We start from the raw sequence: 66,009 nt of genomic DNA, 5'->3' as shown, positions 1-66,009 counted from the left end.
AACTATGTAAATTTTTTTAATCTATTTAAATTAGTCAACTAATTTTTATAGTAAAAATATAATTTAATCATATAGGAAATTGCAGTTAGGTCATTGATACAATAAAATTACCATTAATTTGACCCATTAAATTTTTTAAAAAAAAAAGAGTTTTGGGGTAGTATAATTGAAATATACATTAAAGTTAAGGACATTATTTTGAGTTTTCTTTTTTAAAAAAATAACAATATGTAGAAATTGTGTTTTAATTAGTCTATTTTTTTCAATTATATGTAATTCATATAAAATTTTACTTACTTGTGATTTAACGTTTTGTTTAAATAATTTTTTTTTGGTAATTATATATGAAATAGTTTGTATATTTTAAATAAATTATATTATTTTAATTATAATTAGACGAACTTCAGTTTAATCATAGCCAGATTACTAACTTTAAGTTATTGTCTCAAACTATTAATATCAAGTTTTGTAAGTCAGGCTGTCAGCCTAGATTACGAGGGGGAAAGAAAGAAAAGAAATATCAGTGCGCACAACTCACAACCCGAGCGGGGATTAACCGAGGACTGATCTGAGGTCAAGTACTTGATGGGAAGATGGCAAGAAAAAAAACGTACTTGATGGGAAGTTTAAGGCGTGTTGTTTGTGCGTGTTTTCAGTTTCCCCCTTGGGGTGTGAACTGGTTCTCACGTGGCCTTGAATTTTCAATTTAAGGTTTGTTTTACTTAGCTATCAACGAACCCTGGACCCCATGCAATGTAGGCCTGCAATATGTGTTGCAGACCTATTATCGTATTCGCCCAACAATTAAAACCCGATGTCATGAAAAAAGGGTCTTGGTTTTCTGACCTTGGAAGGTCTTGGTTGAAGATTTATATGAAGTGCAGATAATTGATCTCATTATCTCTAACCCTTTTCATATTCCAATATTCCTGAAAATTTGTGTTGGAGTTTTCCCTCTTGGGTTCTTACTTCGTTAAGGAAGGATTCGGGCTTAGCAGACAAATGATGTCTTCTAATCCAAATGATCAAGTTTGGAAATTTTTGTGATCAATATCTCTTCCCTTGGAGAATTTATTATTAGTCTGAAAGATCCTTAATGATGCAATTCTCTTAAGTGATATTTTGACCAAACATCATCTCAATATCTCTAATTTTTTTTTTTTTTGCATGCAATGCTCCTGGGATTCTAGAACATCTATTTATTTCTTGTCATTTGACTCGTTCAATTTGGTTCTTAATATCAAGTTACCATTCTTCTCTTTTGTAAAGTTCTAAAATTGGCTCAAAACCATGCTTAGAGAGTTTGCATAAAGATGTGTCATTTAAAGGAATAAAAATGCCATTTTACATAATGGAGGGAAACCATCACAGCATGTTATCATTGAGGAGATCAACAATGTTTCATCCTTTTTTGAATTGGCAGTTCGAGTTGAGCATGGTGAAACTATAACATCGGTCAAAAAGAGCTCTAAGCTACAAAAAGTTAATATCTCCACAAACAAATAAAGATTGACAATAATTATGTACAAATTCAAGCCTCAAAAATAACTGAAATGCAAATCACGAATTTGTTGCCAAGGCTAACCCATCCAACATTTTTGTGGAAAAAAGCTTCTTGGCAAAATCATCTCTTTAGCATTTTTTATTTTGTGCTAACCTTGTTTGGATTTGCAGGTCACCATTTTGCTCAGTGAATAGTAAAGAAAAGTTACAAATATTTGCATTAATAAGAGATACTTACTTGGAGTAAGAACTATTGCAAACTCTTCCCATATCATCTACATGAATATTGTTAACTTTCTTTCCTTTTTTACTTTTACCAGCATGCAAGTAATTTTTTCTCTAGATCTTAGGTTAATTTTATTTCTTAGCTCTTGTCCCTCTTTTACTTTTTGTATATAGTTATACTATTTTATTGTTTTTTTAATTAATGCATTCTAATTGTTTTTTATAACCAAAGGAACCCTTCACCAAAAATTGAGTACGGTTTAGCTCTTTTTTTTTATAAAAAAATTATTTACGATTCGATCCCCAAGCTGACCGTAGTAGAAGAGAATATAATCACCAGGTAGCTCCTAAAACTTGATACTTCTCCTGTGCTTAATTTAGAGCCTATTGAAAAGTTGATGTTAATCATAAAGATAAGATTTATTTTACATATTTATCAATTTTTTTAAATCAACTTTGTTGATATTAAAAAAGACACGTTTTAGAAAAAAAAAAACATACTCCCTCCTATTCAAAATATAAGCAAAATTTTGGTGGAGGGGGGTTTTTTTTTTATAAGACAACATTCACTTTTGTCTAAACATTTAATGGGTTTTTTTTTTTTAAAATTTTCCTACATATATTCTTTTTCCTCTTTGATGCATTTATTGTATCTTTTATTTATTCTCTTCATTAATAAGAGCATATTTGGAAAGAAAAAAAATATGCTTTGCATATTTATTATTTTAAACTAATTTTAACTAAGTTCTTGATAATATAAATAAATAAAGTTTAGTTTTATTTTGAATTGGAAGGAGATCATATTAAATAATTTAACTAACATTTTTAGTTTACTCAAATTAATTAATTAGGTCTTATATTAAGAATTGGATGCGTACTACCTCTAGTCTTAACATAAGAGCTAATTAGAAGATTAGATTTGATTTTAAATATAATACCTTAATTTACTCTGTCTCTTATTTTTTTAAAATATTCCTACTAATTGCAAATGATTTCCACCAAAGGATAATTTCAATTATTCATATGCATGATTGATGGAATAATTTGGAGAGATTAACATATATTTATGATAAATAACTAACTTAACTAATTTTTTTATTATTCTCAAATTAGTTATCTATGACATTAAGCAGTGCAGTATTAATTACTACTCATTTATTCACTTTCGTTTCATTTTCGTCGTGAAAAAAGCATACATATCACATCATTGATTTCAATTTTAGGTGGGGAAGAGGAGCTTTCTTAATTAATTATAGTAAAACATAATTCAAATAAACATTTTACACTTTTTTTTTGACAAGTTATCAGATAGTGATTTATATGATAAACACATAAATGCTTGAAACAAAAGTCAAGCCGCTAGATTATGGTTGATTCATATCAGTTCACACCACAAACAGAATAGTTTATTTGTCAAATCACACAAGTTTAAACGCCAAGAATTTAATTAAGCCTAGCATGATTTATGACCAACTTGTTGATCAAACCAATTGGCTGAATTGAACCCATTTGAGTATGATTGACCAAGACGACGCCTGTGTGGGTCAAGAGGTTTGAATCCACTGGAGTTGTCCATCTCATTATTCGTTTTTTGATTCTTTATGGTCTGTTCTGTCCACTTGACGCCGGGTCAAAACAGATACATGCGCATAAAATTAAATACTCGGTGATGGCAAAAAGAAAAAAAAAAAGAAATTTAAAGCTGCGTGATTATAGAATTTCTTGTACGCTTTTCGAGTCGTGTGCATTTTTTTTTTTATTTTTTTAATATTACGTGAAAAATAAGGAGTATAATATAAATTTATCTCAAAAGTTTATACTCAAGAGTTATAGGTATTTGAAAGTTTTTTTTAAAACAAATTTGTCTCAAGAGTCAAAATCGTAACTATATTACCCCTTATCATCAAAAACTAACATTGATTATTAAAATAGTGACGCTTATCATTAACACTTTTAAAAGAATAAGGTAATACTGCTGTGATTTTAAATTTTTAGAAAAATTTACTTTAAAAAAAAAAACCTTCAAATACTCAACACACACTGAAGTGAAAACTTTGTAAGAAAATAACACGTGCAATGAATTTTCTAGTTGATTTACTGTTTAGTTTATTAATCTTTTCCGGTGCAACCAAAAAAAAAAAACCTGTTCTGTTGATTAATTGATTAACCGTATGTATCAATTTAAAGTTCAATTTTCCCCAAAAAAAAAAAAATAAATTTAGTTATTAAATTTATCCTTGTTGTTAAGGAGCGATGGGGCTTGGCCCAGACTCATAAAGAAGTTAGGCCCATTATTTCATGGGCCGGCTCTCACGAGAGAATCTCTAGCAATGCACATAATGTGGATGAACGGGAACCATCGCTTAACATACATATATGGGTAAAAAAAACGTTAAAAGAGTTTTCTCGCTGGGACGAACAATATCTTGGATATAATTAATATGATTACGTGACACCGCTTGGCAAAAAAAATAGATTTTCATTTATGGGTAGTTTTCATTTCAAATGATTAGATGAAGATAGTAAGAAAAATGATACTCCTCCAATTCTTAATATATGACCTAATTCTTGAGTTGATTTTGGTCTTAATATATATTTAATTATATTATCATTATTCAATTTTTCCATAATAAATAGAAGAGGGAAAAGAGGTATTGAGAAAGATGATCATGGTGTTTTAGAAAAAATGTGTCACTTTTCTTATAATTAACTAACTTACCTAATTTTCTTAATCTGGTCAAATAGTTAAATGGGTCTTATATTAAGGATTGGAGGAGTATTTTTTTATAATAAATAATTGACTCAATTAATTTATTTAATTTTCATAAATTAATTATATATCCTAATTGAGAGGCAGCTTCAATCAAATATAAGAAAAATGGATATCTTTAAACAAAATATGTAACAAGCACGTTGAATAAAAGAACAAATGTGCCCCGCCACCGGTGGTCCTTAACTTCTAGCTGAGACAGCATAGGGTGTGTGTGTGTGTGTTTTTCTTCCTTTTCTTGTGTACAAAGGACAATTGAGAAGTGTAGGGAGGGGTTTGTCTAGTGGTTGTCACTGGTGAGGCTTATCCAATGACCGCTATCTGTAACTTACGTTGTATGGCTCTGTTTTAAGGTTGCATATACGATGTAAGAAACCAATTTCATTCACACAAAAAAAAATTAATTAATTAAATGCATGTGCATAAATTGAACAAAATAATAAAAGAAGTTAATTTCATTCGTATCTCTTCTTGCTTCCAACTTTAATGCCACCTACGTGATAAATCATCCTATCGGTGGCTTCAGTCTTCACCTATCCTCAAGTCCACAATCTTAATTTATCATTAGCACAAAATTTTTAGATTAAAAAAAACAGAGAGAAATCCTGTAACAAAACAGATTTGAAAAAAAATGGAAAAGTGATTTTTTTTATGTATATTTGTGTTGGTTAGTCCAACATTGGAATTGAGGACTTGTTAAATAAATATATTACAGAGAAAGAGTTAGGCAAATATTTGCACTTTATCTTCCATATTGTACATTTCCCCCTATTATTTTACATCTTTTCTTTCATATTCTGCAATCTCTAAGGCATTTTTTTTCGTCAAATATATTTGTCAATAAGTCGTTAATTCCAATTTCTCCTCAAGAAAATTGAACTGCACGCAATCTAATTAAAAAAAAAATTAAGTTGTGGTCTTTAATATAAAAACTCATTTGTTTTTTTTTTTAGTTCTAAATATAATGTCTCAATCTATTTTGTTTATCATATTTATCTATTTTTTCATGACGGTCATTGTAATAATAATAATTCTAACCAATAAACTTAATGAGCAAGAATATTTTAGTAAAGACAACACATATTTATTACAAATAATTAACTTAACAAGTTTTTTTAATCTATTCAAATTAGTCAACTAACTCTTATATTGAGGATCGAAAGTAATATTTCACTTGTTTCATGATCAATACGAATGGATCTTATGGCAATTAGTGACTTGATTTTTTAAATTATTACAAGAATCTAGATTTTTTTCCCCCAAAATAAAAGTGCGGAAATTAGTTCGGCGATTCGGCAATTGAATAAAATTATAAAAAAGGACAAGAATGATCAAGATGGTGAGTAATTATAAAGAGTAGGGTATCCACGTAACGTGATATGATTCTCTTTGAGAGAGAATGGGGCATCGATCATCATGTGTCAGCAAAGGGTATAATTAAAGTGATCACATCCGATCTGGCCAAAAACAAAACAAAAGTGATCCTGTCTGCAAAGGCCAAAAGGTGCATTGATATGTGAGTCCCCAGAGTTGACATGAATAACGATCTTATAGCTTGACACGTGGCCATGAAATGTAGGTCGCAGGCAGCAATGTTTTCTGTAGCTAAACTACCAGATTTAAATTTCTATAGTATGAAATTTTAATTTGATGGGTTAATTTTAAAAAGTATATTTTTAGTTCTTTAATATTAAAATTATTAATAAAAATGATGATTCCAAGATTTTAAATATTAATAAAATATTATTAATTTTAATTTTAATTTTTAAAACAATCATAATTATTTAAAAAAATTATCATTTAAAACTAGTAATTTTAGGATTAAAAGATTAAAAATATATCTTTTAAAGTTAAAAGACTAAACTAAAATCTTATAGAAAATTAAAAGACCAAATGTGCTTATCTGGTCATATTTGTAAGTCACTTCTAACAGGTTCCATACAAATCAAATAAAATTTTAAATTATATTAACTCTCATTTAAAATTCAACAACTTTCCAACTTTATTCCTATTTAATATAGATTATACCTAATGTAAACAAAGTTAACACAATAATAAATAAAATGTCAAAATACATCTATATAAAAAATTTCTCTCACTGTCATATAAATAAGATAAAAAAATATCTTTTCTCTTTATCCTATAAATAAAAATATAGGAACAGAGGAGTATACTTTAACTAACAGCCTGATCCAACATGCGACCTCTCATGTCACTTGGCTAGACCATTGGTGACAGTAAGCAGTATGATGGAGAGTTTAAAGCCTTCAATCACCTTACCACCTAATAACATAAAAGCTCAATTATAAAGAAAAAAAGTTGTGAGTTGGATCATGTTGCTAATTTAAGTTGCTAATGTCTATTCCTTTAAATAAAGAATAAAAAAAAAGTCTTAATTACCCAGAGATTAGCATAACAGCTGATCCCATATACCTCTGTGTTAAAGTTCAAAGGTTTCTTTGCACACTATCATCTCCTCGGGCTTCAAAAAATATTCATTATTATCTGTTAATTGTGATAGTAGCAACATGTTCACCTTTACGCAACTCAATTTTAATTAATAGTGTGTTTTTTTTTTAATCATAAAGGCAGCCAAAAAGACCCTAAAAAAAACAAAAGCCAAAAGTAAACAAGACTATCGGCACTGACCAGCCCTTAGTGAAGAATTTCCGACCGGCAAGAGCTCCAAAAGGTCAGGAGGAGCGAAAGCCAGGAGCCCGGGAGGTTCAAATAATTAGCCAACAAAAAAAAAATCAATTAATTAACTGTAAAAATAGCAATATGTTAAACTTTACTCTACATAATTCAAATTTTAGCACGTGATAACTTGTTTGGATTTCCGGTTTGCTGTCTAAAGGAATTTTTAGAAAATTCAATTTCATTATAATTGTTGTTTCATTAATTTTCAGATTCAGTTTGCAAAATAAAAAGTACACATAAAATGCCAATTTTCTAAGTATTAAGTTCCTTTTGAAAAACTTCGTTTCAGCTTGGAAGTAACGTGGTCTTGCAAACTTTAAAGTAAACACACATATATAATAAATACGTGTTGTTTTTTTTAAATTATCCTTGTTAGTTAAGTGTATTGGCTAAAACTACTATTATTATAAGAACTATCTTGAGAAAAAAAAAAGAATATAAAAAATCAAGTAGATTGACGTCTTATATTTAAGACTAAAATAAAAATTAAATAAGATATTATATTAAACACCGAAGTAGTAAGAAAAAGCAGAAGGAAGTGTTGTTTATGATGTTTGTGTGTCAGTCCAATTTATAATTATATAGAGAGAGGTAATCAAGGAGATGCGTAGTGCACTTGTTGAGATATTGGTTCGAATTCAAATATTAATTAGGGCCATTGTCGGCAAAAAAGATTTATGATATTTTAATACTGGATAATTGATACTCAGGTCTTTATAGTTTCATATGATCTTTAATCAGGTCTATAAATTTTTTTTATATCAAATCCTTTTACTTTTATGTTTTTAGTCAAGCCCCTTCATTTTTATCTTTTTTATCATGTCCTTATAATTTTAATTATTTTTTAATTACGTCCTTTGCAGTTTTAAACAATTATTTATTAACTTTATTTTTTAAAATTAATTTATTTTTAAATTAATAATTATATAATAGGAAAAAATAATTAATATAATCATTTAGTAACTAATAATTAATCAGAATAATCAATTATACTGAACTATAAATTATTTATAATTATATTCTAATTTTAGAAAATTTTATTATTATAATCTGAATTTTATAATTATAAAATTGAAATTGAAAAATAAATAATATATATGTTTAACTAAAAATTTAAAAGAATATTAACATAAGATTATTATAATAATTTATTATTTATAGAGTAAAGAATAAAAACTACAAAGACCTAATTAAAAATAAGATAAAATAATAAGGACCTGATAAAAAAATTATAAGAACCTAATTAAAAACATGTGAAATTATAAAAACCTAATAAAAAGAAGAAAAAAAATCATATGGACTTGATTAGAAACCTGTTGAAACTATAACAACGTACATATTAATTATTTCTTTTGATAAAGATCAATAACTTTTTTGATTCGTGCGGTTTAGATATTTTTTTAAATATTTGAGATCACAAAGACTAAACGTGGAATATACGGGGATGCTAGATCATAAATTATTTATAAATAAAAAAATATATCTATTTTGTGAAAAGAATGGAAGTATTGTGGATAAGCACTCCTCCTCCTCATCCTATACATTCGTCAATATTTTTGTTTTAACTTTCATTCAAAAAAAAATTGCATATTCATTATATTTATTAAAAAAAAACTCATAAACCTCATTAAAAAAAAAGAAGATGTATTTGGCAACTATATTTAATGTTTAGAAGCTTTTTTTTCCCCCTCTTTTTGGCCAGCTTTACAAGCTTTGTTTTTATCTATTAAATTCTTTGCATGAAATATGTGGCAACAAAAAAAAAAAAATCTATGGATCAAATAACATGATTACTATGCATGATTATGATTTTAGCGCTCAGTAATACTGCGAACGTCGCTATGAACACCCTTGTACACCTCAATGAACAGAAATGCGAAGGGATCGTTAATTAATTGATTAATTGACTAATATAATTGTTTTATTGTTTTTTAATCAAACCTAATAATAATGAAGCATCTAGTTTGATACGAAAGAGATATGATTTGAGGTTAATTAATTAACAGAATATGGCATCTATAATAGTGTGGGGTGGGGATCATTCTGGCTACTGAGGGCCCCCGCGCACCCTCTTCCTTAATATCTCTCAAGAAGTCTTCTAATCCACAGAAGACAAGTTTCCCAATTTTTTTTAAAAAAAATTTACTTAAAAGATCCTAAACAGTGGATAAAAAGACTCGGCCAGCAGGATAAATATACAAACAAGTCATTCTGTACAAAAAGTTCAAAAAATATGGAAACAATGAGTATTAATCCAATTTTCAACTTTTTTTTAGTATACCCCCTTGCCTACTAGAGACTGTTTGGCATGAGGAAAATAGAAGGACGTGTAAGGGAAAAAAAAACTTCAATGAGCTTTATTTAAAAAATTAAAAATTAAAGTTTTGAAATTTCAATAAAAAAATTATAAAAAAGAGTAATAAAAATTAGTAAAAAACTTTTAACCTTACTTTTTTAAATTTTTAAATTAAACTTATTAAAATTTTTCTTTTCCCCCTCCATTCATTTTTCTCGGACCAGACCCTTATACATAAGACGCAGTTTTTTTTTTTTGGCCAATAAACACAAGATACGGTTTTATACTAATAAGAAGTCCAGGGCCGTTAATACCTGCCCTGCTCGTTTAGGGAAAAAACCTCATTAAAAAATTTGCTTCTCAGGCCTCTCTTTCATACTCATTCTCTCTCTTTCATTCACTCTGTATTCATAAATAAATAAAATATATTTTTACATATTAATTGTTTTTAATTAATTTTTTAATTTATGTAGTACTACCTCCGGTCCTAATTATAAGAGTCAGTTGACTAATTTGAGGAGATTAAGGAAGTAAGTTTAGTTAGTTATTTGTCCTAAATAGATGTTGTCTTTCCTAAAATATCCTTGCTAATCAAGTGTATTGATTAGAACTATCATTGTTAGAAGGGTTACTTTGAAAAAAAATGTATAAATATGAGAGACAAAGTGAATTGAGATCTTATATTTAGGATCAAACTAAAAGTCAAACAAAACTTTATATTAAAGATCGAAGGTAGTATAATTTAACTATTTATGCTTTACATACATAGGCGCGGACGGAGTATCGGAATTTTAGTGTTTTCTCTTATGAATAGACCTCCAGAGCGTGACAATGAAACAATACATTAAATTTTTTCTTTGGGGTCTTGTAGAGCATTACTTCGACATTGACTACTACTTGTTCTCATGACGCAAAGGTTATCCTTTTTTTTTTTTTAACGGAAAAAATCAATAAGAGAATATTAGGCGCATGCCAAGGATTTTCCAATTTTTTCCTACTGTCATACCATAAAAACTAAACACATCTGGAGAGTGGAAAAACAAATTATATTACTCTTCTGGTTCTTAATATATGACCAAATTTTTGAGTTGGTTTTGATCCTAAATATAAGACTTATTTTTCATATTTATTAATTTTCTCTAAATTATTCCTATGGATACTCCCTAACCATAATCAAGTAGAAGAGGAAAAAATGGTATTAAGAAAGATGATTATGGTGTTTTAGAAAAAATGTGTCACTTTTCTTATAATTAACTAACTTACTTAACTTCTTTGATCTAATCAAATTAGTTAAATGAGTCTTATATTAAAAATCAGAGGAGTATAATGTTTATACTTGTAAATAGTATTTGAGGGCTATATTACCTATAAAACCATGGACATATTAGTTTCTGCGTATTAATAATCTTTGACTTCTTTCCGTGCTCTGGCCTTGATCATAACGGGAATCCCGTGACAGTTATGATTTCTTGACCAATAGTATTAACAACCTAACGCCAATATAAATCAACTTTAATTTCGTGCCCACGGCAGTATTCTCTCAATTTTCAATTTTTTAATAAGTAATATAAAAAAAAAATTGTTATCATCTGGTCCCTCTTAATTGCATGAGAAACATAAATTGTTATCAAACTATCAATGATTGGTGATGTGACTTGAAACGTGTTATTTAATATCTTAATTAATCGCTGCCTCTGATTGGAAAAAAAATAACTAATTTTCCACATAAATAATACTCCTCCGGTCCTTATTATAAGACCCAATTTGACTTTTTATTTGGTCCTAATTATAAGACCCAATCCATTTTCTCTTTTATATTTATGCATTTTTTTCCAAGATAATCCTTCTAATAATGATAGTTTTAGCTAATATACTTAATTAGCAAGGATATTTTAGGAATAACAACACTTATTTATTATAAATAACCAACTTAACTTACTTCCTTAATCTCCTCAAATAAGTCAATTGGGTCTTATAATTAGGACCGGAGGAGTATTTAAAGTTATCGGTCAAAAAATAGAGAAAACTCTTTGTATATGTCACATGGGGTAGGAAAAATAATTTGCCCTCTTAACATCTCGTACATGCAGAATAAATATATAGATTTTGTGTTCACTTTTTTTCTATTCACAGTACACTGATAAGTTTTAAATACTCCTCCGGTCCTAAATATAGGACTCTTATACTAATGTGTATAAGAGTTTTATATTTAGGACCGGAGGAGTATCTTCTTATTTTGATTTTGATATCTTATTCTAAAACTGAACATACATTTTCCAATTATTAATTACTTGCATTTTAAAGTTAAAATTAAATCTTTTCCACTGTACATTTTAAACAATAAAAATAACAGGCTAGTAATTATTAATTATTAATATAATATATTTTTTGGTCCTAAATATAAAAGTAGTGATTAAAAAATAATTAATAATAGTAATAATAATAAATAATAAGTAATTAACTAATTATTGAGCTGCCCAACAAAGCAACGCAACGTGACCTGATTGTCAACTGCCAGCTTTGCTCCTAAGCATACTTGTATTCATTGTGTCAGGACTTCATAATTCTCATTCAAGCTTCTTTTTTTTTTTTTGTGTGAAGATTCTCATTCAAGCTTTCATGACCAAAGAAAAAAGGGAGGAAAAAGAAAAAATTACTTATTTTATGAAAAATAATCAAAATTTGAGATTTAGGGGGTGTTTGGGTAGAAACAAAATCATAATTTTAAAAGTGTTTTTACGATATACAAAATAAATATGTAGAGGAGTTTGTTTCGATTTGTTGAAAAGTGCTTTTGAGAAATGTTTTTGGTTATCCAAACACTCCCTTAAGCAAATGTAGTGTAATACTCCTCCGGTCCTTATTATAAGACCCAATTTGACTTTTTACTTGGTCCTAATTATAAGACCCAATCCATTTTCTCTCTTATATTTATGTATTTTTTTCCAAGATAATCCTTCTAATAATGATAGTTTTAGCCAATATACTCCTCCGGTCCTAATTATAAGACCCAATTGACTTATTTGAGGAGATTAAGGAAGTAAGTTAAGTTGGTTATTTATAATAAATAAGTGTTGTTATTCCTAAAATATCCTTGCTAATTAAGTATATTAGCTAAAACTATCATTATTAGAAGGATTATCTTGGAAAAAAATGCATAAATATAAAAGAGAAAATGGATTGGGTCTTATAATTAGGACCAAATAAAAAGTCAAATTGGGTCTTATAATAAGGACCGGAGGAGTACTTAATTAGCAAAGATATTTTAGGAATGACAACACTTATTTATTATAAATAACCAACTTAACTTACTTCCTTAATCTCCTCAAAAAAGTCAATTGGGTCTTATAATTAGGACCGAAGGAGTACTACTATAATATTAAAAATTAGCAAAAATAAAATTAACGGTTGGCAATTGAAAAGCAAAAATAAAAATTAACAAGATCGTCAAGAAGCACACACCCCTCAAATCCAGTCCTCCGTCTCGGTCCATTCCTTTCCAGACGTTTCTCGCCGAATATTCCTTTTTTTTTTTTTGGTGAGCTCTTCTTCAATATCTTTTTTTTTTTCTTTTTTTGTTGGCCGAAGGTTCTTCTCCTTGAATTGCAATCTCTCTAGACAGTTTCTGCAAGAGTCCACAATATTAGTGTGCGAATCTTCACCATAAATCTCTCTTCCTCAAGTAGTTGCAGAGGAGGAGGAGGAGGAAGAAGAAGAGGATATGGCGGGAAACGACTGGATAAACAGCTACTTGGAGGCGATACTGGATGTCGGACCAGGTCTCGATGATGCCAAATCCTCTCTGCTTCTCAGAGAGAGAGGTAGGTTCAGTCCCACTCGCTACTTCGTTGCGGAGGTCATCTCTGGTTTCGATGAGACCGATCTTTACCGCTCTTGGGTTCGGGTACTACTCTACTACTTCCTCTATCTCATTCTGATTTCATCATTCTTTTTCTCCTTGACAGTTTGCTTTGTTTCTATGGAATTTATTGTTTGGCGTTTTACTATGGTAGGCTTCTGCAACGAGGAGTCCCCAGGAGAGGAATACTAGATTGGAGAATATGTGCTGGAGGATCTGGAACTTGGCTCGGCAAAAGAAGCAGGTTCTATTAATGTTGTTTCACTTTGTTGCTCATTTGTAAATCCATGTTATTAACTGATTCAGTGACTCGGACGTGAATTCAACCTGGTTGCTGCATCTGATTTGTGTATGGTGATTGGGGATTATTGGCGTTAGGATTAAAAATTTGTTTAGTCTGCCTAGTTTCTGGTTGAGTGAAGTAGCAAATTCACTTCTTCTGAGCCTGCTTCTTCCTTAGTAGTTCAGTTTCAAGTAATGGGCTCTTCAGTTTCTGATTTTCAGGCTGATGTTCTGGATTGCAGGTAAAGTGCTCTGGTGGTTTTTGGGAATATGGTTTTCCCTTTTTTCCTTCTTTGGGCTAAACTATATCGTTGTCTGGATTCTTCTTATCCTCGAGTCTTGCATCAACTAATACAGAATAGCAGTTTCGCAAATTTTTGTTGTATATGCGAAATTAAGCATGCGTGCGAGGGGAGACAAAAATCACCTCGGGGTCTTGTATCTCTGTCTCATCGTTTAATAAGATATTCTCTTTTATTTCATAGCTTGAGAATGAGGAAGCACAAAGATTGAATAAACGTCATCTTGAACGTGAAAGAGGCCGCAGAGAAGCAACTGCTGATATGTCAGAGGACTTATCAGAGGGAGAAAAAGGAGATCCAGTCAGTGATGTTTCAGCTCATGGCGATAGTACAAGAGGAAGAATTCCTAGAATCAGTTCTGTTGATGCTATGGAGATATGGGCTAACAGTCAGAAGGGGAAGAAACTCTATATTGTACTCATAAGGCACGAATTGCACTTTAGAGCTTCTTGGTCTCTGAAGTGGCCTTGAATAGAAATGTTTGTTCGCAGTAGTTCTCATAAACATTACATATTAAATGATTTGGTTGCTCACTTTATTGTGCTCTTTCTACTGCATGGACCTATTATGCGGTATTTTCAACACCAGTCAGACTACGACTGGATGAAAGACATTGAAAACATTTTCACGATAAATATTAGTTAATTTTATTAGTATGCATGGTCCGGTTTCTTTTGCGTGCGTAATTTGATTATTTCTTAGTCTAACAACTAGTATATTTGCAGCATTCATGGTCTAATAAGAGGCGAGAATATGGAGCTGGGACGGGATTCTGATACTGGTGGTCAGGTAATACTTATGTTTTCTTATATTTTATTTATTTATTTCTATTTCGTATTAAGAATCCAGTCTCTTTTATAACAATACAATTCTCTACTCTTTATAATATTTTGATATCTACATGGTCAAGTGTGAAACTAAAATCTTTTTGCTTTTATCTCTACTGAATAGGTTAAGTATGTTGTGGAACTTGCAAGGGCCTTGGGCTCAATGCCAGGAGTTTATAGAGTTGATTTGCTAACTAGACAAGTATCAGCACCAGATGTAGATTGGAGTTATGGGGAGCCAATAGAAATGTTGACTCCACGAAACCAAGATGATTTAACAGATGATGGGGGGGAGAGTAGCGGTGCTTATATAATTCGTATACCCTTTGGTCCGAGGGATAAATATATTCCCAAAGAACATCTCTGGCCTTACATTTCTGAATTTGTTGATGGTGCTCTTAGCCACATCATACAGATGTCAAAAGCTCTTGGGGAGCAAATTGGTGGTGGGCGTGCTGTCTGGCCCGTTGCCATTCATGGACATTATGCAGATGCGGGGGACTCTGCTGCTCTTCTATCTGGTGCTTTAAATGTCCCAATGCTTTTCACTGGCCACTCACTTGGCAGGGACAAGTTAGAACAGCTTCTGAAGCAAGGTCGGCTATCAAGGGATGAAATAAATACAACATACAAGATTATGCGTCGAATAGAAGCTGAGGAATTAGCCCTTGATTCTTCTGAAATAGTCATAACAAGCACTAGGCAGGAAATAGAACAACAATGGCGTTTGTATAATGGCTTTGATCCAGTATTGGAGCGCAAAATTCGAGCCAGGATCAGGCGTAATGTGAGTTGTTATGGTAGATTCATGCCTCGTATGGCGGTAAGTTTTGGATCATAATTAAATGGTTTTCTGTTTATTGGATGATACACAAATTTGGTTCCCACCATATTCTTTCCTAATGAGTTGAGTCTTCGACCTCCAAGGGGAAGGCCTAGTGTTCGGCCACTGGGTTTCTCTTGGAGGCATAATTCAAATTTATTAAAACCACTATTTTACCTTTGTTTTAGACAGAATTGAGTTGCCATCATTTTGGCATCCAGTTTTCAGCTCTCTAGAGTTAGATTCCATGTTTGCAGTTTGCTTGCCTCTGCATTGAGATGTAGTAAGTTTATTTGCCTTAGTTTCTTGTTTCTCTTTTTTCAATCAGACATTATTATATGTTATCAATTTGGTTTACTTGTATTAACCTTGCACCTTTCTTTCTAATTTATCGCTTAAAGCAAAATGTCTTGCTGCTTAATTTGCAAGCCTATGCTATTTTATGGGTAAATTCTCTGTTTGTCTTGGGAGTTGTGGCTCTTCTATCTTTATCTGTATTGAACTGGCTTTTTGTCTCATCCGGAAGAGTTGTGTTTGATCACATATAAACTTTGACGGTGAATCTCATTGTTTTTGCAGCCTGAATTATGTGAAAGAACTTGTTTTTAGAGTTTTGTTGCAGATGCTCTAGGGATTTGTTGTTAATTCGTTGCTGGTCTTGCGTCATGTAAGATTAGATGATCATAATTTTGGGCCTTCATGCAGATAATTCCACCTGGCATGGAGTTCCATCACATAATTCCACAAGATGGTGATATAGAAAGTGAACCAGACGGAAATTTGGATCATCCTGCCCCCCAAGATCCACCTATTTGGTCTGAGGTTGGTTCAAAATATGCTTTAGATCCCTCTTTTGGTGCTTCCAGGACAATTAGCCTTCCTAAAATTCTGCTCATGTGATATGTCTGAGGGAAGAATGTTCTATTTCTAGATGCAATGCAATTGTTAAATTTATTTCAATTTAAACTTTGCTATCCAGATAATGCGGTTCTTTACCAACCCTCGCAAGCCGATGATCCTTGCCCTTGCTAGGCCAGACCCCAAAAAGAACATCACAACTTTGGTAAAAGCATTTGGAGAATGCCGTCCCCTGCGAGAGCTTGCAAATCTAGTATGAATAATTACTCTACATATGTTCAAGTATAATTTCTTCATTTTCTCTCCAGCTGACTGGGGTTGCCTGTCTGATCAATTGTTATTCCCTTTTTAATTTTTTCAGACATTAATTATGGGTAACAGAGATGGCATTGATGAAATGTCAAGCACAAATGCCTCTGTTCTTCTCTCAGTACTTAAGCTGATTGACAAGTATGATTTGTATGGGCAAGTGGCATATCCAAAACACCACAAACAATCTGACGTCCCTGACATATATCGTCTAGCTGCAAAGACAAAGGTAACTCCACCTCTTTGGTCATTATTAGACACTGTGTGAATACTGTCTGTTTGTCTTGTACATATTTGCGTCTTCCTGTTCACTTCATTTTGTAAGGACTCTTTTTGACATGCTAGCATTGTTGCATCACTTTGCTGTGGTTTGAAATTATTGGCATTTCTGAAAGTGAAGATGACAAAAATCTATTTTTCATAAAGAAATTCTTGTTTTCTTTTAATGCAAATATTTCTGTTTTGTTCTCTATTTGGAACATATGATTTAAATAAAGCAGATGTGTGCCAATCTAATCTGAATATTATTGTATGTGTTCTCATCTCTTTCTTGTGCAAGCGTATCTTTTTCATTTTACATTTTCTTCATGTGTTTCTATGCAGGGTGTTTTTATCAATCCAGCTTTTATTGAGCCATTTGGTCTTACCTTAATTGAGGTGACTTTCAGAATCTTGGAATGATTTCTTTTTACCTTATCACGTGATTATTTCATAAGTCATTAACGTATGCCTAGTCGTTGAACAGGCAGCTGCTCATGGTCTGCCAATTGTTGCAACGAAAAATGGAGGTCCCGTTGATATTCATAGGGTATGCTGATTCATAATCATTGGTATTTTATGTATTAATCTGAAAAGCTTTCCTTGGAAACTTCCGTGACTGCTTGGTTATTAACACAGGTACTTGACAATGGCCTACTTGTGGATCCCCATGATCAGCAATCTATTTCAGATGCTCTTTTGAAGCTTGTTAGCAACAAGCAATTATGGGCAAAATGCAGACAGAATGGGTTGAAGAATATTCATCTATTTTCATGGCCTGAGCATTGCAAGACTTACCTGTCTAAAATAGCCACTTGCAAACCAAGATATCCTCAATGGCTGCGAAATGATGATGGAGGTGAAAGTTCTGAATCGGAATCACCAAGTGATTCCTTGAGAGACATACATGATTTATCCCTAAACCTGAAGTTTTCACTGGATGGAGAGAAGAGTGGGGCTAGCGGAAATGATAATTCCATGGAATCTGAAGAAAATACAACTGATAGAAAAACTAAATTGGAGAATGCCGTGTTGTCATGGTCCAAGGGCATCTCCAAGGATACGCGCAGGGGTGGAGCTACAGAAAAATCAGATCAAAATACAAATGCAGGTAAGTTTCCGCCACTGAGGAGGAGAAAGCATCTGTTTGTCATTGCAGTGGACTGTGATACTACTGAAGGTCTTCTTGAAGCCATTAAAGTGATATTTGAGTCCGCAGAAAAGGAGAGGGCCGAAGGCTCTGTTGGGTTCATTTTGTCAACATCCTTCACAATATCTGAGATACAGTCATTCCTCGTCTCGAGCGGCTTGAGCCCTAATGATTTTGATGCTTATATTTGCAATAGTGGCAGTGATCTTTACTATCCATCCCTCACTTCTGAAGATCGTGCCTTTGTGGTTGACTTGTATTATCACTCACACATCGAATACCGTTGGGGTGGGGAAGGGCTGAGGAAAACTTTGGTACGTTGGGCAGCATCAATCACCGATAAGAAGGATGAGGTGGAGGAGCAGATTGTAACTCCTTCTGAACAGCTTTCTACTGACTACTGTTATGCTTTCAAACTGCAAAAGCCGGGAAAGGTAAATTTTTCTTTCTGGTTGTTTATGATTTTGTGCGAAAAATATCATCCCCAGCTTTAAGCTTGTGACTGGATTTACATGTAAGTGTCTCATAAGGATTCTTTTTTTTTTTTTTTTTTTGGGGTTCCTTTAAAAATATTTTTTGACGGACTATTCCTTAAAATTTTATGTTCTTTTTATCTTACAGGCTCCTCCTGTGAAGGAACTTCGGAAGCTTCTGAGAATCCAGGCTCTACGTTGTCATGTTATTTATTGTCAAGATGGGACAAGAATGAACGTAATTCCAGTACTGGCATCTCGTTCGCAAGCCCTCAGGTATCGTTTAATCTTCACTGCCAATGTTTTACTTCAACCAGTGCTGGTAAATTAACTTTCTGAGCTTTTTACTGTGTTTCTTTTTTCTAATTTTGCTGATAAAAAGGTGCGCAATGGACAGTTGCAGCATTACCTTCTCAAATCCTCGGATAGAACTATGCATCTATTAAAGCAAAGTTATTATGGAATAGTCTTCCACTTTCTGTGCCAGTATATGTATTCTTGACATTAAAGCAATCGTGGTTTATGAATAATTCGTTTTTGATAGGCTGATAGTATAAAAGGTGCAAGAACCTGGTTTCTTTTAATGGCATTTAAATGAAGCATCTGAATCTAGGAACTCTCTTTTCCCTTATAGCATAATATCCTCTATTGACAATCACACGACAAAATAACAGCATAAATTTTATTTTGCAATCTGCTTGACTTGATCAACTTCTCCTCTAGGTACCTCTATGTTCGGTGGGGTTTTGAGCTGTCGAAGATGTTGGTGTTTGTGGGAGAATGTGGTGAGACTGATTATGAAGGATTGCTTGGTGGTCAACACAGAAGTGTTATACTGAAGGGAGTTGGTAGTAGTGCAATCAGCCAACTCCATAACAATAGAAGCTATCCTCTCTCGGATGTCATTGCACTGGACAGCCCCAACATTGCTGAGGCTAGTGACGGCAGCAGCGGTGCTGATATCCGTTCCCTGATAGAAAAATTAGGATTTCTCAAGGACTGAGAATAATCTCTCTGCTCAGCCATGTCTCTTCTGCGAAACATATCTTCATTCTTGCTTCTGTTCTTGAAAATGCTGACAAAGTCCTCCTCTTGCCTCCTTTGCAACTTGCATAGGCATTCTCTTTCATCTACCGCTTCATTCTATGAAGCTTGCAACTTGCATAGTTATTCTCTCATCTACCCCCTCACCCTATGAAGCTCGTTTTGGCTCTTGTATGTTGCCTGCACCTGTATATATACTTTTCAATAAAAGAGCAACTTCCATTTCAATAAGTTCGCCGCTTATGTTTTCGTGGACGTTGTTGTGACATTTCTCGTGACCTCAGTACCACTGGAAGTACCTGTCTTGTTCTCCGTTTTCATCTTTTTCCTTTTCTCTATTTACGATGGCAGCTTACGATGTTGCACAATAAGAAACAAGCATATATGAAAGGTATCCATCTCAGTTTGCCGTTACTTTATGAGTATGAGATCCATTGTCAATCTGTAATTGAAGACTATATGTTGGGATGGATGATGGGTTATTTGCAGTTGTATATGTTATATGAAGAAACCAGATTGGTTTCCTTACGGACAAGTGATGCCTTGGAAATTCATTTCGTTTATTTGTATCGTCTTGTGAATTTACCACAGAAATATATTATTCATCATTCTCTCAACAGTCAATACCACCTACAGTTAGCACCCAATTTCGCCCAAATCCGCCACGATGTCACTAAAAAGGACCGAAGGGTAGAATCTTAGTTTGAGGGAGCACCGTTTAAGAGGCACGAGCGTGCATAAAATGACATCAATTTAGCATCATCAGTATCACCTAAACAAGTTAAAAAATTAGGGTTAAAAAACACTAAAAAGTATTGTTCAAGTGTATTGTTATTACCTTTTCTTTCCCCCCAAAAATTGCATCCGGTCTGCCATAAATTCTCAGCAGATTCGTCTGCCTTCATTAAAACTGGCAAGCTCTGTTTGAAATGGTATTTAAGAATAGTGATGATGGCACATCACTTCCAGACTGAGGAGGCTGGATAGCTTAGTATCCCATCAGTGGATACCTACTTGCGCCATTATCCCATCCAAGCTCATCAAAGTCTCAAAGATCTCTGAAGTAAATGGGTGAGTCTCATCGTTGACGCCAAATTTTATATAACCCGATTCCAGCTCAACGGAGCTATAGCCAATTGGCTTCCTAATTTCTTTCTCTCTGATCGATGTCCTCAGTTTTGCTGCCTCCTTCCACCGACCTGCATCCTCATACATTTGTGCCAGAATTACATAACGCCCTGCATTATTAGGATCCAACACAAATAGCTTCTCAGCAGCAAATTCAGCCAGCTCTATATTCTTGTGTATTCTACAAGCACCCAACAAGGCACCATACACATTTTTATCTGGTTGAATGGGCATGGAGTTGATAAGCTCCCCAGCTGTATCTAAATGGCCAGCTCTCCCCAAGAGATCCACTGCACAAGCATAATGTGCTTCAGTTTTCTGAACTCCATAAGCTTCCATGGATTGAAACACATCCCAACCTTCTGCCAGCATGCCTGCATGACTACAAGCAGATAACAAAGACAAAAATATAACCCCATCGGGGCGTATGCCATCTTCAACTAGTTGTTTAAACATACTGAGTGCCTCGTGTGCAAAACCGTGCATCCCATAGCATCTAATTATGGCATTCCACACATAAATATTTCTCTCGGGGTCAGAGATTCGGTCAAAGATGACTCTTGCTATGTCTATATAGCCACAGTTTGAATACAAGGATATAAGACCACTGCACAAAGCAGCATTGAGTTTCATTCCCGACTTTACAATGTAAGAATGAATCCAGAATCCTGCTTGGATATCTGCAGCCTGAGCAAGTGCTGGAAGAACAGTTACAAAAGTGGTATTATCAAGGGCACCAGTGACATCATTCCTCAAAAGGGAATAGAAGATCCGGATCGCTTCATCCATGTACCCGTTTGTGGTATATCCTGAGATCATGGAATTCCAACTGACTATGTCTTTTTGAAGAATCCCATCAAATATTGTTCTAGAGATGTCAAGATCCTTACACTTGGCATAAAATGTCACAAGAGCGTTTCCAACATATAGATCAAAGTCCAAACCAAATTTCACAACATGTCCATGAATCAGTTGACCCTTTTTATGAGCTTCCTCTGCGCCACAAGCCTTTAGCACAAAAGGGTATGTGTAACGGTTTGGGGTTATGCCATTTGAGCGCATTTCATCATACACATTCAAGGCTTCAACAAAAGGACCCACATTCGCATAGCTCTTGATGATCACATTCCAACAAAATACATCTCTCTCAGACAATATGTCAAACACCTTCCTTGCGCTTTCCAGATTGGGAGGACCGAGCTCGGCGTAACTTCCAATAAGCTTAGTTGCCAGAAATTGATTTTGTTCATAACCGCGAACAATAATCCGAGCATGCACATTTTTTAAGCCGGCGATGTTTTTACAGAGCTGCAAGAGATCCGCGTAATGGTTCGAGTCTTTATGAGATTTCGAATATGTAATTCCCGCCACTAAAAATCTGATTGAAGTGTTCAAAACCCGATTCAATCCCAGCAGCCGCTGCTGTAATTTCCGAAATTGACGAGGGCCAGGCATAGGAACTCATCAAGATTCTATCAATGTTTTCCGGGACTTACCAGTGATGATTCTGAATATGTTTTGACATGTTCCCCGTGAAGTTATGCTGTAAGTGATCCTTTTGGTAAATGACAGGAAAATGTCTTTGCTGGAGTTTTTGATTATGCGGAAAACGGAAAAACCAGAAAAAAATCACCTTGTGATTTTATTTCCATTCCAGTATCTGTGATGTTTGGAACTTGAAAATCATAAGTCAGAACCAAACCACCCCCTGGAATCTCAGCCCACAAAGAGGCAGTTGTAACAGGCCCCAGTCCAAGTGCTGGTGCAAATGGGTCAGGCCGTGTTCGACGCAGCCAGCGCGGGAGAGGAAAAAGACCTGGAAGCTGCGAATCCTAGGGGACGCATGTGGAATACAGGTTTCTTTTTAGGGAAAATCCCAAAAAAAGTCTTTGGAATATGGAAAATGTCAGATTGGGTCTTTAAATTTCGAAAATGACAGAATGGGTCATTGACCCAATCTGTCATTTGTGAAATTCAAGCGAATTGACAATTTTGCCCTCATTTATTCATTCACTACAATGATTCAAGGAATCACTATAAGAGTTTAGGTGTTACCTAGATTCGTATAGCGAATAACCATTCACTTTTTCATAGTCAAGTGTCTTGTTATTAACTACAACTAATGCTGTAATCACTAGAACAATGTAAGCATTACCTAGATTTGTGTAGAGAATAACTACTCATTTTTTCATAGTTAGGTATCTTATTATTGTCAGGTACCTTATTATTAACTACAACGAATCTTGTAATCACTAGAACAGTATAAGCGTTACCTAGATTTGTTTAGAGAATAACTACTCACTTTTGCTCAGGGGCAAAAATGTCAATTCGCCTGAATTTCACAAATTACAAATTGGGTCAATGACCCATTCTGTCATTTTCGAAATTTAAGGACCCAATCTGGGATTTGGTATATTCCAAGGGCTTTTTCTGGGATTTTCTCTTCTTTTTATTTAAAATATTAATCTATATAATTTAGCAAAAAATCTAATCATTTTACCTTGGATCAAAATCTATAATTTAAATTTTGAAGAACAGTTTAGCCAAAAAAAGAAATTTGAAGGGTCACAACTAAAATAAAAATAAACTTAAAAAACTAAAAATTATATTAATCCTGTTATTTTCATATATTGTAAAAGCCAAGTGTTACCCCAGTTTAAAATAGTTGCCTTCAAGTTCAGAGGGATGGGCAATGAGGTGATAAGCATACAGAAGAATTCAATATAAGCCAGTGAATTTATAAAATATTAAACACGACTTATTCCTATTTTCACCCAACTTCAAGAGACTCATCCGGTGAATATAAAATAAAAATATTTACAAAATTGATTCATGCCTCATTTATTAGATTTTATGCAGCGTACGGGTGAAGGCAAGTCGTCTGTTTCTGGTGGGTGAAAGCATGGGATGGGTCAGAAGGTGATTTCCATACAGAGGAACGGGAATCAAACGCTGAAAGGCGCCATAAAGATTATGGGTTTCCTCAAATGAACACAAATGATCCCTCAGGTGTGGGATTTTGGTTTCTGTCCTCAATTTTAATTTATTCTATGCAACTTGCAAATCTTTCATTCCATCTTGCTCTTCCCTCTTTACTTATCAAAGAATGACTTTGATTCAAAATATAAATTATTTAAAGGGTAATTAATATTTATTTATTAATTTTAACTATACAATTGATTTGAGAAAAATTTAAATAATTAACTATCATTTTTTTATTTTTATGAATTAGTTAAACTGATTTATATTATGAATCGAATCGGAAATAGTATAATATTCTTATCTTTTGCCCTTGTCAGTTCTGTAAATGCTTGTAAATTGGAGCGTGAAACAATACATTTCCTGTTCATAAAAATAATTGTCATTTTGAAATTATGTACATAAATTAAGAAACCAATAAATATCCCTAAAATTTAACAAAATATAATGATATTTTTCTTTCGGTAAAACTTAAGGATAACAGAGCTTGATGTTAATCTCCTTGAAAGTACTAGAATTGGAGAGAAGGGAGAGACCCTTTACAACTTGATTGCTGTATATATAAAAGCTAGGAATCGAACCTCAACCGCTTAATTAAATGACAAATATAACGATATTTTATTTAAATATCCTCATCCGCTATAACATCTGAAAATAAAGACTCCTTGTTAAAGATAAATAAAATTATCAAAAAATTAATGTATTTTTAAAACCTAAATTAATACTCTTAAAATCATAATTAAGGAGTAATTCACATCTTTCTTTTTTTTGGCCAAGTAATTAAGGAGTAATTCACACTCAATAGTAAATTTCACAAAGTCTGTATTAGTAAGGATTAAGACAAGACATCCTTGGACGCAGCATAGAAATGGGGGTTCGTTGATTTTCAAGTTTCTTGAGGGAAGCATATAATTAATGAGAATATAATAGCAATAAAGGCAAGTATTAATGGGGGTCTGTTTGGCAGCCACCGATCACCTAACTCTTAACTAATTACCAGATAACCCACCCTTATCCATATTTGCCACAAGCTGGTGGGAATCTGGATGCCCTTCGGCAAACCAAAAATTCTTCGTCTCCTTCTCTACTCTTTTTATTTGTTTCCCACAAGATACTGACCATTCCCACTAAATTGTTTTAAAACATGGTTTAACTTGCATAACACATTTTTTTTATTTTTTTAAATTAAAAGAGCAGGTACTAACGATATATGTTTATAATGAGGATCGAATCCCAACCTCCCACTTATAGCAAACTTCATACCACTAAATTACAAGGCTATTAACTTATATAACACATTTTTAACAGTGCCACTCTAATCTTTAGTGTGAATCACTTGTAATATATTTTTGCACACAAAAAATGTATTAAATTGACAAAAATTTCCAATTTTTTCTTATTAAAATTTTTTCTTTCTACATTTACAAATCATTTTCATATTCTTTCTTTCTTTCCAATAAAAATTAAATAATAATAAAATTAAAAAATAAGCATTAAATATATTATAAATAAATTTTATTTAGAATTAAAGCTTTTCTCTATAAATAATTTACATTTAGAAGTGGAGGGGTATACTCTTTCTCCCACCCAAACACTTGAGAGATTTTTTTTATTTTAAATATAAAACATCCATCCAATTCGATTTCTGATTTTGTAATTTCTAAGTTATTTTTATTAATTGCACATGTTAAGAGAAATTTTCATCAAAAAGATTTTTTTCAATACAAATAATTAAATGGATATTTTAGGATAATTAATACCCATTTTTCATAAATAACAAAATCAATTTTTTAAATTCCTGCAAATTAATTATCAAACTCATATAATTAGAACCAACGTGGGTGTGTGTGTGTTTAAGCACACTCTTCTTGTTCACATAACATATTTCATCAATTATAACGAGAAGTTCATTATTTAGTTGTGGACAAGAGATTAATTACATAACTTTGTAGTTTGGGGAGTATCTAGCATTTCTTATGCTTTGCACTAATTTGCTTCTGCAGTGAAGGTTTTTTTAATGTCATAACTCATTTGAAAAATAATTTTTAATATAACAATTAATTCTTGACTCGCAATATTTAATTATTTATATTCCAATATTATCGGATTCAAGGTCAATGGAATTTAAAATAACCGACCGACATGGCCTGTTTCTTTTTTTTTTTTTTTAATGAAAAGACAATTTCATTCGAACAAAGTAAGCCTGAAGGATTAATGGGCATGGTCCGGATGGCTTCAATTAATGTTCCCCTTTATTTTTTTTTAAATTCTTTTGATGAGGTCAATTTTCCTTTATGCTTGTTAATGTTATAGTTGACCTACGTACTTATCTAACAAATAACAATATTTTTCTTACCTATAAAATTCATGTGAGTTACCTCCATGGACTAAATAAAACTAGAGCATTGGTCCAAAAAAAAAAAAACTAGAGCAAGTTTCACAATAGAAATAAATACTTCTCCGGTTATTAATGTAATAACTATTTAATTAATGTGATTATATTAAGAAAGTTAGATAAGTTAATTAGTTATAAAAAATATGACATATTTTTTTTAAATATCATAATTATCTTTTTTGATGTCCTCCCTCACTTTCCTACTTGATTATGGTTAAGATAATATCAATAGAAATAATTTATGAAAAACTGAAAAACATGAGAATTAAGCGTTATATTTACAACCAAAATCAACTCAACAATTAAGTCTTATATTAAGGATCAAAAAAGTATTTACAAATCATCTATTAATAAAATTCTTATATAGATGTGGTGAGATTTGAATCCCATACCTCTCCTTCCTGGTTGGAGGAGAATAAAAGGAAGGGAGTAGATTTTGATGGATTCAATTTGAAAAATAAATAAATGGAATTATAAAAAAGAGAGATAAAACAATAGGAAAAAATAATTAAAAAATTTTAACTCCAGATCTTTTTTTTAAAAAAAAAGACAATTCATTACAATTTTTTCTCGTTACTATTGCCCTCCGACCAAACAGATCAGAATTGCTTATTGATTAGGCTTGTATTAGTTTTTACTTGCAATTCACAAATATTTCTTACCTATCTTTCTCAATCTTAAGTCATAAGCCACTTTATTATTGTTAATTATGTTATTTGATTATGTGGTCACGTTAGGGGAAAAAGTTGCAAGAAAATGTGTCATATATAGTCATATTGTATTATTGTATCAGCCATAAATGGCAATTAGGACAGCAACTTTCCTTCCCATCACAAGTTGCCAACTTTTTTTAGAATTTATAATTAAGAAAAAAACCTTTAAAATTTTGAATTATTTAGAATGCACTAATAATTTATTACATGTAATTGGAAGCAAATGTTCTCGCTTTTTTTCGGGTCGTCGTCATCAAGTCTTGGGTTTTTTGGGGTCCTTTTATTTTTCTTAACTAAATACAGACAATATTATGCCAACCTAAGATAAAGTGAGATTCACACTTTTTTGAAATTACGAACATTTATTTAGTGAACCTCGTAAATGTTTCTCTGTAAGTTTTGACCCTGCGGACATGGGACTAAATTCTTTAAATTGCCACCCTGGCAATTTCTGTCTATAGATTAAAAAAAAAAGAGTCAATTCTATCAAAGCAAGTTAATGAAAAATCAAACCTAATACGATGTCCGATCCAGCTAGTTGATTAACTTGAGGAGATTAAAAAAACAAGTTAAGTTAGTTATTTACAATAAATAGGTATTGTCTTTCCTAAAATATCCTTACTAATCAAGTATATTTGTTAGAACTACCATTATTAAAAGGACTATTTTGAAAAAAAATACATAAATATGAAAAACAAAACATATTAGGATCAAAATAAAAGTCAAACCAGATCTTATATTAAGAATCAAAAGTAATATGTTAAATGTTCTATCAAATGATAGTTATATAGCTAATACCAAGAAATAAAAAACTGGACTAGACACTAAAGCGGTTGAAGTAGTAGTTCAAGGGTCAGTTGGTCGGATTGGTATCAACTTAGGGTCCAACTGATTATATTAAAATAATATAATTTAATTGAAAATAACAAGATAGAACAAAATTAATAATTACTAATAACAAAGTATAAGGAAATATAATAATAGTTTGATTGTAACAATAACAAAGTATAGCAACATTGAGAATTTTGATCCTTGTGATTCATCATTAACTAAAATTAACAATCATTAATACCAAAATCATCATTAAAATTTATTTAAATCTATAAGAGCTGAGAGATTCGGAGCTGAATGAGAAAAAAATAGGACCATTAATAACATAATCATCCAAATCAGTTCATTAGTGGTTCATACTGTTTTTCACCGGTTCACTAGGATTTAACTGGTTCGTTACCGGTTCAACTCCCCACGGGTTTAACATTCAAGCCAAATTGGACTACTGGCTGGTTCACCGGTTTTTCGGTTGAACCGGCCGATTAGGTCTGATTTTTTGTTTTCTGGCTAATATACATGATTAACAAGGATATTTCATAGAAGATAATACCTATTTATTACAAATAACTAACTTAACAAATTTTCTTTATATCCTCAAATTAATTAATTACCTCTTATATTAAGAAGTTGAGGTCAAATTTTGGACTTAGGCATGTGCAAGCCGTCTTGTAGTTGAAAACTAATGCCACAAGAAACTTAGTACTGCCTCTAATGCCGTGTATTATTGATTTTGTCTTTAATACAAGAACTGGTTGACTATTTGAGTAAATTATGATTTGATGGAGCTTTTAATATATACAATTACTACACAAACAACTTTAAAAAAATAGATAAATATAATAAACAAAATAAATTAAAATCTTATACTAAATTACATATCAAGTTAACTCTTATAGATAGAGGTACTACATTCATTTTAGATAATTAATTTTTGTATGGTCTTTGAGTGTAACTTTCGCGTTGAAATTTTTGACCTTTGAAGAGCAATTCACCCGTAACTTTCGAGGTGGTACCAGGTGGTTGGAAGAGAAATGGTTCCCGACCATTTTCTAAATCACTTTAAAATATTTAATTAAGACAAGGTAAGCTTGTAATTATGTTCATCGATGATCTATCTATTTCTGTTCGGGCCAACGATTATCTATTTAATACTATTAAGCATCTATCCATAAAATATCAATAACAAAAATTTAAACAAAAATAATTTTAATGGATAAGGTTCGGTTGAATTTATTACTTGATAGATAAATATACGTATTTATTTTAAGTTACTTTTTTTACTCATATTTAAAATTACTAATAAATCTTAAAAAAATTAGATTTTAGGACGTTGATACTTTGAAAATGACCTACAATAGACATGACAGTGAATGACATAAAAAATTTAATTATATTTGAAATTCACATTAGAATTAGTTTTACCTATGGCTTGTGATAGCATTGCAAATACCATCAAAATTCAGAAGACGGATACAAATATCTTCATGTAGCCTCTGTTCTTGTTTGTTTCAGCTCTCAAAAAAGTGTTTTTTTTTATACGCAAGTTGAAACATATTTTTTCATATATCTAATCCTTAAAATTAATTTTAAAAAACAAATCCAAACATCTCCTCAATTGTTTTAATTTTAAAGAATATACGTCATATTCCAAATTTCAAGGTATAATTACTACTTATTTTTAATAATATCCCCGTTGGATAATAAAATATTAAATGAAAGTAAAGATTTAAAACACTTCCCTTTTTTTTGGTCTATGTGGACAAACCGACAAAGTAGATAGGAACACTGGAAGAGTTTGTATTATTGTATACATAAAACAGCGCAAGAATTATATGGAAGAATGAAGATGCATGGCTCAAAGTTAAGCTAACAGGAAAGAAGGCAGGGACAGTTGGGAAGATTTTCAATTTAAGTAACCTAAACCCAGCAACAAAAGATCTCAATTTTTTCACTTTGACCAAACATCATACGTATATTTTACTATATTACTAATATTTTATTTTAATTATTATTATTGCATTTATGCCAGTGCTACCATATTCGATGGCTTCTTCTCTGGGGCAAGGCTATAAAATTGCGTACCACACAACACCTAACCAACTCGCCAGAATAGTAGAGCCTACAAGCTTCACCTTTCGTATTCGTATTTGTGAGCCTTCTTTAATGCTCTGCCTCCTCCAGTTGTACCCCTTCCATTACTCCTTCCAAGCTCAAAATAAGCCACGCATTATTCTTCAAACACAATAAGGCAATTCTAGAGAGAGAGAGAGAGAGAGAGAGGGATTATTGGGAGAAAAGACATGAGCTGTGTTGAGGCACGGGCTGTGTTGAAGAGGAAAGGAAGAGAAACAATGGAGGAAACCCATTTGCAGGCTTTGTCTTACACTCCCACCAAGGAACATAGAACGAAGAAGAAGACAGGAAAGGATCAGGAGGAGATCAGAAGGGTCGTTAAAGCAAAACGCTACCCTCTTCTGTCATTCTGGGAGCTGCCGGAGTACATGAAGGACAACGAGTATATTCTCCATTATTACAGAGCAAATTGGCCTCTCAAGCAAGCCCTCCTCAGCGTCTTCCGGTGGCATAACGAAACTCTCAACGTCTGGACGTAAGCTGCTTCTTCATGCTTCGTTGCTTCTTCCATAATTACTCCAATAACTGATCTTCTTGATTGTTTCTTTCTTTATTTTGACTAATATCTTATATTTTCGTTCTTCCTTTATTGTATTTGCAGGCACTTGTTTGGGTTTTTGCTGTTTTTGGGATTGACTCTGGCGAATTTGATGCAGCCTCAAGTGGCGGATCTTTTAGGCCTATTTACCAGGTTTCTTCAACACATTCCTATTTTTTTCCCCCAAACCAATTCTTTTCTTCCATGTGTTTGTGTAAATGACAGGCTCACTGTCAGAGAATCTATGCTCTGTTATGTTTCCTGCGATTGCTGTGTTGGAAGATTTTGAGTCATAAATGATTAGGCCCTGAAATATATAACCTAGAGGAGATTAGCAACTCATTTACGACAACAAGCTTATTTTATCCTCGGAATTTAGTTTTCTGTTACAAAATCTAAAGTACATGACATAAATGAGAGTTAACGTGATCATCAATTGATCATCTGGAATTTTTCATTCAAGTGTCGTTCTTCTTCAAACGACAACATCTGCTGCGATCTCTCGTAACCCCATTAAACTTGATGACAAAAATGACTGAGGGCATTTTTTATTGATACTCCTTCAGTCCTTGATATAGAACCTAATTGTTGAGTTGAATTTGATTCTAAATATAAGGCATGTTTCTTATATTTATTATTTTTTCCTCAATTACTTTTATAAATACTTCCTCAACCATAATCAAGTAGAAGAGGGAGAGAGGATTAAGAAAGATGATTATGGTGTTTTAGAAAAAACACTTCATATTTCTTATAATTAACTAACTTACCTAACTTCCTTAATCTAATCAAATCAGTTAAATAGGTCTTATATTAAGGATCGGATGAATAATTTTTTTTGGTCCAAAAACTAAGAATTTAATTGGAACAGAACATATAACAGTCATTGTTTCAGTCCTCAAACAAGTCTCAGAAATGCGTATAAGGATAGGGTTTGCTCAATTGGTAAAATTCTAATGTCCTGTGTGTCTAGAAACTCAGCTGAAGCAATCTATTTCACTCTTCAAATTTTCTTTGTACCCAAAAGTAAAAAAATTTATTAAAAAAAAAGCCTTAGGCACAGAAATAATTTCTTCGTCAGATCTTAAATTGCAGACAACAACCATGACCTGGGAGCTGTGTTTGGTTGCTCACCTAACTCTCTTGGCAATTTTGGTTAGCTAACTTGATTCGCAGCACTCAGCAAACTCTGTCTATCAACCATTCTATGACTTTCATCAAATCTTCTTCCCTTTTCTCTCTTTGTATTTTAGCGTGTCCTAACACGTGCATCAAATGATGCAATGTGCCATCTAGAATTAATTCATTATTGCCAACTAGCATGGGCTCCATGCATCATACACGAGCACATAAAAATCAAGACATACATTGTAAGAAAAAATCGAAGTTTAAAATAACAAAATTGGGAATAAATAGTAAAGTAACAGTGATTTATTTTTTCAATCGGCTTATATATTTGTTGATCGATTGTACTCTAAACTTGCATTATCATCTATCTGAAGGTCACTTTCTTCAAGCGCTGACAAAAATGTTTCCCAGAACTTCAAAGATCTGTTTCTGGTGTGTCAGCTCACAAACTTACTTCCGAAATCTCTGTTTAATGTTTTCCCCCCCGAGGAACTGACATTCTATGAACCTGCAGGGAACACCATTACTGATTGATTTAAACCATCAAGCACCTTTGAAACTGGAAGTTCAATCATCAGAGTTGGGACCAGCTAGATGGCCATTCTTTGTTTTCTTAGGTGGTTCTATGTTCTGTCTTCTCTCTAGCAGCACATGCCACCTCTTTTCCTGTCACTCCCATACCTTAAACCTGTTCCTTTTAAGAATAGATTATGTCGGAATCACTGTAATGATCATCACCTCCTTTTTCCCTCAAATCTACTACGTCTTCTTGTGTGATCCTCATTGGCAAATCATCTACCTTGGAGGGATCACAGCCATGGGATTGTTCACCATTATAACATTGCTTTCGCCTGCTCTTACGACCAACAAATACCGAGCTTTTCGAGCCATGCTGTTCTGTTCCATGGGACTTTTTGGCATCATCCCTGCAATTCATGCCACTATTGTGAACTGGGGCAATCCTAGGAGGAATATCACACTTGCATATGAAGCTGCCATGGGCTTATTTTACTTGACAGGGACAATGTTCTATGTTAGCAGAATACCAGAAAGATGGAAGCCCGGTTGGTTTGATCTTGCTGGGCATAGTCATCAGATATTTCATGTTTTTGTTGTGTTTGGTGCTTTGGCACATTATGCGGCTACTCTCAAATTGTTGGATTGGCGCGTCAACTTTGGGTGTGACAGGGTTCATCAGTGATTTATATGATATTTGTGGTAAATAGGAAACATATTATTTAAGTTGGGTAGATTTTCTCGAAAGAGTCAAAAGTCTTTCTGGGGAATCTTTGTGAAAGTAGTAGCATAGTAAAAGGCGATTCTGCCAAGTTATTGAGATGGTACTATTTATTCATTTGATTTGTAGGATTTTCTATAACTGTGAGATAGTGTCATATTAGAAGTTTGAAGATGTTGTTTAATTTCCATTCTTTTCATTTTTTTTTCACTCGAGGTTTGTTTATTATTATCATCTTTTTTTTTGGGGGGGGTGATTTTCTGGTTAATGTGGTAATCGTCTTTCTTGTAAATTTCCCTTTGACTTCTTCTTCGTTTAGCATTTCTCCAGCAACTTTCCAGATGTTTACCCAAGTCCGACTTTTTCGGTCATATAAACGAATGGAGGATAATTGAGTAACTTGGCAACTTACAGTTAACAATTTAATGAGAGGGACAATTATTGCGTCCAGCATTTTTGTTTTTGATTTACATAATTTCGATAAAAAATATATTATTATTAAACCTTCAGTCATTTTCCATTGTAGTAATAATGAAAACATGTGACGTGCAATAAAAGCAAGAAAAGGGCGAGTTGTTGAACTGTGACCATAGCTGCTACTATTACACAAATATTTCTCTTCATTTCTCTACACGTCAGTGCATTATACAGTATAATCACTTTTTTTAAAATTATTATTTGAGTATTATTACGTCTAATTGGTGTAGCTCTTTTAAAGTCATCTTTTTTGCTTAAATAGCAAAAGTTCTTTTCAATTCTAAATATTTATAAATTAAATTTAATTCTAAATATAAAATCTCAATTCATTTTATCTCTCAAATTAATAATTTTTTTAAAAATATCCCTATTAATATAAGAATTATCATAAGAGGGTAGTTTCAATACACATATTTTTATTTATAAATGTATCATAAAAATAATTTCACGTATGAATGAGCTTTGGGAAAAGTTTAGTAAAGGATTACAGTAAAACTTTATTTACTAATCGAATCGATAAAATTCTGATATTTGACAAGTTTGTTAATTACTAACAAGTTAGTATAGTTTGAGAAAATGACAAGTCGTGAGCTTAACTATCATTTTGTGGGGTTACTTTCGTTATTTTGCTTCGAAATTTTTGTTTCCACTTCAGTTTCAAAATTCTCTCGTATACTACCTCCGGTCCTTAATATAAGATCTTGTTTAACTTTTATTTCTATTCTAAATATAAAATCCTAATCTACTTTCTCTATCATATTTATGTATTTTTTTTAAATAAGTCCTTATAATAATAATAGTTCTAGCCAATACATTTGATTAGTAAAGATATTTTAGGAAAAACAATTTCTAGTCATCACGAATAACTAACTTAACTTATTTTTTTAATCTTCTCAAATTAATCAACTAGCTCTTATAATTAAGACCGGAAGTAGTATTTTCAGAATTCTTCAGACCTAATTGGCTAATTGGTAAATAATGATTTACTACGGTCCTTTATTGAAATTGCCCCATGAATTATATAAAGAATGGGCTTAATTTCATTCCCACGTGTTTTGTTTGGGTTTTTAAAGGCTTTTTCGATTTGGATTGCGAAACGTCCAGCTCATCGTGGATCATACCCGTACGCTTTTCAGAACTCCTTCCCTAAATTCCCATCACCCCAATCTCTCCTCCTTGTCTCCTTAAAATTTGGCAGTTTTGTGAAATAATAACTCTGATTCTTTAAGAAAAACAATTTTATTAAAACAGCAAAATTAGAAACGAGGTTTACTAGCAAATGATCTTATAATTAGTAGTGTGAAAATTTTATTATAAATAAAAAGATTACGAGTTTGATTTTGCTTGTAATCTTATTACTTGCCACTTCAACTCAAAAAAAGAAGAGGTATATTGGTGCAAAATAAATAAGGGAGAATGAAAAAAAAAACATGAAAATTGCATAATCTCAAATAAATACTTCCTACAAAAATATGTTATTATTTTCAAGTCAAGTGTAGTCAAAACATGTTAATTTCTATTATTTTCCCAATAAATAATTTTAGGCTTTTATCTTAATTAAAATGCCAATTTGATGTCTATCTGATACTGTGACGAGTGTTTTTGTCCCTCAAAATAAATCCTGTGGATTTTTGAAGGGCCTCTATTTTTAATTGGCCAATGACAAGTATATATATGATTTTAATCAGATAATTATTTCCTAACTGAATCATCAGATAATGTGGGCGGATGATTATTCTGAGCATATATAAAAGAAAGGATTGGGAACAAATTCAGGAAATCGCAAAATTATAGCTATATTGGCTAACTGATTGAAATCCACTGAAGCAAAAACAAAAACAAAAAAACAAAAAAACAAAAAGAAACATTACATTGAAGGCACAAAAAATGGGGGAAACAAAGGAGCATGAAGATATATAAAAAGCATATATTACCTCCGGTCTTATTTATAAAACTTTATTTGTAGACTATAAATAAAGTCTTATAATTAGAACCAGAGAAATATTCTATATTTGCTGAGATATTTGTATTTGCTTTCATATGTGAAGCCATCTGAACTATGATTTTGGTAAAAGCGTGTAGTTTCCTGAACAAATTAATGTGATGATGCTTAATTAACCGTATATCTAATTTTCACGAAAAAAATTTATATAATTTATATATACATAGCAAACGTGAGTTGTGAGTTCTAACTCTTTATAATATATATATATATATATATAAAATAATCGTGTGAGTTATCACAAAAATAAATTAGTGTTTGAAATAACACACCGCCATTATGGTATACTTATGATACAAGTATTGTGGTTTTACTACTTTTCATGGAGCCTCTTTTGGTTTTATTTATTTATTTTGCCATCTCTTCTGTTTTTATCACTCCATATTCTTTTGCCTTTTTTTTTTTTAACCTCAATTCTTTTGCAATTTAATACTGTTCATTGAATCTTACTCTTCTGGTTCTATTTATAAAGCACTTCTAACCAAGATTGTCAAATTCGCGAGTTTAAACAAACTCGTGAGAATGATATAAGTTCGTATCGTAAACTCAAATCGTGAACTCATAAAAGCTTACTTTTATTGATAAACTCGTATTAAAAGTATATAATCAAATAATTAGTATATAAAAATGAGAACAATTTCATTTAAATATATTTTAAATTTAAATAATTGAAATTATATCCATCAATGTTCATAATTTATCACATTTAACAAAGAAATTTCTATAAAATTCATATCTAAAGTCACTAAACATAATCAAATCTAATAATTTAGTACGAGTTTAAGAGTAAGTTGACACGATTTTGTAAGCTTAAGACGTAAAAATGATAAACTCGGTAAATGAACTCGTAAGTTTAACTAAGTTTACAGTTATCACGAGTTTAAGAGTAAATCGACACGATTTTGTTAGCTGAAAACGTAAAAACATTAAACTCAGAGAGTCAAGTCGCGAGTTTGATAACAATTCTTTCAACATGTTTCATACAGACTAAGAAAAACCTTAAACTATATTACTCATGTCCAAAACGATTTAAAAATACTGAGTTATAAAATAAATAAAAAAAAAAGAAGTAAGTAATACTCCTCCAGTCCTTAATATAAGTATAAGACTCATTTAACTAATTTGATTAGATTAAGGAATTAGTTAATTATAAGAAAAGTGACACATTTTTCCTAAAACACCATAACTATTTTTCTTAATACCCCCTCTTCCTCTTCTACTTGATTATGATTGAGGGAGTATCTATAGGGATAATTTAGAGAAAATTGATAAATATGAAAAAATGGGTCTTATATTTAAGACTAAAATCAACTCAAAAATTGGGTCTTATATTAAGAATCGGAAGAGTATAAATTAAGATATGCAGTGACTAGATGACTGAAGCGTAGTAATAACATATTTTAAAATACATTATCAACCAAGCCGAAAATGAAAAACTGTGGTATAGAGCATCCGCAGGGGGACAACTGGCTGGAAGGACCATAGTTTAAGTTGTAACCATACGTCGTAGCAACTGTTTTTTTTCTTTGGGCGTGAGTGGTCAAATTTATTGAGGAATCATAATCAATATACATATATGCACACTCTATATTACGACATTTTAATGCCCTTTTGTTTTAGGAATCGTGCCTTTATTATGACAAGGTTGAATTGTGGCGGGTAAAACCGAGTTGAATAGTGTGGGTCAAACCACAATTTGAAGCCCTTATGTCATTCTGCACCACTAAACATATGTTTTTTTTTTTGGCCAGCACACTAATTATATATAATTGATTCATAGTTATTTCATAGCATCAATTTTCAGAATGCTGATCATTATACTTAATTAAATATAAGAAATTAAAGTCAGACGCAACCACTTTAGAATTCTCTATAAAAACCTGTAACTAAAGAATTAAATTTAATTAATTATTTTCAAAAGTTATGATTAATCGATTGTTTAAGGTTCCAGATCATAGAAACACCCTATAAGGACGAGAAATGCCTAAGGGAAATGAGATGGGGAAAACTTATAACGCATCAATATCTCAAAACTCTAATAATAAAAACATTATTTTCTTTTTTTCATATTTGTATTTTCTCAAAATTCATTTTGTATATAGAAAATTCAGCCAGGAATTAGGCTCGGGTAAGTCTTGGAAGGAAAGGGAAGGCATGGAGGCATTTGAGAAAATTCTCCGAAAAAGTAAACATTTTTATTCCGTACGCAACGGCAAGAGGAAAAAACATGTATGCGGTTGCAGGTAGGGGTGTTCAAGGTCGGCCCGTCCCGGTTGGCCCGTTCCGGTCCCGGTCTTATTGGGACGGGACGGATCCGTCCCGAAATTTTTCACGACGGGACAAAAAAGGGACCGGGACACCAGACGAAGTGGTCCCATCCCGGTCCCGTCCCAGTTCTTTTTTTTTTTTAATTTTTTATCCTATTTATATAATATCATTTTTTTCATATTTTTTTAAGATTTGAGACTATTGTATGGAACTATAGATATATTTATTTAGAGTTTTTATATTTGTTAATGATTTGAGATTATTAATTATTAGAATTTTTAACAAGTTTTTATTGTGTTAAAAGTTTTTGTTTAGAGTTTTTAATGATTATTATATATAATATTTTGAGCTTTTGTTTAAGAGTGCCCAAACAAATAAAAAAAATAAAAAGATTTTTTTTATAAGGTTTAAGTCCCAAAAAATATAATTAAAAATTCAGATTTTATTAAAAAAATTTTAAAAAATTAAAAAAAATTAAAAAAAAATATTCGGGACGTCCCGGTCCCGTCCCGACCGGGACAACCCCGGGACGGGCCGGGACACGGGACAGAAAATCTGTCTCGTTACTGTTCATCGGGACGGAACCGGGACGGGCCTGTCCCGGTCTCGATCCGTCCCGTGAACAGCCCTAGTCGCAGGTTGGTGAAATATTCTTATACGTCTTCTTTCGTTTAATTTTTCCATCAGCATAAAGTCAATTTCTTATTAGGCCCCCAGACGCCACGCCAATTCATTTTCTTTTAATTTTCGTCTTTATTCTTATACTTCTCCAAAAGTCTTCCTTCATATTTCTCACCTCACTGTGTAATTATGTTAGTAATCTTTTGGGGAAAAAAATAGTATAATACTTATATATATATATATATATATATATATATATATTTGAAAAACAGACCATGTGACTGCCAACATTAAAAATCTAACAAGATGTGACGTTAACTCACAGCGAACAACTTGGGTAATGGCTTCACGAGGGATCCGAATCGCTCAATTGGAAATATATGTGTGTGTGGTGGAGAGCCAAAGCTTGGCGCATTAGATTAGTTACTTTGAATAAAAATAAAAAATGAAAAAGTAAATAATGGAATTAATAAAAGTGGCTAGGTCCGATTTAATACAGAGGCAACTGTTGCATAAGGTTTCTCCAAACAAGTTCTGGCAAAAGACGAATATAAACTGTCTTATCTTGGAAGCGGAAATACTTCCTAGAAGATTTGAACACGCCATCTTTGATCTCTAGATTACATGTAGAGATTTAACATGGTTGTTAATTTTGGAAATAGTACGTAATAGCACAAAGTAAAATAATAGTACCGTCCTAGATAACTGATTTAAAAAAATTAGTTAAATTAATTATTTATAATTATTAGAAATTCTTACAATAAAGAAAAATATTTTTAAAAAATTAAAATGGTATGATTATGACCAAATCCAATCCCCTAATTTACTTTTATATTAAAGACAAAAGTTAGTACGGAAAAATAGAGCGGAGAAGTGAGGTGAAAAAGACGATAGATGAGAGGCTGGTGGTGGTGATGTGGCACTCGAAAATAATGAGGGAGTTGAAACACGGGTCAACGTGTGGGGCCGGGACAGCGTGCACGCGGGGGCGACATGTGGGGCCTACTTGAATGCCCCAAGAAGCCTCAGCCTCCCTTGCCTCTTCAGAGTCGGAGCCCTGAAAAATGAAAATGACTCCTTCCCTCAGTTTGAATTTCCTCACCTCAATCCCATTCTCACGGCTCCATCATTTCCGGCACTCTCCATTCTCTGAGATTTTTTTTCCAACTAGAATTAATAACATGACAAATTTTCTTATATAGTAGTTAGACAATTCATTTATACATATTAAAAAGTAATTAATAATTTAATTATTTATAATAAATAATTTTTAAAAAATATCCTTTCTAATTATGTGTTTGGTAATCACATCCGAATAAAAACATCTTTATTATACATAATCAATAAAATACTTTTAAAAAAATATAAATATATAATTAATAAAAATAATTTTAAAAAATATAAATTTGGAAAATAAAATGAATCAGATTTGTATATTTAAAATCATTTGTCTGCTTTTTATATATACTTAGGACTGGAGACAATAATTTTTAACATCTTGATTAACTCATTATAGCTAAAAAATTAATATTGAGAAAAGATTATATATAAAAAGTAAGTGAAGCATAATTAAATAATTTAGTTTGGGAGATGAAATTGGCTATATGGTTTCTTGGTTATAACACCCTCACTTATTCACACCACTGCTCAATTTCGTCGTTCCTCAATGAGTTTTTTTTTTTTGGGGGGGGGGGTGGTCGTCACTCCTCAACTCATTACTCTTTCCTTTCCTTTTCCTCCGGTTAATTACCATAATTATCATTCAGGCCAAAAAATTACCATAATTAACCTATCACCAATAATTCGGTCCAGTAAATACGTGTTTAATTTCAGTAAAATACCATTAAACCATGGTTGCAATCTGGGGGCATATTATAGAGACATATATATGTATGTATGTATTACATCAAGGCTGCTTATTTATTATGTCAGGGGTTCGTCTTAAAATTTGTTGGACTAAACATCATACTAGTGCTTCTTTGTATATAACACCTATAATAAAGCAACTCATTAGGAATTCATATGGAAAGAGTAAAAGCTGAGTGTATGGCGCGTTATTATTTATTAGAATATGAGCTTGATTCCAGCAGATCAGATGATAACGAGGCAAAGTTTCGCAACACCGGAAATGGAAATCCTAAAGCTTCATTGGACCAGATCATGCGTCTTTCTAGATTTGTACTCCTCCGGTCCTTAATATAGAACCTAATTGTTGAGTTGGTTTTTATCCTAAATATAAGACTCATTTATCATATTTATCAATTTTCTCTAAATTACTCTCTTATGGATATTCTCTCAACCATAATCAAGTAACAGAGGAAGAAGGAGATTAAAAAAGATAATTATAATATTTTAGGAAAAACGTGTTAGATTTCTTATAATTAACTAACTTACTTAACTTCCTTAATCATCTAAAGACCGGAGGAGTATTAATTAATTGCGCTTATGGGACATCCATAATAAGCAGTCTGCGTCTATAATGGTGTATATGCATGCTTGATGCTAACCCAAACAAAAAGGCAACATCTCAATTTTCTTCACAAAAAAAAAAAAAAAGCATTAGGGTATTATATAGTGATATATATATATATATATATATTTCAAAAACTGATCTACACACACTCATAAGATTTTTTTGTCCAATAGGAGCTGATGTTTGATTGCTTGTTTGAATAAAATCAAAATAAATCAACTCTTTATTAAAATATAACAACTTTTTAACTTTACCCCTATTTAAAATATATACCTTTAAAAAAAAACCATTTACACTATAATAAATAAAGGACAATATGGTACATTCATGGTAAAAATTTAGTAAAGTGACTTATAAACAGGATAAAAAAGATTCTTTCTCTGCCCTATAAATAGAATTAGAAAAGTGTAACACAGGAAACGGCTTTACTTATAAGAATTAAACAACATTAATTAGAGAATATATGAAATTAATATAAGTTGACTATCATCAATTATTACCGTGTGTGGGAAAATCTGATTCTTGAGATCTTAAAAAATTAATTCTGATAATTGCTCTTCCCTTTAATATAATATAATGCCTCCCCCAGACTCCACCACCTTCCGGAAACCATCCAATATAAATTCAATGCTCGTACCAATCAACACATTATTACCTTCCTTATTTTCTCCAAATCATTACACGACATTGGAGCGTGTATACACTCACACGTATATATATACACATGCGTATATAGAGAGAGAGAGAGGAGAGAGAGACAAAAGACAATGACCCTCATGTCGTGTCTCTCTTCCCCATTCCCCTACATATAGCTAGCTAAGCTCTGAGGCTTCTGATATAACTTCCATGGCGGAAACCTGGAGCAGTATCACAAGTTCACGGCTTGTCTTCGTTCTAACCTTGTTCCTCCTCTTTCTCTTCGTCTTCCTCTATTCCAACCACCGAAACGACGCCGTTTCTCTCCTCATTCCCGCACAACTCCATCATCGTCATCATCTCCACAGCACTTCTTATCCAGCCACTGCTTCTCCCATCAAATTAGTATAAATGCCTGCCTTCTTTCTTGCTCTCTCTCTCTCTCCCTTATCTAATCTAATTAATTCTGGTTTTTACGAAATAATTACTCTATGTTTTGGTTAATTTCTGAGCTGATATTTATATATATATATATATATATATATATATATATATATGACAGAAGGAGAAGAAGAGGATAAAGAGGGAAGAGAGTGGATTGTTGAAGGTAGAAGAAGAGTTGGCAGAAGCAAGAAGGGCTATTCGGAGAGCCATACGAGAGAGGAACTTCACTTCACATCAACATGAGACCTTCGTCCCCAGAGGGAATATTTACAGAAATGCTTACGCCTTTCATCAGTAAGTTTTTAATTTCATCATTACTACTAATGTTAATCTAAATTTTCATATCAATAATAATACACAAAAAAAATCATCATTTTAAATGTTATATGTTCATCTGCATAATAATCTACATGAGCAGGGATCGAAAATAATAATTTGCATAAAACTGCGCTGTTAATGAGTTCCTATTCACTACGAAGCCGTAAAATATTCGGTTCAAATGAATGTACTCGTGTGCGTCATTTACATCTTATTATGGAATATATATATATATATATAATGTTAAATTAAATATAAGGATTACAGGATTTAATTTTCCTGCAAGTCATGGCTCTCTGATCAACATTATTTGTGATTTATGGCTCGAATTTAATCTCATGAAAAAAATATTTGATTTGTGGTTGACCTTTGGAGGATAAATAAGATGATGTGTTTGCGCCTTGCATGAACAGTAATTCATTTTTTTCTTTTCTTTTCTTTTTCAACTTTTTCTTGATACAATGTACTGTATATGTACTTAAATTCTTCGGTTACCTCTGAAAATTTGTTGACCTTTAAATTCAAATTAATTAATATTATTAATTATGACTGGCTCTGTGATTTGAAGATAAACACTTACATTGTTTTTTTTTTTTTGGGGGGGGGACCAGACAGATAAATAGACTGTTGACATATTCTCCATCTTTGTAATATATATTTCACTTAATTTGTGGATTGAAATTATTTTTTCCTTCCATAAGAGTAGAAATAGAGAAATCAAATAGGGCAGGCTGGAATGAATCAAAACATGGAAACTATGGTTTATTAAGTTGGCAAAAAAAAAAAGGAAACTAAATTTGAAAATAGATAAACATGGTAATTTGAAAAAAAAATTAAAAAAGAAAACGAGGGGTATGCATAAAAATTAAATTAGACTTCATGTATGATTATGTGTATTTATATTTCCCTGTTTAAAATGCAAGTGTGTATTTTATGATTGTTGATCATTAAATTTATATGCCTTTTGGCCGAAAATTAAATTTATATACTTACACAGTGATTTCATTTATGTTCTCTCTTTCTTTTCTTTTTTTCCCCCAGCTGATGGAATAATTTTAGTTTTTTTTGGAAAGTTTCAAAATTACAGACGAGGTTTTAAGGTGGTTGAAAATGATCGATTTGAAATCAATCTTTTTTATATTTAGATCTAATTCATGAAACAATATTTCTCCAATCAAAGAGAATATACAATTTCTAAATTTGAAGGCATTCCATACATAGAGGAGTATAATAAATTAAATTTAATTGATTATGAGAAAGAAATGAAATTATATTTGTCAAATCGGAGATTTCGAAACCGTCTCTAATCATTAGACGCAAAAAAAAAAAAAAAAAAAAAGGATCATGATCACCAGTACGATGCATTCTATGGAAATTAATTTAGAAACAGTAAATAAAATCAACACGTGGCACTTATTTTGTTCCTTCCACATCAAACTAAAACCGTTCTCCAAGTCACTAATTGTATTTAATTTTTAATTTTATAATATGAAGCATTCATGAATATCAGTTAATTTGGACTCAATTCAATTGCTGCTGGGTTCCAGGCGGGTTAAAAATTTACTTGAATTTATCATGAAAAATCCAATTAAAATTAAGCAAAAATGCAAGAAACAATATAATAAATAACGTAAAATAATTTATTTTTTTTGCATGGTGGACCCTAACACGATGAAATTGTCCAGGAGTCACATAGAGATGATGAAGAGATTCAAAGTGTGGACATACAAAGAAGGCGAGCCACCTTTGGTCCATTCTGGGCCCATGAGCTCCATATATGGGATAGAGGGGCACTTCATGGATGAGATAGAGAGCAGGACAAGCCCATTTTTGGCCCAAGGGCCCAATGAGGCCCATGTGTTTATGCTTCCCGTAAGCGTGGCCTACATCGTTCATTTCTTATACAGACCTCTGGTCTCCTATGCTCGGGACCCGCTCATGAGGATTGTCACTGATTACACCCACCTCGTTGCCCGTAAATACCCCTACTGGAACAGAACCCTCGGCGCTGACCATTTCATTGTCTCTTGCCATGATTGGGTTAGTCCTTTCTTTCATTCATCCATCCCTTTCCTTTTCTATTTGGGATTACAAAGGGTGGACTCAACATTTCAACCCGTGACCTAGTGCCCACTCAAGGCACATACAGCGCTATTAGGTCAAAAGGCTTTTGGGTCAGGATGGTAATACACGCAACTCGCGATCTAACCTGTAGCTGGTTGCGAGTTTACAATGTGAGTTGAAAAAAACTATTCTTCTGATCTTTAATATAAAACCTATTTAACTAATTTGATTAGATTAAGAAAGTTAAATGAGTTAAGTAATCATAAGAAATATGACATATTTTTCCTAAAACACCATAATCATCTTTCTTAATACCCTTCCTCCTTCTTTTACTTAATTATGCTTAAGAGAGTATCAATATGAGTAATTTAAAAAAAACTGATAAATATAAGAAATATGTCTTATATTTAGGATCAAAATCAACTCAACAGTTAGGTCTCATATTAAGGATTGAATGAGTATTGTATTACCATCTTTACTTTTATATTTTGCTTTCTATCATTCATTCCATCCAAACCCTCAGTCTTCTTATTATCATTTTTGAATTAGCAATAATTAAGATTATTGTTTAGAATAAATCCCAAGACGGCACTAAATGTAAAATGTAGAACAAGCATACTAATATTTAATATTTAAGAATAGAATCAAGTGTTTACTTTAAATATATGTATTTGATTGGAAGAATAATGCAGGCTCCAGACATTTCAAAAGAGAAATTAGGTAAAGAACTATACAAGAACCTCATACGAGTACTTTGCAATGCCAACATTTCAGAAGGTTTCAGACCAAATAAAGATGTTTCACTGCCAGAAATCAACATCCAAGGCTCCATTCTCAACTCACCAACCCCAACCCACCACCTCCGCAATCGCTCTATCCTTGCCTTCTTTGCTGGCGGCGCTCATGGTAGCATCAGAGAAACCCTACTCCGCCATTGGAAGGACAAAGATGACCAAGTGCAAGTCCATGAGTACCTCCCTAAGGGCATTGACTACTATGCCCTAATGGGTCGAGCCAAGTTTTGCTTGTGCCCTAGTGGTTATGAAGTGGCTAGCCCTAGGCTTGTGGAAGCCATTAATGCAGGTTGTGTGCCCGTGATTGTTTCAGATTATTATGAGTTGCCATTTAGTGATGTTCTTGACTGGAGCAAGTTTTCGATACATATTCCGTCAGAAAAGATACCGGAGATTAAGAGGATATTACAAGGGGTGTCAGAGAAGAGGTATTTGACGTTACTGAAAAGGGTGGTCAAAGTACAAAGACATTTTCAAGTAAATCGGCCAGCAAAGCCATTTGATGTGTTTCATATGATTCTTCACTCTATTTGGCTTCGAAGGCTCAATATCAGGTTAACAAGTTGATTCATAATGTATATTGAGATGGTCTTCACTTTGTTTTGTGGTCGTGTTCAACAAAATATTGTCATATCGATTGAATTTTGTCATCTATTTTGGATTACAATGTTGTTTTTTTCGAAATATATATGGATCTCAATAGTTTTAAGGTGACTTGATTGATTTGATCAAAGGAATCAACCACGTAAAAGCTGTTCAAAATGAGAAAGGAAAAAAAGAAGAAGATTCTCGTAAGGAAAAAACATTAACGACAGTTTCATATCGTCAGCAAATTTAATCAAGAGGACATTATCATTACTCTTAGAAAAAGACATTATGTAAGCTAGTGACCCATTTTAATTTATACTCTTGATTTCGCTAAATTTTCTTCCTGATAACGAGGGGAAAGTGACAGATTAGGACTATGAAAGAAGAATGCAAACAGCAAAATGTAGAATAATTGAAGACTTTGATCAGATGCATTAAAAAAAGATGGCTTGACCATATAACACAGGAATCCACCAACAATGACGAGATTCATTATTGATCAATATATGCTGTTCAAGCTAAAAATGAAATTACACTGACTAGACCTGTCTCCGACTAGTGGTCCCCAATAGCTGCCAGACTTGAACCCCTAAAGTCTTCCAAGAATTGTGGGTCCGTTTCGTTTGAGAAGCGTCCTCTCACAATGAGTGATGTATGCACTGTAACGTGGGAGTCTTGTTGATTTCCTCTGATCTTCTGAGCGCTTGTTGGTATTTTTGGGGATTGAAACAGACACCGAGCAGCATACTGGCAGATACTAACAAAGCGAGATTATTTGCAGAGAAACATTTTTTTATAAGCACACACTATCTTCTTGTTGTAAACAACAATGTTTGAGACACTATCAGATATTCAATATCAACACTTAATAGAAATTCAAAATATTGATTATTCGTTAAGTTACAAGGAACTGCATTTTTTTTATGTACTGGACCCAATTCTCATTAATTGTGGGGAAACATTCATGTTATTAAGCCATACTCTTATGGCACTATTTATAATTTATTTTCAATATGTTTTACATAAAAAAATTTAATTTTATTAACTCTTCGTTAAAATTTAATAAGTTTTCAACTTTATTCATATTTAATATGCATTATACTGTTTAAGAACAAAGTTAACACAATAATAAATGAATGATAAAATTGTATATGTATATGAAAAATTTTTTCTCTTTACCTTATATTTTTCTCTATCCTATAAATAGGATTAGAGGAATAAATTATTATCAGCAATACTCACTACTACCTCTGATCCTAAATATAAGAGTTATTAGACTAATTTGAATAGATTAAAAAAATAAGTTAAGTTAGTTATCTGTAATAAATAATTTTGTTTTTTTCAATATCTTTATTAATTAATTGTATTGGTTAGAATTACCATGATTAAAAAGACTTTCTTTGAAAAAAAGTTAGATAAATATAATAGACAAAATATATTGATGTCTTGTATTTAAGATTAAAATAAAATTAAAAAAAATCTTATATTAAAAACTAAAATAGTACTACCTCCGATCCTAATTTTAAAAGAGCTAGTTGGCTAATTTAAGGAGATTAAGAAGTAACTTGAGTTAATTATTTGTCCTAAACAGGTGTCTACTTTTTAGAAGGATTATTTTAAAAAATATATATATAAGTAAATGTGAGAGATAAAATAAATTAAGATCTTATATTTAGAGTCAAATAAAATTAAACAAAATTTTTTATATTAAAAACAGGAGGTAGTACTAATAAAGTTGAACATGCGGGGGGCTTAAAACACAACCCACGTTTCAGGGTGGGAGGCTCTGTGGATCCAAGAGGATCATGTTTTTCAGTTGGGGTTATGGAAATGCGTGTGGGGAGAAATAGTGAAAGAGACAAGATTTAAAAACGGGGAGTGGGTGGGAGTGACGACGCAGGAAATCCGGTGGGGAATGTGTAGAGCCGAAATGGAGTTCCATCTGCAACTGTGCCATTGTGTACTACAACATTCACACTGCTCATTTGTTTGTCTTTTAGTGCTTTCTGGGTTTCGTGCGTGTCTTACCCTTGTTTTCCTTGAATCATGAAAAATATTTGTACCAAAGGGGGGAAAAAAAGAGAGGTAAAAACCCAACCACTCCCTCCATTTTTTTATTATAAAATATAAATAATTGAATTGAAAAATTAATTAAAAATGACAAATATGTAGAAAATATATAATAAGAAACTGAGGGAGTATTTTGTTGATGCATATAGAGCCATGGCTTAAAACGGTGCCGAAGACAAACAAATAAATAAGATTATGTGTAGATGGCAGTAAAAAAAAAAAAAAAACCTCCACATTTTGTTGGTGGTTCATTAAAAATCGTAATATCCACATTTCTGAAAACGTTTTAGGCTTCGAAGATTGTGCCGAGGAGCATGGAGAGAAAATGGGAAAAATTACTACGTACATTCTAATAAATAAATGACAAGTCACACAATAATTCCATGCTAGGAATTTATAATAATTTTCTCAATTATTATTAATATATCAATAATGTGGGGGTCGTTTTTTGGATTCATTGTTACGGTCTCCCGTGTTATCATCGATTGGTGCTTCTCGTGGTGCGGCATAGCTTTCTCATTTGTCTTGTAATTATAGCACACTTGCATCGTTTTCTGGTTCACAAAAATATTCTTGCAAAACAGACAAAGAAATGAAAAAGAAAATGTCGGAGACAAAACCTTCTCTTGTGGGTTAAAATCATGGTTTCATACGAGAAAATTGGAGGAGATGGAAAGAAAATTTTTAACAAACTCAGTTTAAAAAATTAGAAAAATAGGATTATAAAATTTTGATGACGAGAAAATATAAGATAAAATAGTAATAAAAAATAATTAAAATATTTTATAAGGAAAAATGATTAAAATCTTTTAACCCTATTTCTTTAATTTTTTAAATCAAACTCATTAAAAAAAATTTTATTCCCTTCCTTCCCCTCTATTTCCCTCATACCAAACTCATCCTAAGTGTATCTTTTTCATACTTGAAAATATCTCTATAATTTTGACTAAGATATAACTCTTTTTTTTTATAATTTTAATTTGATTGAAATTTAATTCTGACTTTAATTTAATGTAACTCAATTTTTATAATTGTGGTCATTTAACGTATTAGTTTTTAAACTTTTTTTTTCCCACCAACGATTAATTCTTAAGCTTTAAAGCATTAATTTTAGTCATTTAATAATTTTCTGGAATTTTTTTGATGCCTAGCTCCTATAAAATCAAACTTCTGAGACTTCAATGTCATTCCCCAAATAAGTTCAAATTAACATTTTGGACTTGGCAATAATGCAATATAGATATTTAAGCCCACACACACCAAGCCCTGGTCCACCCAATGAGGTTTTATACAGTGACGACAAGGATAAATTGTCATCCACATTTTGTAAATTTTTTATTGTACTAATTTCCTGTGGACTATAGTTCAATGCAAAATGCGATGGCCCAAAAAAAAAAGTGTAAAATGCATATTTGTTGGGAAAAACATATAAAAATGGTCAATTAAAAAACAACACACCATATGTATCTCTACACCTCTTTATATTCCTCCGATCTTAAATATAAGATCCTTATAAGAGTATAAGGGTCTTATATTTAGGATCGAAGGAGTATATATGAAATAAAACTAGCTAAAGATAAAGATATTAGAAGGCAAAACATTAAATTATGAATTGACCGGGTCTTCTCAGAAACTTCCTAAATCTTTAAAAAAGAAAGAAAGAGACATGTTATATATAAATATATTTATATATAATATGAAATAATGAATGGCGAGGATTGTGCAAATATTCCATTCCAACAAGAAATTATTTTTGATTTGCTGTACTATAAGGCCATAAAGAAGAATTAATAACATGCATCTTAATTTTCCATGCTATCTAAATAAAATAATTAATGTAATTAACCACTCTTCCAGGTATAACCTTCTCATTCGTTCTAATGATTGCGTGTTCAGATATAGGAAAATTAGTCATCCTCCATGAGGATCAATTATCCTGTCTATAATTTCGTAGTTTTATTTTATTGCCAGCTTTTTAAAAGGAGCTAGTGTTATTAAAAAAGAAAAAAAAAAAGCCTGCTCAGTGAACAAAACGATGTGATTGGATGTTCAGAATCATAAATTTTTTGGCCAGAAGAATTTAATAAAGTTGAAAAATAATATATATTGGACAATATAATAGAGTGGTGGGGACAAGTGATTAATAGGGAATGTTAACACTTCGGAATCTACAGCAAACATGTGCCATCCAAATCATAAAGGCCATGTCGAAGAAATTCTATTCCAATACTCTCTAAAATCTAAATTGAATTATGTTCGTATATATATAATAAGAGATATAAAATATAATTATATATAAATTATACATGTTCTGTTTCTTCACAAAAATATATTTCTTTTGAAAACACTTTTATGGTTTATTCGATTGACTGACAATTTGAAGTGTTGATGCAATTAAATGTGTAACACTTTATATTATTCTGTTCATGGTTACTGATCCGCAGATATGAAGAAAGCATTGGTTTTGAGTTGTTATGTCAAACCTTTGAAAAAATAAAATGATTTCCACCGTTGAATTTGAGAGAGAGGGCCTGAAAGTTTATAGCTAAAGCCACTTTGTAAGAAAGGTAAAGGGTCCTTTTTTTGGGGATAATAAGGTACTACTTCCGATCCTTAATATAAGACCCCGTTTGATTTTTTGTTTAGTCCTAATTATAAAACCCCAATCCATTTTGTCTCTCATATTTATGTATTTTTTTTTTCAAAATAATCCTTCTAATCATGATAGTTTTAGCCAATACACTTAATTAGCAAGGATATTTTAGGAATGACAACACTTATTTATTACAAATAACTAACTTAACTTACTTTCTTAATCTCCTCAAATTAGTCAACTAGGTCTTATAATTAGGACCAGAGGTAATATTATTTTATTTTGGGACAAGCGTAGAAAATTAAAAAAAAAAGTGTTTTAATATCTTGTCTAATGTTTGTTTAACCATTCATAATGTTGAAAATAAAAATAGTTACCACTAATTAGATTAGGACATGCTACTTCTCCTTTTAGGGGGGAAAAAAAAGAACCATCTTTCTCCATAGTAGTAATGCTACTTGTCACAGAGTTACGTTTGGATAGGATCTTTAATTTGAGCTCAACGCTCACATATGTGTATGTGTTTTAAATTAATTGTAAGTGAAAAAAGGAAAAGCCATTGCTTCATGTATATGTTTGGTGTAGGCCTGAATCGCAAGTAATGTTACTCAATTAAAATTATTCAGGGGATAAAATATTTAAAAACTCCAAAAATATTTATGAAAGAACACTTGACACTTGAATTTTTTTTATTTTACACTTTTATATGTCCTAAAATTTTATTTTGTAGCATTTTTATCTTGAACTGTTATCTGTTATTAAATTTGACTGTTAAAAACACTAATCAAACTATATTATTTAATAGTCAAATTTTATGATAGACAACCGCTATGAAAATGAGCTTTTTAGGACATAGAAGAGAAAAACAAATTCAAGTACTTGGTGCTTTTTCGAGGACACTTTCACGGTCTTTTTGGTGAGAGATAAATGAAGGGAAGAGGAGAAAAGGAAAAATTTTAATAAACTCATTTTAAAAAATTAGAAAAGTTGGGTTAGAATTTTCTATTTAATTTTTTCTCTCCTTTATCTTATATTTTCATTTTATCAAAATCTTATAACTCCATTTTTTTAATTTTTTAAAACGAGTCCATTAAATTTTCTTCCCCTCTTCCCCTCTTATTTTCTTCATACCAAACATACTCTTGGTTTATTTAAACACATTTTCCTATTATTTAGTTCCTTTTGAGTCATATTGAGTGATCTATCTCCTCCTGAATTTCAACGCAGTTAAAATATATACATGTGATGTCATGCAAAATTTAAACAATTTATAATTTTTAACATTACAATTCAGGTAATAACACACATTAAGCTCAATAATAATGAACAATACTAGATTCTCAAACAGATGCCAAATTATTATTAGTTATTAATATAAATTTATTTATATATATAGGTTGAGAACAACGAGGAGGGAGAAGATTCTTTTGATTCTAATATTGAAAGAACAGCCAAGGGGAAAGTGGGATGAGAACAAAGTTGGTGTCCAATAATTATAATACATATTTTTTGTGTGAATGATTTTAAAAATATAGAAATGAGTGCATGCATGGTGGCAATCATTGACTAAGCGCATCATATGGGACCATTTATGGATTATTAATTTATTATTATAAATTGAACTCCACCTTTAATTATTTCAACAACAATAAAATATTTCTAATTTTATCAATTAAGTTAATTGGTATATCCTTCAGCATATAATCTTTTATGTCCATTTCCTAATTAGGTTGATTTTGGATCTTTTTACTGACTGTTTAGTTGGCAGATATTATCTAATGAACTTCCATATATGTTAAGCGTTGCAGTACTTATAAGAATTAATTAAGCATGTTATTTTAATTAATCATCTATATCAATATATTACCCTCTCTATCTCTCTCTCTAATGACATAGTAGTACACAATTAACATTAATTAAGCTGCACCAGTATAAGGCGATGTACTCGTATCTGTGAAAGAATTGTTTTCTTCATTTAATTGCTATAATTTTTGCGCGATATACAAAAAAATGTGTTTATTTTTACTGATATTACTGAGAATTTTTTATATGTATTCATTGAAAGAAATTTTAATCTGATCTTAACAATTGTTTATTTCTTGTACCACGTGATAAAAGGTGCTTACTATGTATACCAATTATATCTATAGGCAGCAATGATAATTTATATGTGTAACATTAATCATAATATTTTTGATAAAAGTGTATATTTAGTCCTCTAACTCCAAATTCACCATAATATTTAATTTGATTCATTAATTTTATAAAATGTCCTTTCAGTCCTTTAATTCTAACAGCATTAAAAAAAATGTGGACATTAAGATTTAAAGCATTAACAAAACATTACCAGATAATAACATTTCAGGTTTGATTTAAAAAAAATCAAACATTATGTAAATTGTAAAAAAATAAATGTAAATATTTTAACAGATGACAAAAAGAACCAATAGAATTGTGTAATAATAAACTCTAAAAATAGCTGGCAGCGCAGGGTCATGTTCAATTTGCCCTTGTTTCTAAGCAACTCTCTTTTCTTACTGGTCTCTTGTTTGAAGACAAGACTTTTCCCCCCTTGGAGTATTCCTCAAGCAACTTGTTCATTCCGAATCCACACACACAAAGACTTAATCATATATATATATATAATTCATATATATTGCCCCCAAACTTTTTTAATTCATAATTAACAATCCCCATATGATGTCATTCCTTTGTTTTAATCAGCAGAAGCTTGTCAATTGTGAAAAAAAAATACTTATTCCAATTATCTTATCCTTATATCTCTCTCTCTTTTTTTAATATATCTCGATCTCATAGTTATTTCCAATTTTATTGAAACTGTGGATTATTTCTATATATTTTATTTTTTAGATGAGGTACAGGTTAGTGCGATTAGGTTTGCGACCTCGGTTAACTACTTGACAAAAATAATTTAATTTCATCCGAAAAATATCCTTTTTTTTAATTCAAATTTAATCTCGACATAATAATATATAACCTTGATTTTTATTTAATAGAATTCAATGTTTTTATGGAAAAGAAAGCATCTGTGGCCTGGAATGGAAAGAATATTATGCTGTGTATTTTGAATTTATAGTTTTGACGTTGACCAATGTTATATAACAAGTAATGCCTCGTTTGGTGGCAAGGAATTGGAAGGAGAGAAGTGGAAGTGGAAGTGGAATCAACCTTTTTGTTTGTTTGGTGTGCTGGAACTCAATTCTCTAGGAACTCACTTCCACCAAAAATGCTGGAACCGACTTCTACCCTATGACCCATGGAACTCATCCAGTTACATGGAAGTGAATTTTTTCAGACCATCATATCCTCAATTTTATAATTTATTGACAAGTTTGCCCTTAACATTATAACCCTCCTTTCTTCCTAAACCATTCGACAACCTCCTCCTTTAGCAACCTCCGGCGACGACAAACGTCCATGAGAAGCAGTGATAATGATGAAGAAGCACAGCTGAAGACACCGCCGACTTCAGATCTAAAGGTACAAGGCGACGACGGCTTCATCTGAGATTAGGAGGCAGCAGATTCATCATATAGTTGGAGGCGACAACTTCAGATCTATGAAGCATTGGAGTTGTAATCATTTTCCGCCATCGTCCTTGTCTCCCAGCCTTTCCCTCACGGCGGTGATGGCTTCAGATTTCTCAGATCTGAAGCCGTGAGGGAGACTTGCGAGTTGCAACCATCTTCTGCTGTCGTCCTCGTGAGGGAGAGGTTGTGCAGACTCGCGATCATCCAATTTGATTCAGACTCGCGACCATGAAGCCATGAAAAAGAGATTGTGATTTGCCCAAAACTCTCCGTCCTCGTCGTCTTCCTCTTCTCTTATTTTATGGCGATGCCTCTGAGGCTCTGCTTCTGAATCTTTTTTTTTTTTTTTTGAATTGCTATTGATTATTGATGGCTGATAGTTGTTAAAAATGGAGGATGATGGTTGTGTTTGTGGTGGCCGGTGGTTATGGTGGATTGCTACGGTGGCTGGTGGCTGACGGCACGACTGAGAATTTGGACTGGGGGGAGGTTTCTTTTTTTCCAGTCAAGGCATATAGGTCTTTTCACATTATAAATGGATATTTTTATTACAAATTATATCTCACTTCCATTGGCATACCAAACATACTTTAGAATTCACCTCCACTTCCACTTCTACTTCCACTTCCATCAAAAGCTCTTCTATCATACCAAACGAGGGTTAAATTAAAATTTTTGATCGGGTCAAAATTTCTCAGACAAAAAAGCAGTCAATATTTCAAACCAGGAGGAAAAAAATATAACGTGAAAGGAGTAAAAAGAAAATATCAAAATTATTGTGGATGTGTTTGGTAGCTCTTGAGTTACGGTGTTTGGCCAAATCAAGATCTTGAACTGTAGGATAAACTCATTCGGTTTGATTTATTATTTAACAATTTGCATCCATTTGTTGTAATATCATTTTTAATTGACTTTTTTGTTGCCACAATTTTTAATAAGGATTAATGTCATTGTTGATCTAATATTGATTTTGATATCTATAATTTCATTTTAATTGATGCATGTCGTAAATTATGAAATAAAATGAACATGTCATGATTGGCGCAGACAATCAGTAACTGTCAATAAAAGCACAAAAAAGGTTGAGTCTGGCTAAATAGTTAATCTTTCATAACTTGGTAAATTTTCACAAGAAGACATATTTACATATAGTTTCTAATAATATTTCAAACATGATTCTCTTTTATAAGAAGATACATATACTTAGAAAAAATCGTAATAAAAACACACAAGACAATTTACAAGAAAATTTTATTTTCCAAATTCTGTAAGTGCATGGTACTCTTATTGAATTTAATGTTAAAATGAAAACATGATAACTATATTTATATTTTTTTCAGAATTATATTTATTCAAATTATAATTATAATAGGAATAGAAATAATATGAATAATTAAAAACTTCAAGTATCCTCTAAAAAATTACTCATTTTATTGAGTAGAAAGTCGAATGAAAAACAGTCAGTTATAATAGGGTATGTTTAGAATAATTTATAAATAATTTTTTTAATTATAATTTATAAAAGGAAAGATCCTAAAAAAGTGATTATTAAATTTCAAAATTCTAAATTAGTATTAGTTACTATACTCGTAAAGAAAATGACTACATTCGAAAAGCAAATGACAATACATTTTTGTAGTAATTCTTGATTTAGAAATTTGAAATTTAATAGTCATTTTTTAAAGATTTTTCTTTTATAAAATATAAAATGAATATATGAGAGTACTTTTATATTAATTTATGTGAAATGTGCGTTTTTAAACGCCGCCCATAATCCTAGTGCGTTAACCCGAACTGAACGCCTTCTTGATAATTGCCGCGCGTTTGTCTTCAGACAGCTAGCAGGGGAGAAGAACTGCATATGCGCTAAGGACAAATGTAGAAGATAAAACCCAGTCTCAAACTTGAAGTTTGCCCTTTGTAATTACAAAACAAAACCCACTTTATTTTTATTTTTATTTTATAAACATGGAGATAGATTTTTATTTCAGAATCTCCAACCCTATTCCTTTTGGCTTTTATTTTTGTGCGGGACAAACTCCAAATTTCATAGCAACATAGGCTTCAAATTCTTCCAAAGCCTAGTGAATTCTCATATATAAAATTTTAATAAAAACAGGTAAAATAAAAGAGTATAAAAATTAATTAATTAAATTGATTAAAAATTCTCTTCCTATATGAGATGAATTTTGTATGTAAAAAATAATTTTTTAAAATAATTACATGTGTTTGCTAAACAAGCACTAGATGACAGTGTTTTTTTATATGGAATTATTATTATTTTCCAACTGAATGTCATGCTAAGAAGTCTTAATATACAAAACTAAATTGACCATTCTCAATTAGAAAATTACTATCACATCCCCGGTATCATGGCGCATTCGTTTAACCAGAAAGGACAGTACAGCTCCATCCACCCCCGCATTTTCATATTCTGAGACAAGAAAAACGAAAATATGCTAAAATAAAATATATACTAATTAAAAAGGCAATTGCAAATTACGTCTTAGACGCCGACGATCCAACCAATTAACCAAACCAAGCTCAAATTGGTTCTCCACTGTTTTGTTGTTCTGGTCATAGAGCCAGCATCTCCCTCTTTTTCCCCTCCTCTCTCCTCATTCTCTGTTCTTCGTTCTCTTCATCTCTCTCTCTTCTCGATTCAGCTACAGGTAAATCCAGCTCAGTCAACTCGTTTCGCTTCTGTGGTTCATCTTTTTTATTTCTCTTTTCGCGGATTATCTGCTGATGTACTTGTTTAATTGTGTGAATCGGTTTGCTCTTGTAATGTCCTAGATCCTTCTTTATCATCTTTTTTTTTCTTTCTAATTTTGTCCAAGGGGAGATATTGCTTGGTTGTTATGGTTGATGTTGATTTTAATCTCGTCAAAGAAAATTCAGTGAACTGACCATGCCTTGAATAATGCGATGGCTTTCCATGTAGCTTTGTTTTGGTCAAAATCTCTTAGTTCTCGTTGCAATCCCAGTGATGATTGAAAAGATTATTGGTGATATTATTGATTTTGGAATTTTGAAGTCTGTTCTTGGATTGGAGTTCTAAGGATGGTTACTATAGGGCCGGTGGTGGTTGTCTACTTGTTTGGATCTGAATAGATTCACAATTTACACTATTTTGTTTTTATTTGCTGTTCGAGACTTGGAATATTTGATGTGTAATTAAAGGGATGAGCCTTGGAATTGACCAAAATCTTATCCTCGGTTTCCAGCAGGATTTCCTGATTGAGAGAGGGAGAGAATGTCAGGAGGCACGCAGAATAGTTTAAGAAAAGCTCTCGGAGCCCTGAAGGACACGACAACAGTTTCATTGGCTAAAGTCAACAGTGATTACAAGGTGATTCTCATGCGCATAATCTCTTTCATCACATGCTCAGTCACGCGTATTCCCATATCTCCTTACATGATATCATGTTTTGCAGGAATTGGACATTGCTATAGTGAGAGCCACAAATCATGTGGAGCGTCCATCAAAGGAGAAACATATAAGAGGTTTGTCCGCTCCCCTGATAACTGTTCGTCCTAATGTATCGTTTTGTACAGGAACTTGTCCTATTGATCTGTTTTTGACTCATTCTATGTTTTTGCTACTTGCGAGTTGTGACGTGCTTATAGAAGGGATGGTTTGTCAGGTGTTAGGGTCTCTGCTCCATCTATTGATTGTTTTTCTTTTCGCAGCTATTTTTTCTGCGGTCTCTGCCACTAGACCTCGGGCTGATGTTGCTTATTGCATCCATGCTCTCGCAAGACGTTTGTCAAAGACACATAACTGGGCGGTAGGTATATCAGGTTTTAGTAATTACGCATCTGAGTTGTGAGTATTTTAGATACCATAGGGACAAAAAACTTTTCAATGTATTCACTAAAGGATGGGGAACACGTTATGGAGCTTTTTGGAACTCGTGTTTGCTTGGCAAGTACATTTTTGAATAGTAAAGTCGTTTGGGCATTTCATCTGAATTCATTCTGCTGGATGCTTCTGTGTCATATGCGGCTATGGTGGAAACTCAAACATCATGTCTATGACCTTACTTAGTATGTGATCAATTTAATCATATCTTGCATCTCCCCATGTTATGTGATTGAGTTAATTTTAATCTTTTCATCTAGAAATGAAAGTATAATATTTATAGAAGCCATGTTTTCATGCCAACTTCTGTGGTCCTCCTGTTCTATTTTGGCCGAATCATGCATGCTCAATGTGCTTCTTTTCTGTTCCTATCATCAACTGGTGGTTGTTGGCTTACTGTGATTTGGTCAATAGAAATTTTTGCTGATAGGGTTTGGAGCCGCTGTTGTTTGAGGAATTGTGTGTTTGTGCAATTTCTATACGGTTGGCTGACAGTTTGTTTGCCCACAGGTTGCTTTAAAAACTTTAATTGTTATTCACCGTGCCCTAAGGGAAGTGGATCCCACATTCCATGAGGAACTCATAAATTATGGCAGAAGCAGAAGTCATATGCTCAACATGTCTCATTTCAAAGATGATTCCAGTCCAAATGGTAACTTAGCTTCTCTTTCTGCCATTGATGTTGTTGTCACTGCTACTAACTCCTTGGCATTTATTTGTTGCTCAGCATGGGATTATTCAGCATGGGTCCGCACTTATGCATTATTTTTGGAGGAAAGACTGGAATGCTTTCGTGTATTGAAGTATGACATTGAGACAGATCGTCCAGTGAGTACAAATCTTCTAAATGCAATATATGTTTCATTTTGGTCGAGTATCTTTACTGTATGTAGATGACCTATGTGAACGTAATTTATTAAAGAAGAAAGTGAGATGATAACCTGATGCAGAATAATACTCACCTATGATTATTAGCGACAACCCATGCACATTTTGTTACTTCAATGCTAATAATTAACACCTTAAGGAACGATAGATTAATTGTAATTTTTGTCACAGAGGACTAAAGATTTGGACACTGCAGAGTTGTTGGAGCAGTTGCCAGCATTACAAGAACTTCTGTTTCGTGTTCTTTGTTGTCAGGTATACTTTTAATTTACTTGTTCAAGTTAAATTGGACTATAACCAAGCATTTCACAGATGATATGTCCCAATATATGAAACGAATCTTCAATGGTGATGCACTATAATTTTTTTAACAACTGATAAAACTTTTATGTGGTGCAGCCAGAGGGAGCAGCTGTGAATAACTTTGTCATTCAGCTAGCACTTTCAATGGTGGGTGAATTGTTTACGCTTTTTTTGGATAGTTTTGGTTTTCATTATGCTTTTCTGAATATAGTTTTTGTTTTAAGTAGGTCGCTTCAGAAAGCACTAAAATTTATCAAGCTATTAGTGATGGCACTATCAATCTGGTTGATAAGGTATAGTACGGTTGTGAGTTGTCTTAAATATGAAGCTTCAATATTAAACTTTTCAAGTATTAACGAGAGTACTGTCACAGTTTTTTGAGATGCAACGGTCTGATGCTTTGAGAGCTCTTGATATATACAGGAGGGCTGGGAAGCAGGTATTACTTGTAGAATTCTTTTTTATTCTTCTATTTGTCCCCGTGGTTATCTTTTAATATCCTCAATGTGACTCCTTCCAGGCTGAGAGACTGTCTGAGTTTTATGAAATATGTCGAAATCTTGATATTGGGCGAGGAGAGAAATTTGTTAAAATCGAGCAGGTTTGTTGGCTCATGTCTCTTGCCTTTTCAATTACTATTTTCTTAAAATATTTGTTTAAATACAATACTGAGTGAAATTAGTTGATGACATGAAGCCCCCTGCATCATTTCTGCAAGCCATGGAAGAGTATGTCAAAGATGCTCCCCGGGATTCAATAGTCCGCAAGGATCAGGTACGGCACTGTCTTTTCTAATCTGAACACATATCCTTACAAATCAGGAATTGACAAGACTGATGTTATGGATGCAAGTGCAAAATGAAAAAGAAGGAACTTCTAGTTGTTGTACTTATAATTGACGCAGTCATATTCCTATTGGCTATCTACTTGTCAATAACAAAAATATGCTTGCTGCTAGAAGTCGAATGCAAAGGGGAATCATTTTGACACAAGTTGTGATTAAGAAGATGGTCCAACCATTTTGTAATATGGCAGCTTGGTGAATATTTAAGTCACGTTATTCTCATGCCCAAAAAGCTTTGGAGTAATACATTGGGGTCTAAACATATGGAATCTCTGTTAATACCTTAATAAACTGATTTCCGTGTATAATTATGGACCAGGGCATTGACAACAAAATTGCCCCTCCAAAAGAAGTTTTGGCTATAGAATACAACAAGACATCAGAGGCGCAGGAGGCACCTGCAGCACCTGTGCAGGAGTCACCTCCACCTCCCCCTCCTGAACCTGTAAAAGTGGAAGCACCTGCAGCACAACCACCGCCTGATTTGTTGGTAAATTATTGGAACTCCTCTTAGTTTCCTGCTTTTGACTTGGGCTGATTGCTAACTGGCTGATTTGGATACGATCTGATTTTTAAATGATGCTTTAGCTGCAACTACGAACTTACTTTGTTTTGGCTTGCCATCTAGAATTTGGATGATCCTGTTCCTGCTGCATCAGAGTTGGAAGAGAAGAATGCCTTGGCATTAGCCATTGTTCCTGTTGGTATGCTGTTCTTCCTTTTCCTCTATTTAATTGTATTGGTAAAATAAGGTTGTGGATTTGCACTTGTGGGTATGAATAAGTTATTTGATTATAAGTGGACTGAATGGTTCTCTTTGAAGAAGAATGATTCTAAACATTCTTAGGGCTAAACCTCCGACTTTTAACGACTTAATTGAGTGAATTATGCTTTGGCATTCCCTTCATTTCCTCCCTTGGTGTGCAGCTAAAATTTCAATACTTTAGTCTTGTAGGCATGTATCCTAGTGTCATTTCTTATGACTTACTCATTGCTGATGGTTTCAGCTGATCAGCCAACTTCTGTTTCAAAACAAGAAAATGGAACTACAGGCTGGGAATTGGCACTTGTTACAGCTCCAAGTTCTAATGAGAGTGCTTCTGCAGCTAGCAAACTGGTGAAGCCTTATTTGAAAATTTCTGCTCAATTTAATATTCTGTCCTTCATGCAGTCAGTTCATCCTTTTGTTATTCTTCTAACGGGTGTTGATGGATTATCTGAATGATCAGGCGGGAGGGTTAGACAAGCTTACACTAGACAGCCTATATGATGATGCAGTCAGAAGGAACAACCAGAATGTGAGCTATAATCCATGGGAGCCTGCGCCTATGGGAACAATGATGCAGCCGACAGTGCACGATCCATTTTTCGCTTCTAATGCGGTTGCTGCTCCTCCTTCTGTCCAGATGGCTGCCATGACCAACCAGCAGCAGGCTTTCATGTTTCAGCAGCAGCAGCAGCAGCAAATGATGATGATGGCCCCTCAGCAACAATCTTCTAACCCTTTTGGAAATCCTTATGGAGCTACTGTCCACCCCTATGGCTCGGGTGTGCCTGTTCAAGCGTACAATCCATACACCGGTCTCATGTAGACACTTCACCTGGAAAACAAATTCTTTCTACATAAAACTCGATGAAGAGAAACGCGGACGCTCAGTTTTGGATTCTGAGATTGGGAGACACCAAGGATAGACAGACTTGTACTATATGTTGTGTATGTGCAGTAGATAGCAAGAGTGAAATTCTTTATTGAATAATTTAGTGAGAGAGAGGTTTTTCATTATTTGGCTATTAAGTTCAAGAAAACTGATAATGAGCTTTTATTCAGACCACTTAGAATTTTTTTCTTTCTCCTGATCCATTACTGTTAATGCGTTAGCAGAAAAATTGTTCTGGATAACTTCTCTCAGTTTTTTCTTTTTGTTGGATTTTTTCATGTATGATAGAAATTGTTTGTATCATGTGATTATTGATACTTCATTTATCAAACAAAAATTTGTGAACTGTCAGTTTAAATGTTGTAAGTGATCACTTGTCAGCTTCCTGTAGACCACTTATGAATTTTCTGGGTAAATGCTTAATATATAGCATCACCCCACTGGCTGTTAATTTTGGTCCGTTTTGTTCCAAATGTTCAGTTTTAGCAGTTAAACCCAAAAGAAATGATTGGAGAGTGTCACAATACTCTTGCCAACAAAATTTACATGTCGTACAAGATAAATATGTAAAAAAAAATTTTTTGTCTCGATTTATGTAAAAATATTTTTTTAAAATGGTTCCAAGAGTTGTTAAACTTGCTAAGTGAAAATGAGTTCTTCCATTAGTTGGGGAGAAGTTTTCTGTATGGAAGTTAATTCTTGATGCTTCACGGCTAGAAGGAATCATGTCTAATATACAGTAACCGGATATGATTTAAGGTGTAATCAATGGTTTGAATGGTACATATTTGCCTACAATTAAATGATCGAGAGCCAGCACAATAAATTTGTGGGCGATTAGATTTTTCTTGGCATGTATAAATATTATTTATAATTATTTGCTTATTATATACTATCTCCGGTCCTTAATATAAGATCTTGTTTGACTTTTATTTTGATCCTAAATATAAGACTCTAATTCATTTTGTCTATTATATTTATACTTTTTTTCCAAGTTAATTCTTCTAACAATAGTCGTTCTAACCAATACACTTGATTAATAAAGATATTTTTGGAAAGACAACATCTATTTATTACAAGTAACTAATTTAACTTTTTTTAATCTTTTCAAATTAGCTAACTAGCTCTTATAATTAGGATCAGAGGTAATACGCTGCATCCTGTTCCCCTCTCTCTGTTGTAGTCTTCCTCTGATGTGCTTTCTATCCCAGAGTGAACTGAGAGCAAATAGAGAAGATGGTTATGATGTCATCTAAAAACCTGCCAAAGTGGATGGAGGAGAAATAATAGATGAAAACGATTGTGGTGCAAATATCAATGAACTACGATAACTGCGGGACAAGGACGGAGGCTACCATAAAGCTCAGTTGATGGTGAACCAACCAAGTATCTCTGCGGAATACAAGTGATTTTCAACCCAAAATAAAAATAAATAAATAACTAAAAACGTAAACGGAAGAGGTTAGTTCTCATAACGTGACGAATTAAGATTCGAATTCTCGTTGAAAAAGATATTCACATTTAGTACTCGACAGAGCCACAGATAGGATTGCTTTCAATAAAAAGATATATATGTTTTGAGGTGAGGCAAAAAAAAAAAAACATAAGCTAAGAGGGTTTCATCGAGTAACCCGAAATCAGTAATGACGCGATATGTGTTGCCCAGCAACTCTTTTTTTTTTTTTTTAAATCTTCCTCCTCATATACACCCTCTCTTCACATGCACCTTTTTGGGTGGGTGATTTAGTTCAAGATTTTTATTATTTAATTTAATGCAGGGGTGGTGGTCACGTGTCATGTCTCACGGGCTTTTTTTCCCCTTATTGTGTTTGTCCCATGCATTAAATCGGCGTTCTTATATTTTATCCACTACATTTGATTCATATGCATGTATCATCATCCATTGTCATCAACTTATAAATACCTGTCAATTTTTTCTACTCGTTGTCGCTATAAGAACTTATATTTTGATTGTCTGACCTTTAATTTTTTTCCCCCCAACAAAGATATGAAGTCGATTTTTTTTTTTGGTGGCCAGAAGAAATGTAGTTTGACAAGAGTTTTTATTGGGTCTCTTGTATTATTCTCAAGAAAACATGATTATTATTGTACTAGAAATGTTCATTCCTATTAATAAGGTTGAGTCTAGTGGATTGACGAATTAATATTTTATTAAGAGAGTTGTTTATATTTAGTATCTGATAATATCTTGAATAATATTACCTCTAATAAAAAGATATTGTGATTAGCATAACAAAGAAATGTTTATTCCTTTAATGTTGTAGTGTTGAAATAAGTCATATGTTAATTGCCCCGTTTTCATTCGTATAATCTACAGGCAAGATAGTAATCATTTATACAATTCAATAAATTATTTCCTTTATTTGAAAAACACAAAAAAAGAACTATTAGCCTTTTTTCCCAATTAGGTAAAATTTTAACAGACTTTAGGTCTTTTTGCAAGGAGTGGTTGAGGCTTATTAGTTGGTTGAAGACATATTAATTTGAATTATAATAAAAAGAATAGTATAAAGGGTTGAACATATATTTGTTGCTTAAGTTTTGGATTAGGATGTGGCGAACATATATCTTGAAGAAGAATTATATACTTAATTCTGAAATAAAATTGTGTATGCTGAAGATTTATACACCCGCCAGTAGTTGAAACACAGGCCAGCCTTTGAAGTTAAGTCGCAAGCTTGTGAAAATACACATTTATACACAAAATATTTATTCTACGAGGAAAACATAAGAAACTATAAAAACAATTAAACATCCTTAATTTGGTGACTTCCCTCTCCAATCATCTTCCTCATCTCTGACTTTTTCCCCAGAGACTTCATTTCTCTTTTGCTGGCTTCGATTCGGAAACCTCAGTACCGCACTGACCATTGACCCAAAACTTAACAAGAAAAATTTACTAAATCTTCACTTTTACTCTTAATTCAGATGTCTTGGTTCTTCAAGACTCTCCAGTCCAACGACGACCTCCAATCTCCCCATCCTCACACAGCCGTTACATCCGCGTCTTCACCAGAGCGGAGCTCCTCCGGCAATCGCCACGGTGGCTCTGCGATCAAAGATGACGTATCCTCTCTTTTCCGAGGCGTCGCCAATTTCCTCGCTCCGCCGCCATCTTCTTCTTCCGCTGGCAATTCTGTGGACTCGTCGTCAAGAAGTCTTGATGTCGATGGGATCAGGAACGATCTGGCGGAAATCGGTGGAACCTTCAAGAGCTCGCTCTCCCTTCTCTCCTCCAATAAAGTCGTCACTGGAATTTCTGAGTTTGCCTCTCAATTAATTCTGCCTGAGGGCCAAGCTTTAGAGGATGATCAGGGAGATGATAATGGTGAAGGTGATGATCGGAATGATGGGGTTGTTCCGGGGACGACGGATGAGGTTGTTCGTTTTGTGAGAGAAATTTCTAGGCGGCCCGAGTGTTGGATAGAATTTCCATCGCCACTCGATCATGGTATTTCCGTCTCTCTTTGATTATGTGATAGTAAGGTATACCGTTCATGGTCTCTCCCCGTTCTTTTTCAATTGAACATGTGTGATTCTTGGCTGGTGGGGGTTACTGGAATTAAGTTGATCGCTTTGGGAATTCTAGTTCGAGTAAACAAACATAATGATAACTAATTAGTGGCAATTGCATTTCCACTTGAACTTCCTGTGTAGAAGGTTGGTCTTTCTCCTGAATTCTTATTTTGGAACTCCTACATTCCATTTTTCTGGTGGGAAAATGAAGTTTTTTCTTTGATTATTGGCTGATAGGCTCGCAATATATGGAAGGGCCTAACTGAACTTATGAAAGGATTGAAGCTTTATCTCACTTATTCTGCCATAGAGGACTTTAACTGTTGCTTGTGTGTTTTGAGGAGTATGAAAGCTCTAACTTCAACAGTTTCTATATGATAATATGTAAGATTTATTCTTGTGAGAAGGCCAGCTCAAGCTCCACATGATTGTAACGTCAACAGGATTCTTGTGTCCTTCAACATAAGTCAACACTCACCTCTGCAAATGCTCTTTGGAAGAAAAATGATTGTGACTTGATCTGTCAGATAGTTTATAACATTGCGAGTGCGTTTTGTGTGGCATGCATAAAGCAAGATAAACCCAACGAAATGTGTTGTTCTTTGTTCTTTTTTTCCTGCTTCAATACTAATTAAGAAATTTCAATTTGATTTGACAGATTTCAGCATGTCCAATTCCCAGAGAGAACATGTATTAACTATAGAAAGACTGGTGCCTGAATTGGTTTCACTTAGACTCAATCTTTGCAGCTACATGAACGTGGAAAAATTGGGATGATCTACTTTTTGCTGTTGCTTCCAAGACTAGATCAACGTGGTTTTGAGTGCCTGTCAACCCCAAAGGCAAGCTATGTTTCTTCAGATGTATTTTCGATTTTTGAACCTGATTTTCAGTAATGGAGAGCTCTATATATAGTCTCCTTGACCAATCAGATATGGTCATTTTACTCCACGATTATATATTATCCCTATCATCCTTGTAGATTTCTGTGATAAAATAAAAAACCCCCAACAAATATTTATATTCCTAACATTTCTTGTACATATGAAGGAAGTTTGTCGCTCCAATAGAAAAAAAGCTCTATAATAGCAGACATTTTCTATGGTTTTAGTGTATGCCCTTGCCTATTTTAGGACCTTCGTTTAGTTTTTGGCGTGTTTATGTAACCTTTTCAGGTGGTTTGATCTGTGGCTCCCATGACTAAGATTTATCTGTTTGAAGATAATATGTGTATATGATCCTCCTTTCTTTTTTTTT

At 32.6% G+C, this 66,009-nt stretch overlaps 5 protein-coding genes across 7 annotated transcripts; 4 read left to right on the top strand and 1 right to left on the bottom strand.

The window, feature by feature from the left end:
* Nucleotides 1–13,084: 13,084 nt before the first annotated feature.
* Nucleotides 13,085–20,296, top strand: LOC114713470 (probable sucrose-phosphate synthase). Its single transcript, XM_028898124.1, has 13 exons — nucleotides 13,085–13,398; nucleotides 13,508–13,597; nucleotides 14,121–14,362; nucleotides 14,663–14,726; nucleotides 14,889–15,587; nucleotides 16,293–16,409; nucleotides 16,567–16,698; nucleotides 16,807–16,983; nucleotides 17,358–17,411; nucleotides 17,500–17,562; nucleotides 17,652–18,596; nucleotides 18,784–18,911; nucleotides 19,359–20,296. The coding sequence occupies exons 1-13, from the start codon at nucleotides 13,216–13,218 to the stop codon at nucleotides 19,636–19,638; spliced, it is 3,174 nt and encodes a 1,057-aa protein (XP_028753957.1). The 5' UTR covers nucleotides 13,085–13,215; the 3' UTR covers nucleotides 19,639–20,296.
* A 292-nt stretch (nucleotides 20,297–20,588) lies between these two features.
* LOC114713472 (pentatricopeptide repeat-containing protein At3g46790, chloroplastic-like) lies at nucleotides 20,589–22,442 on the bottom strand. The gene has a single exon (XM_028898128.1). It carries the CDS (start codon nucleotides 22,260–22,262, stop codon nucleotides 20,679–20,681), a length of 1,584 nt encoding a protein of 527 aa, XP_028753961.1. The 5' UTR covers nucleotides 22,263–22,442; the 3' UTR covers nucleotides 20,589–20,678.
* Nucleotides 22,443–29,993: 7,551 nt separating this feature from the next.
* LOC114713469 (heptahelical transmembrane protein 1) lies at nucleotides 29,994–32,942 on the top strand. The gene is made up of 4 exons (XM_028898123.1): nucleotides 29,994–30,333; nucleotides 30,460–30,549; nucleotides 31,896–31,953; nucleotides 32,036–32,942. Exons 1-4 carry the CDS (start codon nucleotides 30,026–30,028, stop codon nucleotides 32,720–32,722), a joined length of 1,143 nt encoding a protein of 380 aa, XP_028753956.1. The 5' UTR covers nucleotides 29,994–30,025; the 3' UTR covers nucleotides 32,723–32,942.
* An 8,867-nt stretch (nucleotides 32,943–41,809) lies between these two features.
* On the top strand, nucleotides 41,810–45,422 carry LOC114713467 (probable glycosyltransferase At5g20260). Of its 2 annotated transcripts, XM_028898122.1 has the most exons (3): nucleotides 41,810–41,973; nucleotides 43,683–44,037; nucleotides 44,754–45,422. In XM_028898122.1, exons 2-3 carry the CDS (start codon nucleotides 43,696–43,698, stop codon nucleotides 45,420–45,422), a joined length of 1,011 nt encoding a protein of 336 aa, XP_028753955.1. In that variant the 5' UTR covers nucleotides 41,810–41,973; nucleotides 43,683–43,695. The 2 variants fall into 2 exon arrangements, with proteins under 2 accessions (XP_028753955.1, XP_028753954.1); XM_028898121.1 differs by lacking the exon at nucleotides 41,810–41,973 and having other exon boundaries at nucleotides 43,669–44,037.
* A 10,772-nt stretch (nucleotides 45,423–56,194) lies between these two features.
* On the top strand, nucleotides 56,195–61,581 carry LOC114713471 (putative clathrin assembly protein At5g35200). Of its 2 annotated transcripts, none has more exons than XM_028898127.1 (16): nucleotides 56,195–56,329; nucleotides 56,888–57,009; nucleotides 57,095–57,164; nucleotides 57,351–57,448; nucleotides 58,033–58,174; nucleotides 58,250–58,350; nucleotides 58,582–58,665; nucleotides 58,810–58,860; nucleotides 58,941–59,006; nucleotides 59,087–59,152; nucleotides 59,234–59,314; nucleotides 59,410–59,487; nucleotides 59,877–60,047; nucleotides 60,186–60,261; nucleotides 60,565–60,674; nucleotides 60,787–61,581. In XM_028898127.1, exons 2-16 carry the CDS (start codon nucleotides 56,914–56,916, stop codon nucleotides 61,147–61,149), a joined length of 1,653 nt encoding a protein of 550 aa, XP_028753960.1. In that variant the 5' UTR covers nucleotides 56,195–56,329; nucleotides 56,888–56,913; the 3' UTR covers nucleotides 61,150–61,581. The 2 variants fall into 2 exon arrangements, with proteins under 2 accessions (XP_028753960.1, XP_028753959.1); XM_028898126.1 differs by having other exon boundaries at nucleotides 56,885–57,009.
* The last annotated feature ends 4,428 nt before the right edge of the window (nucleotides 61,582–66,009 follow it).

This window comes from Neltuma alba, unplaced genomic scaffold (genome assembly GCF_004799145.2).
Source record: "Neltuma alba isolate B1F8T4 unplaced genomic scaffold, ASM479914v2 tig00011427_pilon, whole genome shotgun sequence".
Taxonomy (NCBI): Eukaryota; Viridiplantae; Streptophyta; class Magnoliopsida; order Fabales; family Fabaceae; genus Neltuma; species Neltuma alba.
Note: the sequence above shows the minus strand (reverse complement) of the source record. Positions and strands in the feature narration are given on the sequence as shown.

What these genes read in the sequence shown, in the direction of transcription:
- LOC114713470 (XM_028898124.1), top strand. Translation starts at nt 13,216, where the DNA reads ATGGCGGGAAACGACTGGATAAACAGCTACTTGGAGGCGATACTGGAT. An exon ending in ATTCTGATACTGGTGGTCAG is followed by an intron (nt 14,727 to 14,888) that starts GTAATACTTATG and finishes TCTACTGAATAG; the next exon opens with GTTAAGTATGTTGTGGAACT. An exon ending in GTCCCGTTGATATTCATAGG is followed by an intron (nt 17,563 to 17,651) that starts GTATGCTGATTC and finishes TTATTAACACAG; the next exon opens with GTACTTGACAATGGCCTACT.
- LOC114713472 (XM_028898128.1), bottom strand. Translation starts at nt 22,262, where the DNA reads ATGCCTGGCCCTCGTCAATTTCGGAAATTACAGCAGCGGCTGCTGGGA.
- LOC114713469 (XM_028898123.1), top strand. Translation starts at nt 30,026, where the DNA reads ATGAGCTGTGTTGAGGCACGGGCTGTGTTGAAGAGGAAAGGAAGAGAA. An exon ending in GAAACTCTCAACGTCTGGAC is followed by an intron (nt 30,334 to 30,459) that starts GTAAGCTGCTTC and finishes TTGTATTTGCAG; the next exon opens with GCACTTGTTTGGGTTTTTGC. An exon ending in ACTTCAAAGATCTGTTTCTG is followed by an intron (nt 31,954 to 32,035) that starts GTGTGTCAGCTC and finishes ATGAACCTGCAG; the next exon opens with GGAACACCATTACTGATTGA.
- LOC114713467 (XM_028898121.1), top strand. Translation starts at nt 43,669, where the DNA reads ATGAAATTGTCCAGGAGTCACATAGAGATGATGAAGAGATTCAAAGTG. An exon ending in TTGTCTCTTGCCATGATTGG is followed by an intron (nt 44,038 to 44,753) that starts GTTAGTCCTTTC and finishes AGAATAATGCAG; the next exon opens with GCTCCAGACATTTCAAAAGA.
- LOC114713471 (XM_028898127.1), top strand. Translation starts at nt 56,914, where the DNA reads ATGTCAGGAGGCACGCAGAATAGTTTAAGAAAAGCTCTCGGAGCCCTG. An exon ending in AGATGATTCCAGTCCAAATG is followed by an intron (nt 58,175 to 58,249) that starts GTAACTTAGCTT and finishes TTTGTTGCTCAG; the next exon opens with CATGGGATTATTCAGCATGG. An exon ending in CTATCAATCTGGTTGATAAG is followed by an intron (nt 59,007 to 59,086) that starts GTATAGTACGGT and finishes GTACTGTCACAG; the next exon opens with TTTTTTGAGATGCAACGGTC.